General features: G+C 39.3%; 1 protein-coding gene and 1 long non-coding RNA gene across 3 annotated transcripts in view; both read left to right on the forward strand.

Annotated features, from left to right (window-relative positions):
* Positions 1 to 30,410: 30,410 nt before the first annotated feature.
* TES (testin LIM domain protein) lies at positions 30,411 to 56,151 on the forward strand. 2 transcript variants are annotated; one of them, XM_052668462.1, is made up of 7 exons: positions 30,411 to 30,607; positions 42,210 to 42,295; positions 49,980 to 50,232; positions 51,395 to 51,730; positions 53,096 to 53,311; positions 53,869 to 54,027; positions 54,625 to 56,151. In XM_052668462.1, the coding sequence occupies exons 1-7, from the start codon at positions 30,581 to 30,583 to the stop codon at positions 54,814 to 54,816; spliced, it is 1,269 nt and encodes a 422-aa protein (XP_052524422.1). In that variant the 5' UTR covers positions 30,411 to 30,580; the 3' UTR covers positions 54,817 to 56,151. The 2 variants fall into 2 exon arrangements, with proteins under 2 accessions (XP_052524422.1, XP_052524423.1); XM_052668463.1 differs by lacking the exon at positions 30,411 to 30,607 and adding an exon at positions 41,590 to 41,628.
* Positions 56,152 to 69,347: 13,196 nt separating this feature from the next.
* Positions 69,348 to 72,089, forward strand: part of LOC128073487 (uncharacterized) — a 17,434-nt gene continuing 14,692 nt past the window's right edge. The window contains exons 1-2 of the long non-coding RNA XR_008202733.1: positions 69,348 to 69,513; positions 71,467 to 71,613. This is a non-coding gene — a long non-coding RNA (uncharacterized LOC128073487). The remainder of the gene's footprint in view (positions 69,514 to 71,466; positions 71,614 to 72,089) is intronic.

Genomic DNA, 72,089 nt, shown 5'->3' on the forward strand with positions numbered 1-72,089 from the left:
AGTGTACAGGAATACAAAACAGCAGAACTGAATCTGGTAGAACTCACAGAGCACCAAATTGAGCAACGCTCCCAGCAAGGTTTAGAATTCACATGAAGTACATCCTTTCTTTAGCAGCTACCATTACTCTGCTGATTTTTTTCCAACCATATATTAAGGAGCCCAAGCTCCAAAATCTGGTGATTGCTACCAGATTTTCTCTAGTAGATTCTAAGCAGGATGACATTTTATTAGGAATTAAAAAAAAAGAAAAAAAGAAAAAAAGAAAAAAAAATCATAGTTTAAAAATCTACTTGAAGATTTAAAGAAGCCTTTAAATTCTTTTTTACTTTGCACTTTCTTTGGACTTTTACTTTTTTTCTTGCATGCACTGAGTCCTTTTTTATCTCTTTCCTAAAGATATCTTCAGATCAATTCATTTTCCAACACTTCAGCATACATCAAAAACAACACTGAAGCCTCCTCCTAGAAAAGCACTGAAAAATACATCTGGAAGGGCCACCAGAAAAGCCTTTCATCTATTCCCCAGATCTACTTTGTGATAAATGATACCCATATCATTCCTTATGGGTGTTCATACAGTAAGATTTTAAAAGCTTCACTGGTGGAAGTTCCTTCACTGACAACTTGACACTTCTCAGAAGCAGTGTGTACAGGTCCTGACATAAACTCAGCTGTTAATGTTATCCATGTATTATTATCTGTCACACTACATCACTTCTATTTATGCCTATATTTATTTCGTATTTATATTTATTTTCTATATAGAAATACATATAGATATACATAAGTATTTAACTGTAAATCTTCTATAAAATATATTTTAAAACTCCATGTTTATGTTTATAACATGAAATGCTCCTGGATATTTAATTTCATTAGACAAGTATATTTAATTATTAGAAATAGTATGTGCTTTTTAAATGCTGCCTACCAAGTTTTTAATATTACTATTTTATTTTTCTTTCAATCATTCTAAGTATCAAAGTCTGCAGACTTCCAAACAATGCTATTCAGCTTCAAACTACATTTGCTGTCTGACAAGAATTTAAAATATCACATGCTAACAACATTAAATTAATAATTTAGGTTTACCAAAAAGGGGCTGGCACCTGTTACTGGTAAATGCAATGGTATTTCATTCAATTGAGGAAATTCAAGACAGATCTGAGTAATTCTCACTCACATGATGTTCAAGTGCCTACACACAAAAAAATAACACACAATTTTTTACTCCTGAGACTTAATCTCTCAAATGTCTTAGATTAGTGATCTCACTTTGGTTTCAGTTTTTGTTAACATAATACTCTGAAAATGAAATTTTGCAAACATGGGATCATATCCTTTTGAGAGACATTAAGTTGGGTCAGCCATCCCAGCAAGGGATTTTTCCTCCATCAGGGGATTCCTCACAGCTTTTGAGCTAAGATACCCATTTTCCCAAAACATCACACAGTGGGAATGTGAAAAGTAAAAATCAAAGGAATACTACAGGTAAATATCTGCAATTCCAAAAAATGGCTTCCAATGAATGGGTCAACATCAAGGCAGGGAGAAGCAACAAAAAGCCATCTTTGTCACCTTTCTCTAATTCTGCGTCAGAAACATGTAAGACAATTGAAGAGGCAGAAAAGAATCATAGCAGTAAACCAGATTTATTTAAGAGGGGAGAAAAATGAGTCATTTCTGAAGGCCAGTAGCTGAATTTTCTCTTATTTTCAGCAGAAAAAATAAGAATTTTTTTTTTTGCCTTTCAGAGAAAAAATCTACAAAACAATATATGTAAAGGTGGCAGCAATAACTGTGGTTAGAAGGAAAAAAAAGTCAGATAGTCAAGCTGGAGATAACAGTGTGTCAATTTCAAACTTAAAATGTGAGCTATGGATATATTAAATAAACAAATAAATTAATATAAATAAGTACATAAGAAAATAATGGGAGTACTTAAGCAAGAACAAGATAGTTTTTTATAAAATGCTAGAATGATGTGAAAGTGACAAACTGAGAAAAAAAAACTACCTCATAGGTGTTGACCTTAAGTTCTCATGATAGAACAAAACTGGCATGGATTATTTAAATTGCTTTCAAGAGCTCAGATGAGGATATCCAATCGGCAAATAGTCATTTTATTTGGGTTAAGTATCCACTGTGCTGAAAAAGCAGCGTTGATTTCTACATTTCCACATCAGCCAAAGATGGAAGGGAACTCAGAAGATCATCAGGCCCAATGTTTCATCGAAAAGGGAGCATAGGTGGGATTATCTAGCACACTGTCCAATCACCTCTGGCGATAAGGAGGCACATGCAGTGTGTGTGTTCAGAACCTGGTGAGTAGATTGAGAATTTTGAGAGCTATTCAAAAGAATAAAAGTGTATAAAAGTATAAAGAATAAAAAGACCCCATGTATTGTTAAAAATGACATGCAAGTGACAGGCTTAAGCTTTCATCCACATTTATATCTAGGCAAACAGTGGAAACTGAAACCAAAATAAAATGGTAACATTAAAATCTACTATATGTAAGATAAACCTGTCTTGTGTAATGTTCATAGTTTATTGCATAACTATTTTTATCTGTCCATGGGGCAGCAGCTTTGCATTTAACAAACACTTTTTTTTCTAGATATCAATGCCAGATATTGCCAATGTTTTATCCTCTGCTTTTATTTCCTTATCATCAAGCAGCCTTAGTCACTAAGAACTTGACATCCTATCTTTTAGCGTGTGCTCAGAGAAGTAGAGCGAACTGAGAAACTTTCTGTGTTAGACAGCAGAAGTTAGATGGAAAGGGTAACAAAGATCCTGTGAGTCATTCGGACATGACACAGAGACAATCTTATGGAAAAATCTACTGAGAAAAATTGTGGTCAAGATACAAGAAATTAGTCTAGAGTAAGGAGAAAAAAGCAAACAAAAAAGAAAAAAAAACAAAAAAACCCACATCATTTTAGAATTTAAATCCGTGAAATTAAGAACTTCCTATAGATCCGGCAAATTTATATATTTTTTTTTAAATTGGCTTTTTAGTATCCATTTTTACTATAACATCTTCTTGTACCAAGTGGGCAGGTAAGTCCCCCTTTACTCTTAGGCCATGAAGAGGAATCTCCTAATCACTGAGAGTAAGTTGAAAGAGAAAAAAAGGATTTGTGATACTTTTCACTCAAATCTACTTTCAATACGAAGCTAAGCATCAACATTGCTTACACATGAGATATGTATGCATATGTTGTACACAACGACACATATGTTGTCTATATGTGGTTATGCTCCAGGCACTGAAGTCTACATCACAGACGGGGCGACACTGGACACAGAGCACACACAGTGTACACACATGCAGAACGAGCACATACAGTACAATCTCAGTGCACATTGCCAAAGCCATGGCTGTCTCCTCTATGGGAAGGCCAATAAGCCCTTGGATGCAACATAGACTTATCCTTTACAAGCCAAGCCTTGTTCCTAAACTCCTAGACTCATTTGCAAAGAAGGAGCTGGAAGAGAAGCATAGCAATATGTTGAAAGAATATAGATCCCCCTTTTTTTATATCTAAAAATACGTAGTGACATTTGAAAGGAGGAAGTGTGTTCCAAATATAGATGTGGGAGATTTCAGTATTGTCATCCTGTGCTGCTAAAAACTTTGATAGAACAACGGAACAATGATTGTTCCATATATACAGAGCCATTACTTACAGGGCGCTGCGTATTTTTCACCCACTCATGGCATGATTTCAATGCCTTTATTCACACTTAATAGAGCTTTACTTCTTGAGAAGCTCCCCCTTATGTCAGTGGGAGCACTCACGCAGTATGTATAAACATATTCTAATATTAGGCATTTCATTTTTATAGCTTTATTGCTCTTTTGTAATGTAAGTAAATATAAATACACCCTCAAATTATTTTAGTTTATTTTAGAATAAATTTTCTTTCAAGGGTAAGTGGACCAAAATAAGTGCTCATATATATATAAGCAGAGTAAAATAATGAAATTGTTATTTTAAATCTCACGTCTCTCATGGAAAGATAATGATCTGGGAATGGGGAAGCCAAGACCTTGCTATTAATTTTAATTGTTCTGATTATTAACCAAAGAAAATGTGTTAACTGCCTTGGAAAATATAATGAAAGTGATTGCTGAAGAAAAAATAAGTTTATGAGAGTAACTCTAGTATTCTGCTATAAATTACTAAAAAATCTACTTTTATATGACATTCAGTTCTATAAACACTGTAACACACACACAGGCTTCTTGCCTCCATCAGATTCATAGAATTTGAATGCCAGTAAAACATCCAGGTGTTTTTTTTCTTCTTTAAAGCCAAAGAACAGATGGAGAAACCAGAACACGATTACCTCCTCCGTGTCAGAAATTTTGAAGAGCATACTAACATATCTTTCTTTCTCTCTCTTTCACCTAACTCCATTTTCCTTAGCTTGAGAATACTCTGACCACCTGTCAAAGAGCTTTTGTGTTGCCTTATACCCAGGACAGCTATTCTAATTAGAAACTAAACTTCCAGACTTGTCACTGTGCCATTCCACAATTTCTGACCAAATTAAGCAATGAAGTTGCAATTTTATGTCCTTAGCCATTATATCTACATCTTGCAATTGAGAGGCAAAAAGTAAGTGTGAAAGAGTCCACAGCCTGTGAAATTGTTTAGTTTACAACAGTTCCTACATTGTTTTTTAAACTCTACACCAGAATTAAAAAGCGAAAACAAAACAGCAAAAGTAACAAGCTTGCAATTAAGGCCAATAAACTGCTTTCACCTCCACACATTGAGATTTACATGGCTGGAAATCTTTCCATTAGAAAAGCTCAGCTGCCACAACCTGGCTGTGGGATGGAACCACCTTCTCCTGGTGCTCTTCCCTTTGTCCTCTCCCAGCACCTCCGGACAGCTGGAGCGCAGATGAGAAGCTGGCTCACAGCAGAGCATCAGCCAGCACCAACAACTGATGGGTGCTGCACTTGCACACACTGCTCCAACAGCGATTTTTGGCAGCGTACATCAAAGAATATGACTCAGCCAGAAAGACAGACTTCTCTCTAAGCATCACAACACTCATCTTGTGAATCACACAATACTTCAATAAAGGCGGGTTTTAACACATAACAATGAATTTCAAGGCATTTTCATAAAACAGATAACACCCTGGTTACCAATGTCACTCTCCCCATTAACACTCATGTTCTGTCACCTCATTAATCATCTGAACTATGATACAAGGCATTTTATGGCAATGAAAGGTATTTTCCTGTTTGTCCAACAAAATGACCCCCAGCCAGCTCAGACTATCTTGGGGCATCACTATAGTGTAAATGCATAAATATCTTAGTTCTCACAGCTAGCTGCAGTGAAGTTAGGTTTCTCTGTTTTTTTTTCCCCTAATGAGTAACATATTTTAATCAGGAGCATCTGCTTTCTATTTGCTGAATAAATATTCTGAAAAACGTTACCTTCAGTAATGCTGCAGGCACATGATTTGCTGTGAATTTTCTGTACTGGCTTTTCAGACACAGAGCATGTTCTCCTTCAGTGTTATGTAGGATTGTGTCCCACTTCAGACAAGGTCATGCTATATAAACCAATGTCACTTCCTCTTTTTCACAGAAAACCCATTTCCCATTTATTAAACAGACATCTTAACCTGTGACCAATGAAAAAGCATAAATATTTTGGCTACTGTCACTCACTAAGAGAAATTTCAGGATATTGTTTAAAAATAAATCAATAGGTGTTTCTACAGTGCTCATCTTCTATCACAATTTTAGTGAGGAGGCCCTGAAAAGTAGCAGTGTTCAACATTGGACATGATGAAAAATAAAATACACATTCAGACTAATAAATACCAATACTATTCGATACCAAACATTAAATGGAAAAGGGTAAAACTGACCAACATTTTCCTTGTAAAGTCAGCTACGTTTAGGAAAAAAAATCAGTGTGTACAAATATTTTAACATTATGTTAAAATATGTGCATAATTTATCTCCTTGTTCATTCAAAGAATTCCAGTAAATCTGTGCACTGTTTGTGTTATATTTTACAGACCAAAATACTTTATGGAATTTTCAGTGCAATTATGAGTATACTTAACCATAGTTGTGATGCCTGGTAACATGTGGCATTTCATTGTTAATAATCCCAATACAACACATATTCCCTGCTCTGAAAACAGTTTGGAGTTTTACTTTAATTACAGCTGTTGTTTAAATGCATGTAAATTATTTTTTTGTGTAACTGAGTTAACACATCTGAATAACATCTGTTTTTTGGCAGATTCAGCTTTAAGGAAAGAAACTTTGTATGTCAAATCTCATTTCTTCATTAATATTATATTCATAGTACATGAAAATTGCATTTCTGACTGGTAAAATTACTGTTCACAGAGATTTCTAAACCATTTTTCTGAGTTCAAGCCAGTCCTTTCCAAAGTTATTATGCATGCATTTGTTTTTTGGGGCATGTTCAATTTTTGCATACAAAATGTTTTTCCAGACAAAATTTTCAGGACTCTTTTGCCTTTGTTTAGAATTTTAAGATGTCCTTCAACTAATTGAAAATGCAATCAACTGAATATTTTGGAAGTTCATGCAAGTATCAGGTGTAGTTTGATCAGTGCTAATTTGTACCTATGAGATACAGCTGGCACATGAGAAAATTTCTGGATACACTATGCAAGAGCCTGCTATGATCAGGGAATTCAGGGCTCTGTAGGACTTCAGAGTCACTACTGCATGCTCACGAGAAGTATCTGCCTAGGAAACCCTCTGCTCAAGTGCTAAAGTTCCCTTAAACAAGGATCAGCATTTATGTTTTGACACTACACACACTTACTGACATCTTGCAAATCCTAAGGCCATAAGTATGTAACCACAGACATTAGCAGGTTTGGTTTCTGAATGCTTTACAATAGCTAGTTTACCCACTAGTTTGCCTGCTGTTTCTGAGTTTTGCCAATAATGTGCAACAGGCCTGTATGCACACTGATGGTTTGCAAAATTTGGCATTCCGGACCAAAGAGCAGTCCTCCTGCTGGCCCTCCAGGCCCAGTCTGGGTACCCCAAATGTATCTGTGACCACTTGGATTCCCTTCACCTCTGCAGAGGCCATGTTCCCATCTTAGCATTAGACATAACAAAATCTGACTGAAGGTGTGTTACCAACTCTCATGATGCCGTTTTAGTTGTTTTCCACCCACACGACCCTTCTCTGCACTCCCACAGTTTCATTATATTGCTTCACCTGAAATTCCCAGGTTCGATACCCTGCTCCCCACCCACACACAAATGCTGCTCAGTCTGCCCTTCTGCTTACAGAGTCTTGTGAAGAACCTTTAAAGGAAAACATTCAGAAAAAAATCTCCCTTTCCCGTACTTCATGCTTTTACTCCAAAGTCCTCATATCATGTGAGCTACCAAGGGAAGCTGAAGAATGGTAATAGCAAACAGCAGAAATGCAGGCCACTGTTAATAATGGTTAATAATTTTCCTTTTTAGTAATTTCTGTAATTTATTTGTTCTTTCTGTCAATCCCTCATTCAACATCAAATGAAAAATCTCCTGAGCCTTTAGAGATGAACCCTTCAGCCTGTAACATTCTGTAGTCTGGTGTTACAGGTGCTTGCAGAGCATCCTCTAAGATCCAAAGCCTCTGACCACTCTTCTTATAGTCTAGAACAATTTGATTGAATCAACAGTCAAGATGAAGTAGAAAGAAGAAACATTACTGGCATTTTAGTTATTATCTATTTCATTATAGGAAGTATTTCTATGCTTCCCTACTCTACTTAACTGGTTACTTCCTCTTTATTCAACATGACTAATTTATAAACTGATAAGAACCTAGTTCTTGTTAGAAACTCCCAAGAGGTGCTGCTTCAACAAATGCTGGAGTTTAACTGCTGAGTCACTGTGTCATCTGATGGTACCGAAAACAACTTCTAAATTTACAGGTTTATGTCAAAATTAAATCAAGATCACAAGGTGATAGTAAAATTCCTTGTTTTGGGTTCCCATTAGCAGATAAGAACTGTATAATCTTAGGATAAAGGAAAGCTGCTGCAGTTTTTTACAATGGAGCAGCATGTTCAGCCCAACTGAGTGCTTGAGATTTCTACTCAACTCTCAGCAGGAGCGCATGTTTCTTATACTAGTCCTATACTAGTCCTAAGCTGACAAAGAAAAAGCCCGCCATTCTTCATATTCCTCAACTGACAAATCCTCTATGTAAAGAATTATCATAGATGGTGTAATATTTTATAACACTGCTTTTATTAGAGCTCTATGGAGAGAAATATTAATTTATTTCAAAATCTAAAGCAAACGCATGACAATGACAGAAAATAGGAGGATGAAGTAAAATATAATAAATAGAATGTATTTGCCAAAGCAAGGAGATAACCAAGGTACTTTTGGCCTCTATCTCTCAAAATAACTGCAAGAGCATAGAAACTCAGTACTGATGCTGTAGGTTGGGTACTGCCACTGCTTCATCCTCAGAAAGATGTATAGAATGGAACCTAGCATAGGCACTCACCCAGCTCATCCTGCTGATTCTCTAAGCAGGGAATAAAGAGATGCAGAAGTACCACCTGCAACACTTAGCATGCCCGTAGCATGTACCACTCTCCAATGGCTATATGCTTGCCTTATGCATTCATTGTCATATTTTCTCCTTTATAGATGAGAACATAATCTCAGCAAAGAAACTTATTCAGTGCCCAGTATAAGTAGCTCAGTCCCATAAATGCTTCTTATTAAAAAGGATGGCCATGTATACTTCCCCCTGTACAAGACCTCCCTTGGATGCATGCTATCTGAACACGCAAGTTATACAGGCCTAGAAAAAGAAGGAACCAAGCTCTATGGGAAGAATTACTCATTGTTTATTCGGGCAATTCTATCTTTGGTCATGTATTAATAAGGAAATTTTTTATGGCAAAGGATAAATTATGCCACAATCAAAAAGCTATTTTTTTCTTTGTGGTAAGTAGCTACAACTCACTTCAGAACAGGAAGCATAACTACCCCTTTAAGGTCAAAAGGAAAGACTGTTGGAATGAGAGTTACACTGAGACATGTTGTCTTGTTCTGGCTTGTAATTGTATTCATCAGGTTTATCATATGACAAGCATACTACAAAATTCCCCAAGAATACTGATTCATGAAATTCACACAATTGAATAATTGAATACAAACTATCCACCCACTGCTCTTGAATGTCCAGGTAAAGACATGCAGAAAAAACACTGAAGGAGTGTCAGACAAAATAATATATTTCTGAACCTAGAGTGGCGTTCACAATCCTTTCATCTCTCTGGATGCTTTAAAGGTACACCTAACACAGGCAGAATTTGGCAGCTTTGCCCTAGAGATAGCAACTAGAGCTGCTTCTCAATACCATTGTCCTCAAAAGGCACAGCCTGCTGTCATGATGAAAAAAGTTAAAATGCTCCTCACTGAAAATAGCAGGATCCAGCCTGGAATTCTGGGTTCAAAGAATAATGTTTTAGGCACTGGAAGAGATTTCAGAACAAACCACTGCTTCGGTTCACATTGGTCCAAGCGAGCACCACCAGCTTCCATTTCTAAATCCCAGTCAGCCACTAGAGGGAACATTCACATGCCAGAATTATTAACGTGGGAAAATCAAATGTTTGCATGTTCTTATTTGCTTATATCCCTTTTAGAATTATTTTGTCAAAATTCTCACCCGCACAATGTTTATGAGATGAGTACTATTGAGCCATTGCAGGAGAGAAAGTAGAATACCAAAGTTTAAGTGAAAGTTACACATAGGAAATTACTGGTTGTCTGAAGTTCAATATTTGAAACCCAATTTCTTTATTTTCTTTCAGATTTGCAGAAATGTCTGTGTCACAGGCTGTTTGAAAGTAAATCTGAGAACTTTTCAACAAAAATAATCTAACATAACTGCTGACTCACTGAAGAATCCATTTTTGCAGAAATGAAAAAGGTATTTAATTTCAGTCAGTTCCCAATTTCAACTTCCGTGGAATCTTCAGACAGAGGAAAAGTGTGAACTACAATAAAGGAGAAGCAGTTCTGCATTCCTTTCCAGCTTTCTTATGCTATAAGTGAGAGATAAATCCGAGAAGCTACTGGACAATACAGCTAGTCTATTCTTCAGAAGTTCAGTTTGCGTGAGCAATTGTGCATGCTGATAGAAGCAGGGTTTCTTTCCCTTATGAGGTGAATATGCTGCCTAGTGGCATATGTACCATTCTTGAACTTCTTTTTCTGAAAATTGTCCAAAGTATCTGGTTTTATTCTAAGGCAACACGGGACTTTTTAATGCAAGAAATTACCATATAACATAAAATCTTTCCCCGTTCACATCCACTATTCCTCATAACTGTTCCAAACAACACCATGTAATTATTTTTAATTGTCTGAGAATTATGCTTATAGAAATACAAGAATTAGGCAACCAGAGGCATTCTGCCTGTAGTTGATCTTTCCTTCCATTTACTTAAGAAGCACAGTATTTTAAGTCTCAGATTGTCTGGCTTACAGTTCCAGCTGGACAGGTCACTGACTGAGATGCTAAAAGGTGAAGACTCTACTGTTACTTGAGTATTTGCTTCTAAGATGCAAAAAGTTTTACACAGCATGCAGCAAGATTGGTATATTCAGTATATTCAGTAGACACTGAACAAAATCCCTTCAGATATTAATAGCATGCAGTGTGTTAAACGTCTGTTATCCAGTTTGTCAACTACTAATTTAAGGTCTTAAAAGAATTTTCATGAAATAATTAATAAAGAATACTGTAATCAAAACTACAGATAAGATACAATTAATAAAATATAGCTATGTGTTCTGAGGAATTAATGTTTAACAAGAGTATTGACATTTAAAGAACCAAATGAGACAGTTAAATAATGAAAAAAATAAGACAAGGTCTTTTTGAAAATGCAATAAAAATTAAAATAAAAATTCAGTCTAAGGATGGGTGAGGGTCCAAAGGATCATCTACACATTAAGGAAAAGATTATTTTTAGGATTAGTTTTAAGAATCATTCATATTAAGTTTGTAGGAGAAAAATACTTCACAAAACCATGAGGTGGCAGCAAATTCCTTCTTAGCAGGAGCGTAGAATTGGTGCTAACTCAGTTCTCTTTTGCTCAAAGTTGGTGTTTTCTAAGAAGCTCCAGTAGGTTCCCTCCATTGTCCAACTGACTCAAAAAGTTTTTATGTACCAACAGCATATTAATTTGTCTAATTAAAAAAAAAAAACAAAAAACCCACACATTATTCCTTCTTAGGAATATCAGATGCTTTTATAAAGGCCAAATGTCAACTTACACAGATCCTCGGGAAGAAAAAAATATGTCTAATATAATGAAAGGACAAAATGTGTCACACTGTGAGCTGACTGGTAATTTCTTTTCATTACCAATCAGCTGATCTGGCTTTTGAATGAGCAAAACCAACAACATGGCTTATTCAAACGCTCAGTGTGATAAAATCCCCTTCTCCTAGTAATGTTGCTGAGCTCCAAGCTCAGTAACATTAATACTCAGTTTCAACAAAATGAACATACAGAAAGCATGAAAAATATGTTATTTTTCATAGTCACACTTATTGCTAAGAAATTGTTCCATCTGTGCACTAGAGAGATTCACAATCAAAAAAGAAGCAGCTATAATGTACATAATACATAATCATTATTTCTGTAATGTTAGTGCTGCAATATATTATCTGTGGTGATGACAAGTCGGTAATAGTCCAATCTACAAGTCCTATCCTTTGTGCCTGATGCTGGAAACAAGTTACTGCAGACTTGGGTTTCTCCAGATATGTGTAATCTCTCTGCACCAAAAACATGTCCAGGCAAAGTAGGTGGTACTACACTTCCATCAAAGACGTCAAGGCACACTGATCAGGCAGAAATCCCAGACAAGGCTACTCTGCATGTGCATCTCTGGCACATGTACATTTAATGCAGTATTTTGCAAAAGAGATTTCATAGAGTTCTATAAATGCAGAACGCACCATGCCTATTGAATCTATAGAAAAGCTAGCTTATGGGACCCATGGTACAAAAAGCCACACTAAAACAAACAAACAAACAAATTAAAAAGTCACAGTTAAGCATAGATAGTGGTCATTTTAATTGTGTTCATAGCATACACATGTCTAAATACATTACTGGGGTCCGTATATAGAAGCTCTTGCTTATTCTCTCACCTAATTTCATACAATCATAGAATTATAGAAATCTTAGGTTGAAAGTGATCTTAAAGATCATCTATTTACAATCTCATGCTACAGACAGGGCTACACCGACTACACAAGGCTGCCCAGGGCATCCTCCTAACCTGGTCATGAATGTCTCCAGGGATGGGGCATTCTCAACCTCTCTGGACCACCTGTTCTAGCACCTCACTACTCTCTGAGTATTAAATTACTTCCTAACATCTAACCTAAATCTCTTTTAGTTTAAAGCCATTCCCCCTTGTCCTATCACTGTAAGACTGTGAAAGAAGTTGGTCCCCCTCTTCTTTCAAGTACTGGAAAGCTCCTTTCAAGTACTGGAAGACTGCAGTGAAGTTTCCCAGAGCCTTCTCCAAGATAAACAAGCCCAACTCCCTCAGTCTTTCTTCATAGGAGAGGTGCTCTCTGATAATCTTCTTGTCCCTCCTCTGGACTCTAACAGTTCCACATCTCTCTTGTACTGCCGGCCCCCTGCTTGGGCACAGTATTACAGATGCAGCCTCAAGAGGGCAGAGTAAAAGGGAGACAATCACCACCCTCACCCTACAAGCCAGTCCACTTTTGATGCAGCACAGCACATTGCCTTCTGGGCTGCAAACACACACTGCTGGCTCATGTCCAGCTTTTCATCCATCAAGATCCTCAAATCCTTCTCTGCAGGGCTGTCTTCATGAGTTTTTCTGCTAGCCTGTACTCATACCTGGGATTGCTTCAACTCAAATAAAACACCATGCACTTGGCCTTGTTAAACCTTATTTGATTTTCATGCGCCCACTTTTTGAGTTTGTCCAGGTCGGTCTGGATGGCATCCCTCTCCTCTGCTGTGCCAATTGCATCACTCAGCTTGGTGATATCAGCAAACTTGCAGAGAATACGCCCAATCCCACTGTCTGTGTCATTGATAAAAATGTTGAAGAACACCAGTTCCAAGGCAGACCCCTGAGTGACACCTCTTGTGAGTGGCCTCCACCTGGACACAGAGGTGTTGACAACAACCCTTGGTTTTCAAACACAGATGATTTTTATTGTCTTTATCTCAGCCCAAAATTTTGCAAATCAAGCTATGCCAAAACTTTGCAGTTAGTGAAGGAAGCAAGAAGGAAGATGCACATTTTGGTGTTATTAGCCCATCATCAAGCTGAGGGAATGAGCAACTTCAGAAAATCTGCAATGGGAAGGCAGCTGCCTTTGGATTCTGAGCTGGATCTGAACTATACCACACTGTCTTACGCTCTGTGGAAGTAACAGCTACAAACATAACAAATGGCACATTTTCCGTGCCTGTGAAAGAAGGAGGAGGGTTGAATGTGTTGCTTCCTACTTTCCTTACAGGTGTTTCCTTTAGGCCTGTCCTACTTCAGTTATTACACAGTTCAGAATACATCTTTTTCCCTATTCCTGCTTCCACAGACAATTAGCAAGTGTTGCATTTTGTAAGCTTAGACTAAAAGTGTCAGTGGGCACTATGCTGATATAGAGGTATGCCATCAAGACATTCCCCTGACCTTCAAATATTACATTCATTTTATCTGCATTTCATGTATTACTGTAAGCCATCTGTTTTTATTCTCTCCTGGTTCCATAAAATCATATATTATGTTGCCATGATGAATTCACCAGTATTAACGACTGCACATTACTTTAAATCAAGAGAAGGAAAAAAAAAAAAGAAAAAAAACACCAAGTCTAACATCTGCTCATTAAATGAATATGATATCTCATGTGAGCTAAACTTGTCTGAAAATTGAGCTGTTTTAGTCGAGAAGATTTATCAGCAGAGCTTTCACTTGGAAGAACTGTGACCTTTAGTTTGCAGTGTACTTTCTTTTTTGGACTTAATTCAAGAGCTAAACTAACTCTACCTCTTGGGGCAAAGCAAAATGAGTAGTAAAATGTCTTCTCTGTGTAACAAAGAGTCATTCTTCAGGCAGTTGGAATACATGCCTGCTCTAACACAAGCATATTTTCGGAATGTTTAATGAAACCATAAATAATACAGTGGTCTAATTCTGAAATGTTTTATATATCCAGTACATAATATTTATGCACTGAATAAAATCTAGGCATGGGAAGACATCTTCATTCAGTATTTACTTAAGATATCTGAATCAATGGCAGAAATAAATTGTCTGATGTCATGCAATTACTAGGATAAACAGGCCTTGAAGGAAGCCAAATGAGCCCACTGGGGTTCTGTGGGCTTAGGCCTGAAGGTACATGGCGCCAACTCTTGAGGTCAGTGCCACAGAGGACAGATCGTGTCCAGAGTCATGGTAATTCCATCTGGTTCATAGCCTTGTGTGCGCGTACCTTTATGAGAGGCCAAGCATCCAGTACCCTACAAGCTTGGCACAACCCTGAAGATTGCCATCTTGGGCAATGGAAAACACAGGCCATTCATATTGCTATTTCTTACAGCAGCAATTTCCTCATACCTCTCTCTTTTCTCCCTCTGAGTTGTAATCATTTCAAGTTTGTTAACACAAGCTAAGCCCCTAGGAAAATCAAGCTTCTTGGGGATTTTGTTACTACATGATTTTAACTGAAATGGTTGGTGTCCTTTTACAGCAGAGGTGGCAAAAAGCTGCAAGTGGGAGTAGGTGTGGGGTTAGGTGCAAACACCAAGCTCAAACTGAAGAGGGAGGGGAAGCTCAAAGTGGCAGTGCTTGACTGAAAATGAGTCTGTGGCTTTCAAAAGGAAGGAAAAGTGAGAGATGAGGGAAGCTGAAAATTGCTTAAATTGAGAAGCTGGGAAGAGTTGGAGACCAAGGACCTCCAAATGTCTAACTGATGCTCATTTTTTTTATTTGGTTCTCTGCTTCAAATGATAGTAATAAAACTTTGTAAAAGTCAAATGCTAGTTCAATCCCTTACTACTATAAAACATGGCAAGGGGAAGGGTTAAGCAGGACAAAGTAGAGAAAGAGGCAAAGAAGCCAAAATCATCAGTGTGACATGGAACCTCCTCCGCGTTATGCCCACATCTAAAAAAAGGATACTACTGAGCTGGTACTCAGAATGTTTTTGGATCCTATGAGCAATGTGGTTGAACTATTTGGTTGGATTTCTATTTTCAAACAAGCTTTTAATGTTCCTTTCTTCTGAGTTTCTGCAAATAATTTTGCATTTCATGAAAAGTTATTAAGATAAAGTTGAATGCCTAAAAATATCTGACACTAAACTAAGCAGCATTTCTTGGAACATGATTTCATGCTTACTCCCAGTTAAAATGTTCATCTATGCAGTTCTCCTGCCACCATTGTTTGGCTCTCATGTATGATCAGAAGTTCTTCCATGGTCAGCTATTCTGTGATTCTATGAAAAAGAGCTGAACTAAACTGGCCTCAAGGATGCAAACGCTCACCAGAGCTAGAAGTGATTGCCAAGGGTGTGATTAACTAGATATGAAAGATAAAAGAAAATCCAAAGAACGTCTCCAAAGGATGAATCATGTCATCCCAAGACTGACATCTAAGTAAGCCAAATGAATCACCCACTAGTACTACCCATTTCTTTCCATAGACTATAAAGTGAGCATAGAGTGATTAGCTCTGACTCATGCATTTAACTCCTACATATCTAAATATCAATGAAGAAAAGCTATTCCTTGATAGTGAGGGACAACAGTATCTGTCTTCAGAGGGAGTACAAGAAGTTGTAAGCTCCCCTACCATCTGCTTTTATACTTTTGTGATAATTATGATTGCACAGATCACTGGAGGGTGAAATGTGCATTTGCACCAAGAGAAAATGGTGGATGGTAATGGTCGCAGATGCCCATGGAGTTGCTGTCATGACAGTTTTGCATCATACTGTGGACCTGATCCAGCACCTTTTGGAGAGTCTGATGGGGAGCGTGATGCCCTCAGACTATTATTTCTCAGCAACCATCCATTCAAATCCCAAGGGAGATGTGGAGCAAAGAAAAAGCGATTGCAGATGTCAAGAGACAAAGGTGAAGGACAAGGGAACACAGGGGGCATTTTCCTCAGTCCTACAGGTCAATAGGAAAGGGTTGGTAGGAGTGAACATCCTCCAAGTTACCAGCTGGCTGTGGGGCTGGTGTCACAAATAGTACTTTTATTTTAATGACCATGTTGTAAATTCCCTTTTGCCTGGTAGGGGATCTAGTCAACGGAAGAAACAGGTCACAGCCAAAATTTATTAGAGTGCCTTTCATTAATTAAACTGTTTGGTGATTATTCATACAGTGCATTTCCCTCACACAGTTCACTCAGATACTCCTACACAATTACCATTTAGAGTAACAGTAAAAGGCCGACCTCAGCTGCTTACTCAGAAGCAGAGGATTAATGCATCAGTGGTTTCTGTGTGGGTGTTGAGAATAGTCTCTCCAACAGTCTTTTGTTTCATCAACTCTAAACGTAATCCTGCAGTATTTATCTGTCTGGAGCTGCCACCACTTCTTGGGTGTGGTCTGAGTTACATGATCCACTGATACGTATATATCCTGATAAGTATAGGTTCAGGAAACTGTAAATGCTCAGAGTTTGTAAGTTTTTGTGAATTCAAAAAGATCAACGGTCTGTGGAGTTCTTAGAAGACCTTCACACACTACTTCTCAGCATCCACTTCTTGTCTCTTCAGACTATTGTCTTCTGGTTATTTCCAAAGATGTCTATAGAGCTCATCTTTACAATCTGCGTCTCTGTCTTAGGAATAAGGATTGCTAACAAGAGTTGGAATCCATTTGGAAAAGGTGGCCAGTTTGGCAGTGCACCTCAGAAAGGTGATGATAAGAGCGTGCAGTTAAGTGAGGAAACAGAAGTTAGTGGTTTTTAATACATGGGACAGGGTACTAGGAACAAGAAAGCCCACAGGAAGTATCAGAGACATCAAAAGAATTCCCACTTGTACACAGTGTCACAGAGCTTGGAAGCTGTTACAATGATGTTTGATTCTGTGTCTCCACATGCAGATGCAGAACTCAACACCACTGGAACAATTGATAAATGGGGGATAACTTGAAAGGTGGGACCACACTGACATATGGATACACGCTCTGACAAAAGACTGTCAGAGGAGAAGGAGATGAGAAAACGAGGGGTGAGTTGCTCTTTACATGAAGGAACAGTTTGAATGTGTGGAGTTTCTCTATGGAACAAGAGGCAGACTGTGTGAAGGCTCATGGGTCAGGGTCTGAAGGCAGACCATGGAGCAGGGCACTATAGTGAGAGTTTGTTACATATCATCTAACTGAAGTGAGAAGCAAATGACTTTATAAGCAACTTGAGGAAGTCTCTAGATCACAAAATCTGCCTCTTAATGAGGAAATTTTATTCCCTGACATTCACTGAAGGAGCAAAACTTAAAGAGATATCTGGAGGATGTCAGGAACAACCTCTTACTATAACAATACTCAAGGACAAGCCTCCGAGAGCAGGAAAAGTCTATTGTGATACTCAGAAAAATGAGAAGATGTATCAAGAGATCAGTTTGACTAAACAGATACACAACTAAGCTTGTCTTCTTTGCCTCAGTCTTCACCACAACGTCTCTCCAGTCTTTCTGCTCAGAGACAGAAAAGAATTATCAGCAGAGAAGGTAACTGAGACAAAAAATATTGAACCATACAAATTTGTGAGATGACATGGTATGCACTTGATTGCTTGCCAAAGCTCTGTGAGGTTTCTCCACACCGTATCTGAAAGGCTATAGAAATCAGAGGAGGTTTTGATGAGTAGATTAAGATAAATGTTACATTCCTTATAAAACCTTGTTGATCTGCAGAACAACAATCTGGTCAGCCACAATTAACTCCCTGGGAAAATAATGGAACATATCTTTTTAGAAGCAATTTCTGGGCAAAGGAAGGCAAAGAATGCCATTGGGATAGCCAACAGGGTTATACCAAAAGTACACAGTGGTAAACAAATCCAGTGCCAAATGCCTTCTGTGATGAAATTATTACATCTGTGGATGTGTTGGGGACAGTGGATTACTTTTCATCTTTAGCTACATATTAATTTCAAAGTAGAATGTAGATTCATGCTATACTATACTATACTAAAACAGGCTTTACAGTTTAAATCATAATTACACCTGAAGGCAAAATCAAAATCACTGGCATTTTATAGTGATAAACCAAATATATAAAAATCTATAAAGCAAGTACAGTGGACTTCACAATAAGAATACTTTTAGCATAATTATAGTAATTAAGGCCCTGCTATTAATAACTTACATTTCAGATTAACAAGCTACTTATGTAGTACAATATAAAAAGGCTTCTAATTACAGTGACAACACTGTGATTTTTTAGAACTGCTAAATAATGCGTGATAAGTGACTGCCAACTTGCATTAAGATGTTTTAGTTATCCCGCTTAAACTTGATGTTTGATAATCCTGTTTTGAAGACAGGATTTGAATTGCAAATTGAATTCAAAGGCAAATGCAGCAATCTTCTGCCAGGAAGAGCAGAATTTTTATTTGTAGGGCTGAGCAAACCTTTAAAAGCACAGCAGTACTTGTCAAACGAAGTCTGCAATTTGTCATTTGATGTAGCTGGCCACATGATTCAAAGAATGCTGGCAACAATAATACTTGCTAATAATCCTGGAGGATCAAAATCTCAAGTGCTAGGCACCCACTCAACAGGAAAGATAAACCAGTTCAGAAGAAATAAACAGATATTTGTTATTTGATTTACCTAACACAATGAACTTGTGAAATACTGGAACTGAGTTTCTATTAGAACCATGCATGGGTACTCACAAAGTTACCACTTTATTAGATATAAAGATCGTGTATTCTTGAATGATTTTTTTTCAAATGTTTTGTGGGCTTAAGTAAGAGTCATTTTGCTCATTTTACACGAGTGGTGAAATAAAGAAACAGCAGACTTTTGAAAAGGAAATCTGGTAAGATTTAAGGAACAATAGCTGAAGGTTTTACTGAAAATTTTATCTCCAATATATTGTTTGGAGTCGTACAACCACTTTAATTTCTTTAATCCAAGATGAGTGATTGCTGAGGTACGTGGTATTGACAAGATTCAAACTGAGCTACCAAATTGTGACAAAATATTTCAAAATATGTCCAAATTCATCTTTACTAAGCACAAAAAAGACAATTCAGACTTATCTTCTGCAAAAAAAATATATATATATTCATTGAAAACATTAGAAACATCAACCTTACAGTCCGATGCACTGCAAAAATGTAATTTTACTTCAACTGATTACAATAGTGAAGTTGGGCTGAACTTGAAAAACAGGTTTAGTTAAGTAAAAAAAAAAAAAATCTACTAAAAAGAAAAAGGGAGGGGGACAGATAAAGCAACTATTTTAGAGGGGACAGTCACAAAACCAGTGAAGAAGGGTATACATTCTTCCAAAAAGATTACAATTTGTGCATAATAAAAATGCCAAAAATTACAAAATTTTTTGGGCCTAGTTTGTATGTTCTGAACGTGGCCACACAAGCATCTATCCTACGCTGACTAGAATGAATAATCATCCAGAAGCACAGGTTGGTCCTTTACAGAATGGATTTTGCACAAAAAAGGAGGTATCTAAAAATAAATAAATTATCAGAGCTGTTCTGCTCAGTACAGAGTATTTTAAGCACATCCTTTGTGAGACAGAATTATTCTTTCTAGGTTAAAGGATTTTTGAGTGAGTCAGTATAAAAAGACAAAATACTTGACAAGCATCTCTCATACTTCTACATTTAAATGTAGTACTCGCCACTACAGTATCCAAGAGATCACTTTATCCATTTTACTTGCTTGCTCCTTATAGCCATTAACTTCTATACAAAATGCCTCTAAAGTGAGTCTCTACCTACTGATAAAATTCCCAGTTAAACAGGGAGAATTTTTTAATGCTAACAAATGATGGCAAAATATTCTCCACAACTCATGTTTTAGGAAATTATCTGGTATTTACAATAAAACAACTTTTCATCCCCTATTGTTCCACCTTCACAAGACAATCAAACAAAAAAGAAACAATAAACAAATAAAAAAAATATAACCTGGGAAGGATGTGGGGAGGGGAACCATGGCAAAGTTAATGTTTGACAAAGTTACAAGAAATTGAAAATAGACTCTGTACCAGGAACTTGGTATTATATTTTGTTGTTGATGGAAAAGTGAGTAAAGAAAGGAAAGAGAAGAAAAAGCATTTAGAAATAGATGTGTGCATGGGCACACTGACTGCTGACTTCTTTCCCTGTGTTACTTTTTGTATATACTCACTTAGTAACAGATAAATACAAGATGATATCAAGTCATATTAAAATACCTTTTTGAGAAAGGAAGGCAAAACACGGAAGGAAAAGGTAAACTAAGACTTCATTCACTCCATATAAGGGAGTGGGAGGAAGATGTAAACCATATAACCGAGCTGCAAGGGGTAAAAGAAAACAGGACAAAAAATGAAAATATATTAGAAGTTCTAATCTGATGTACAATATTGTTTGCACTGTTTCTTTTTAGTAATGTCTTGTGGATCCTTTGTTTTTTTACCAGTAAAGGAATACAGCTGATGCACATGTAAAACAGATGTCAGAAATTCTGCTGCAATTTTTCATTCCTGATGCATACAGAAAAGAAGAAATACAGCATATGGGCAATGAAGAATTGAAAACAGATTTATTTCTTGCTCGATGGTATGTACAACAGCCAGTTCCCCAGTGATACAATATGGCTGAAGCAAATTCTATAGTGTCTCCAGAACAACCACCAGCCACTCATACTTTCATCTGTCTGTCCTATCGTCAGTATTTAAAAGATTTTAAACAGGAGGGGAATCAACTTTTTACTCGAGTAGATAGTGAAAAGACAAGGAGGAATGGTTTTAAGCTCATGGAGGGAAGGTTTAGTGTAGATATTGGGGGAAATTCTTTACAGAGAGAGTGATAGAGGTGTTCAAAACCAGGTTGAATGGGGCCCTGGGCAGCCTGGTCTAGTACCAGATCTGGAGGTTGGTCGTCCTGCCTTTGGCCGGGGGTTGGAGCTTGATGATCCTTGGGGTCCCTTCCAACCTAAGCCATTCCATGATTCTATGCCAAACTCCTCATCTCATTTCGAGCTTTGTTTTATCATAAAGCTGCCTCATGCTGTATTTAAGAGTGCTACCACTTCTGTTTCTGCAATGACTTCTCACTGAGTTACACCATGAGAACTCTGCTCACAGCCACAGCATCCTGCCCCTCTCCTTGCATCCTCCTGGCATTTGATTTTCACACCCAATTCAGCTCACTAAGCTGATGGTAAACTTATTAATCAAAAAGTGAATATATTTTTCCTGCATTACTGAGTTGAAGTGGCTACCTGAGACATCAATGAAGCACCAAGGTCATGAGACTTCACAAAGGGCAATGTGATGGGAAGAGAGAGGAAACCAAACTGCTGCTTTAATGAGAATTGGTTGTCAGATAGGATCATTTCTCCTCTAACTGCTCCTCAGTTACTGAATTATCTTTGTAAGCATAGGAGAAAAAAATTCTCCCCAAAACATTTGTTATTTGTATGTAAACTGATACACCACCTGAATTATCTAAGGCAATAAAGCCAAACACATGGCCAAACTACTTCTAGAACTAGACCTAAGAAGGGCTAGACATAGTAAGTACATTTAAGCAGCAGAAGGTTGTGACTGTACTCATGTCTTTCTACTCTCTGTCTCACAGGAAAACAATCCAAGTCTCCTGTAAACTTTTAAAATTACTTCTCATTTGCTGAAAATGCAGTTTGCTTTGATTCTTGATTTGTTCTTGAGACAAACTTTTTTGAGTACCATTTCTGCAGACCAGATCTCCTCAGTAATGCTTTCCATCTGAGAACTAGAACACTTCTGCACCAAAGTCTTCCAGATCAAACTTCAGAATACAAAGGCCAAGTGAATTGCATGTGATAGACTCCACAGCTGCTGCAGATGAAAATGACGTATTTTCAATTTAAATGAAAGCACAAACATAAGAAAGTGTTCTCTACTGACTAATTACAAATCTTAACTGGCATTCTTATCAACAAGATTACAGCCTAAACTTATACTTAAACAGAGGTAGCAAGTGCTAGACATATAGCAAACATATTATCATACTACAGAAGGATTAGAGTCCTTGAGAGAACATTCTAGGACAGGCAAAAACAGAGAAGCAGAAAGCCAAAGGAGAGAGTTTACTTGCTGTAAGTATAGATCATTGTACTAATTTTTAATTTTCTAACTGTATGATATACATATCATTAGAAGCTATACATATATCTTAGTGAGACAAATTTGTCAACAAGCTGCAAGTTACAGTGTAAGGTCACAAATGGGTAAGATCTCAAACAAGCACCTCTTTTCTTATTCTAAAAGTAGTTTTGATCAGTGACTACAAAAGCAAGAGTATCTGATCTATCAAAGTGACAGCTTGGAGGTATATGACCCTAATGGCTGCCTCTATCCACTTGAGAGAAAAATTTCTGCTGAGACAAGCCTGAAGGTTTTTGTATAGCTATAAAAGGAGTCGGGTGTGCAGGAAAGCTGATGTGCAGCGTCTGCTCTCCAAGACGAGCTTGCTTTTCTGAGATGTGGTTGGCAAGTGTCATAAGCATCTGTAATTATGAACAGATACATAAAGAATTCTATTACCTATTAATGTTCCTTGGCATTTTTAGCCATAAAAGCATGATGTCATATACCATAACTACTTGCTTTCAATAGCATTAGAAATCATCTCTGCAAGCTTATGTTGAAGCTATTAAATATACATTACAGCAAGAGTCGCTATGTTTCTTCTATCCATCTGGTAGTTATGTTATCCCTTTTTAGACATGATATACAATCTTTATGTAAATTATTACTAATGGAAACTCTGAGAACGTGCAGAATGCTTACTGGAGCTCTACAACACGGGAAGGGAGCCAAACAAGTACTCGTAATATCATTTTGTTATTAGAGGAGTGCAGAGAAGCTGTACAGGAAATTATTTCCCCTCTTTTTTTTTTTTCTTTTTTTTCTTTTTTTTTTTTTTCTTTTTTTTTTTTCTTTTTTTTTTTTTTAGAGGGAGAGAGAGAGAAAGAGAGAGAAGGAAAAAAAAGAGAAAGATCAACATTTTTTCTTGCACTGCACTGAAATGAAACTAAGAATGTTCAAAGTGAGAAATGTGACAGAAACATCCTTTGCCCTTTACAGAACTAACTATCCCCGTAGTCAAAGCATTCACCATGGTTACATTCTTTTAGTGTGAGCCAAGAAGATCAGGATCAGATATTGGTCTTCTGTAATTCATTTAAATACCTTACTTGTAAGTAAGATAGAAATCTTTTTCCTGTGTGCTCTAATTGTGATCAGAAATTCCATTCCTGCAGCGAGATTTGATTTCAGATAACTTGCCTTCTCTTGCAGGGAATTTTTTTTTAGCAGAAAATTTCTGCCTAATTCTAATTTCCAAGTTTTTCTGTTGTATATTAAGAGATCTTTGACAATTTTTAACAACTAAAAAGGCTTAATGTAATTGACTTACTTAGAGTCAATGTAACTGTTAGACAAACATCAAAAAATCTAGCTCTCTCTTTAGATGGAAAACACAGGTATCTAGATAGCTGATCTAAATCAAAGTAAAATTCTGAAGATGCTGAACAGGATTAGACTCAGTACTGATCCCTGGGGCACTCTTCTAGTTACTGGTCTCCAAATAAACTTAATTCCTCTTATCCCCACTCTTTGGGCCTATTTTGCAACTGGAGATACTGGTCCATTATGATCTCAGTCAGAAAGGCACTCTGATTTTGTAAAGTATGATTTAAAAATTTGATTTATAAATAATAAAATAATATTTATTATGGCCAACGCTATAAGAGGAGAATAACATAGACAATCTTCCATTCTTTTAGATGCTGTGGGCCCCAAGTAGTGTAGCATTGAAGGCCACACTTCTGTATGTGCAGAACAGCACAGAGTGGATCTGGGCATACTTAGGTTAACTGTTAAGTGGATCACTAACTCCTCCATGTATGATGAAAGATCTGCCAAAGAACATTACAGCGTTCAAAGAGCACTGGAGTGTTCAGCCAGTTTTCAGTGACATTTGGTTTCCTCCAGTTTTCAGGCACCTCTCTCAATTGCCATGACTGATCAAAGATTATCGAGAGCAGCCCTGTAATGACATCTGCCATTTCCCTCAGCGTTTGTGGGTCTCTAAATAAGTGGGCTTATTTATATTCAGTTTCCTTTAGTATTTCTTGAACAGATCCCTGCCACTAATAGTATATCTACTCTGGTTTCCAGGCCCTGGAATTTCCAATTTCCATTTCTCAATAAAGACTGAGGCAAAGGTGAGATCTAGAATCTTAGCCTTTTGCATGTACTGTGTAACCAGGACCCCTGCCCCATTAGTTGTGGGTCCATATTTCCCTAGTCTTCCTTTTGCTACTTTTGTACGAAGTTCTTCTTGTTGCTTTTGACATCTCTTGTCATGTTCAACTCCAGGCAGAATTTAGCTTTTGTAAGTACATCTTTGAATACTTGGAGAGTGTCTCCATATTCCTCCCAAAATATCTGTTTCCAACTTTTGTATACTCCCTTCTAATGTTTGAGTTTTGCCAGTACCTCCTTTTTCCATGAATTAAATATTTATGGAAACTTTATGTACAATAATCTTTTCAAAGAACAAGAAGCATATCTCTGGCCTTACTTAGTATTTTTCTGACACCATATTTGTACTGTATTTGTAATATAATTTGCAATCGATTTTGAGCAAGTTGCTGCGTTTTTTTTGTTTGTTTAAGTCAATTTACTTAGAGATTTATTAATGCAAGTTCTTCAGGTTGGCATGTTTGTAACTACTGATTTTTTGACTAAGATTAAAGAGCAGAAGTAGATTAAAGACCTAGCTCCATTCTCTACTAATTAATTCTAATTTTTATGCAGTAGAGGACTGAGAAGTCTAAAAGGTATGCTCTATAACGCTTAGTTTCCATGCTAGGGTACCTACAATACATAGAATTCATGGAGCCATTCCATAACCTGAAACAGATTCAAAGCCATAAAGCACAATGAGCAAGAAAGGAACCACAGTCAGCAAGTAGCTGCCTATGAACTTACCTGAATTACCCATACCTTCTAGAAAATATCTGCCTGTAGCAAAATAGAGTCTGTAACCTCCTCATTTAAACTCAGTTATTTCAAAGAATAAACTACAGCTTATTCTTTCCTTTTAGAAGTTTTATTTTCCTTTCTCCCTTTCTCTTACTATCTTTAATACCTGTCCACGAGGTGGAAGACGCAGGATCAAATTCCTCTTGTCATTAAAGAAAGCTTTGATTTTTCCAGTAAGTGCCACAATCATGAAGCTATAGCACACTGACAACACTTTGCATTGCCACTGTTTCAAGAATCACAGGGACAGACCGGGAAAACAAGAAAGAGCATGACTGTAGCCTGTCTTGAGGGTTCTGTGGATATTAAGTTCTCCTCTCCTGTAGAACTAGTTCTATAGGTTTTCTCAATGTTTGGTTACCTTAGGTCTTACAACTGCATACCCACTAAGAGAAACACAGTACTTTTCACTAATTCAGTGAATATCTTCTGTGTGATGGAACCACTTCCTCATCTACATCTATGTCACATTTTGCCCAACCATGTAGCCAAAGACTGTGTTAGGCCACAATCCTAACAAATGAAATCTGCAGTTTGAAACAGGTTGAGAAGTTACAACTTTGTGTTACAACTTGAAGACAAGTTGACCATCCGTTAGGGCATTAAAGAGAAAGCAGGACAGAGACTTTCCTTACTATTTTCTTACAAAACAGGAAAATAGCTGTTACTGTATTTTTGAGAGTCTTTCTTTCATGCACTTTCTAAAAGATTAACCCTCTTTAACATGTTAAATATAGCAAACTTTAGTCTCCAGTCCTCAAACAGACTAAGTGTGACAGGTATCAAGTAATACAATCAATATTAATATTCAGAGAATCTCAAATCCAGGTAGGCAGATGTAAAACAATTAACGTGAAATGGAGAACTAAGAATATGCTTAGCTGGGAAGCAGATAGTAGGAGAACAGTAAGAAATGAAATTTTTGACTTTGACCCTTAGACACTTTGACACTTAGACACTTTGACTTAGACAAAAATAGAAGTTCCATTCTATTTTTTTTGTTTGTTTGTTTTCTTTTATTGGACCTACACCAAGACATTCTACATAACAATCCCTTGTTTTGTTCAGATGGATACAAAAAGGCAAATGTTATTCCTTTCTCAAGCTGAAATGTTTTTTGAAAACTAAATTAGTGTATTAAACCAACCTGAAGCAAGACAGACTCCAATATTTATATTACACTTGAGATTATACTTACAAAAAATCTTAAAAATACAGTGTCATTAATAATAAAGCACGACACACTGAGTAAATACTGCAGCCAGAATTTAGCTGGAAGCTACTCTGATATATTTGCTTCATGATTTAAACAAAAGAACTGTTTATTAAATAACAGCTTTCCTAGAAACATGCAGTCAGCATTGCTAAGATTTTATGATATCATTCTTCCTCTCATTCAAAGACAGACTCATACATCATCTATGTAGTTCACGTATCTAATGTTTGGAGATATACAGTTATTCAAAATGCATTCATCCTTATGGTATCTGCAACCAAAATCACAAAACCAGGAAGACAATCATTCAGATTGTCCACTCCTCTTACACTGTGTTCCCCAATGTGGGGGTATGGTAGAATGGTAGAATTATTGTAGATATAATAATGGTAGAATTATGGTATATGGTAGAATTATTATGAACCTTGTCTCACCACAATGCTCTGTGTCCCGCAACCTCAGAATCCTTTGGGGAAAAAAGCCATACAGGATCACGTTCACAGAATAGGAAGTTAGCTCTGCCAGATCAATTAAAGTGGTAGAAAATACAGGAAAGAGTTTGAATGTCATAATGTATTTGTTATTGATCCAGGTCTCAGAGGAAGTGTGTGCCGACTATACTCTGCTGGTCTGCGAAAGAGAAGGCTTACATTACCATCTGCATTTTCCATTACATGTAAGAATTTATAGGCTTCATACATAAATTCTTAGAAAGAAGGGTTGTTGCAAGTTTACTAGATTGTGGCACTAAATCACACAATTGAATTATGCACAAATCTTAACCATGGCAACTGAAAGAAGTTATTATAAACTCCGAGGAGTCATAGCTTAGTAGAAAAAAGAAAATGAAGATGAAAAATGTCATAATTAAGCTTTAATTATGCTATCATTCCCAGGGAGATAAGAATTAAAAAAAATACAATTAAATTATACAAAATTTTATTTTATTTTTTTAGCTTTTCTCAGTGAAAATATGGCTCAACATTTATTCCCTTATGAAAAGTATATAATGAAGACTGTGTGATTTTCATTTGTCTGCTTAGCACAAAGGTCCCGAGACTGTCTTTGTAATTATTGGCATTTTTCACTGTTACATGAGATCATTGGTGACTGCATTCATTGCACAGACATGACCTCCTGTTCAGCCCTTTGATCTTTGTCTGAAGAAGTTGAGTATGGATGCCATTCAAAAAATATTGGTTGCAGGCATCCCAGTATTTCAGGCATTTTAACTTGCTTTTCACCCACCAAAATAGCAGGAAGGAACCATAAATACACACACGCATGCACATACAGCATGAGAGCAAGAAATGAAAAACAAAATTTCAAAGAAAATTTACACAACAGCTCCTTTCCACCTCTTCTGAGCAGAAACACACTGACCACAACAGTATCACCTGATGGTCCTCTATTTTTTTTCAGTGTTACAGCTTAGAATCATTGAATCAGTAAGGTTGGAAAAAACCACTAAGATCATCTAGTTCAATCATCAGCCCATCACCATCATGTCCAACAAGCCATGTTCCCCAGTGCCACCTCTCCGTGTTTGTTGAACACATCCAGGGACTGTGACTCCATCACCTTTCTGGGCAGCCTGTTCCAATACAGCACCACTCTTTCAGAGATTTTCCTTCTATCCAACCTGAACATGAGCCAGCAGTGCCCAGGTGGCCAAGAAGGCCAATGGCATCCTGTGTTGCATCAGGAACGGCGCTGCCAGCAGGAACAGGGCAGTGATTGTCCCCCTGTACTCAGCTCTGGTGAGGCCACACCTCAAGTACTGTGTCCAGTTTTGGGCTCCTCACTGCAAGAAACACAGTGAGGCCCTGGATTGGGTTCAAAGAAGGGCAACAAAGCTGGTGAGGGGTCTGGAGACCTTATGAGGAGTGGCTGAAGGAGCTGGGAATGTTCAGTCTGGAGAAGAGGAGGCTCAGGGGAGACCTTATTGCTCTCTGTAACTACCTGAAGGGAGGTTGTAGTGAGCTGGGGCTTGGCCTCTTCTCTCATGTAAGTGGTGACAGAACTAGAGGGAATGGCTTCAAGCTGCACCAGGGGAGATTTAGGCTGGACATTAGCAAACACTACTTCTCTGAAAGAGTGGTCAAGTACTGGAATGGGCTGCTCAGGGTAGGTAGAGTCACCAACCCTGGAGGTGTTCAAGGAACGTTTGGATGTTGCATTGAGGAATATGGTTTAGTGAGAACTATTGGTGATAGGTGAATGGTTGGACTGAATGATCTTGTAGGTCTTTTCCAACCTTGGTGTTTTTGTGATTCTGTGATTCTGGTGCAATCTGAGGCCATTATCTCTCATTCTATCACTATCACTGGGGAAGAAAAAACCAACCCTCACTTTACTAAAACCTCTATTAGTTGTAGAGAGTGAAGAGGTCAACCCTAAGCTTCCTCCTCTCCAGCCTGAACAATCTCAGCTCCCTCAGCCACTTCTCATAATCCCAATATTTCAGACCCTTCACAACTTCATTGTCCTTCTTTGGACATGCCCCAGGACCTCAATGTCTTCCCTGTAATGAATATGGCCCAATACTGAACACAGTATTCAAGGCGAGGCCTCACCGGAGCTGAGCATAGAGGGACATTCACCTTCTTGGTCCTGCTGGCTGCAGTATTTCTGATACAACACTGAGACATCCTCTCATTTTTTTTAGTGAATTTCCTGGTCAAAATTTGTTTCATGTATTCTATGGTAGAAATACATGCATCATGACACTTGCTCCAGCAGAAAAGTCAAACAGAATCTTCCTTTTACCTGTTAACAGACAGCAAAGAGACACAGACTCATTTTCCCTTTGTTGCAGTCATCTCTCAACAAGTAATGAAACAACAACAAAAATATGAAATAACCGAAATAGTAAAACCCTAAGGCATAAAAACAATTGGTATGTGTGGAGAGAGATTAATCTCTTCAGATGAGTGACCAAGTGTTCTACTAAATTATTCACTAAGACCATGAATGTTTGCTATTTTTTCCAAAGATCAAAAGGTCTTTATTTATGTAAGTAACCAATCTTGCAGATGTTAAATCACTCTGACACTCCATATTAAATATACATTATATATAAAATACATTTTACACTATCGGTCACCTTCCATGACTGATCACACATATGGGAACGTGAAGGCTGGGATAGAAGTCCAAGTTTTATATCACAATATTCATCCACAGCCAACAGAAGAAAAGTAATGTTGCTCAGCTTCGTGACTAAACAACAGACACTCCTATAAAGCAGCATGATAACACATCATGAGATCAGTCCAAGCTCTCTCCAGTCGCTCCAGGTAGAATACAATCCACGTAGGAGAATATCGCCATTTCCTGGCAGCGGTGAGAGAGCACCCGAGCAGCTCTACACAGCGCTGCGGGCCCGCCTGGGCTGCCTGCCAGCACATGGCCCCAGCCCAGGCTCCCGAGGCAGTTCAGACGGCTCAGCCCGGCGGTGCGTTACGAAGGCCGGGCTGCAGCAGCGAGGTGGGACGCGGGACCCTGCAGGCACGGCGGCGTCTGGGAGGCACGGCGCGTGTGGGGGCAGGCGAGGCCCGCTTTCGCCTCCTCCCATCAGCGATTCCTTCAATTCCCGGGTTTATTCAGTTCTACCCCTCTCCGGGAAGCACGGCCGCGCCAGCACACGCCTCCCCGCGACCGCGCCTCCCGCGAGCGGTGACCGCGCGGCGCTGCCCGCGGGCGGGGCCCCGCCGGGCCGAGCCGGGCCAGGAGCGCGGGGCGGCGATTGGCTGACAGCGCGGGACCGGGGGGGGCGGGCGGGGATTGGCTGCCACGCTGCCTTTGTTCGGCTGCGGCCACAGCCGCAGGAGACAGCGGAAGTTTGAGCGCCGCGGCGGAGCGCGAAGGGCGGCGTCGGAGCTTTCGCCTCGGCGCAGCGCCCGCGCCTCAGTCGCCTCGCATCAGTGCCGAGTCACCGGTCAGGAGCTGTTTGCCGCTTCGAGCTGCGTCCCGAGCTTTGTGTCCGGCATGGACTTGGAAAGTAAAGTGAAAAAGGTGAGGTCTGGCTCTGCCTGCTCGGTTACCTGCCGCTCGAAGCGGCTCCCAGCGCCTGGGGCGGCACTGCCCCGCTCCGTCTGTGGGGAGAGGGGAAGGGGAAGGGAAAGAGGTGAGGCTGGGGCAGCGCGCGGCCCCTGTCCTGTGGGCGTTACCACCTACAGTGTGAAATCGCGTGCGTCCTCCTGGTGGCCGAGACCAGGTGTGAGGCTCCTGCGTGTGCGAAGCCTACGTACGCTATTTGGAGTGTTTATCCGAGCACTGCGAGCTAACTGAGCGCTGCTGTGACTGGCGCTTTAGAGTCGTGCTGCCTATCAGCTCTTGAACGGGATTCCCTCCTGGTGGAGGAAGGTAGGTGGGCAGGCAGCGGATGGTAAGTTACAGAAACTGGTAAGCAACCTGGCTGTTTGGATCCCCTTCTGAAACTTGCTGTTTGAAACTACGTGTGTAGGACTGAGCTCCTGCCGGATGCACCCCTCATCCTCACTTCTTGTGCTGTTGTGAATTACATGCCACGCTTACATGGCAGCTCTGTTTGTAAGAACTTCATCAAGTAGCCTCAGAACAGGTACTGCGGAAGTAGAAAACTTGTATGAGAACACTTTAGAGATCTGTGGTTTACAGATGTGGGTGATTTGTGTTTCTGAGTTGTTACATTGAAGTGTAGTAACTTGTTTTAAAGTGCATGTGCACATGCATATGTATGTATGTATACACACTCAAACTTTTTCAAGTTACAAGCTAGGAACTGGCTCAGATGCCAAAGTAGCTGTACAGCATTCAAGGCTATCAGTCCCCTCAGGACTGAATTCCACTGAAGCAGGTTACCCTTGAGTTACAGCTTTCTCTGTGTGGTGACACGACCGAGTTTGTTCACTGGAAATTGTTGTAACTCCAGTAACGCTAATGTGGGAAATACGGTGTTCCTTCTCAGAACTTCTCTGTCTGAAGGGAGAATAAGTATGTGCTATTAAGTATTGATGAGATTCTACTGTTGGAGTTTCGGATTGGAGAAGCTTGTAGCAGCTGAACGTATGCTTTGAATTGTAATGTAATTGTTGGACATCTATACATACTGTAAGTTTGTCTCTTCTTAATTTTGTTTAGTCATGTTTCACCCTTCTTTTTCATCCACTTCAAAAATTCCTGAAGGTTTTTCAGAATCCAGCCAAACAGATGTGATAGCTGGTGCAACAGCAGAAAGCTGTTTGTAGGAATTAATTTGTATTTTCTGTTCTGTTAAGCTCTACATCATACAGTATCTTTTAGCAGTATTAATAAAGAGCTTCACACTTCGTGAATTTCTTCTACATATATGCTCAGAAAACCTCTTCTATTTCCCTCCTCTCCTTATCGTGCTCTTTCCCTCTTATGGTTTAGTTGAGATCCCTTTTCCAGGAGAACGGTTATAAGTTAGAGCCAGGATGAATGGGGAAGCTTTGTTATCATAATGGTATGTCCTGTAATAAATTCTTTCTTTTTTGACCTCCTGTTATTTACTTTATCAGTGCTTCTTCAGATTTTGTGCACTGGAAGGAATGTATGAATAATAGTTCACTTCAACTATGCAGTGTCTTTAACCTAGGTCTTCTAATTCCTATTTGAGACCTGTTTCCCTAAATTTTCTTCCTTTCTTGGAAGATGAGAGAGTATTCGTGGAAACTTTCAGTCAAGTTTATGAAGGCTCTTGAAGTGCTTTAAGAGAAATATGTCTTTGTGGAGATGGTCCCATCAGACTTCTTTGTTACCTGCAGTAGGTTGCTGTCCTCGCCTTCTGTTTTCTCTATCCTGCACCTTGGACAGAAATGTCTTTAACAAAATCTGTGTGCAGAATTCTTATTGTGTATTAATTTATACCATTCATTGAGCCCTAAATAAGCACAAACTACTGAGCAACTGGACCTGCCTGGTGGATTGGAAATATCAAGACTGAAGCAAGGAGACGGGAGTTGCCACGCTGTTACCAGTTAGGTTGCTGCTCTGCTACTCTTCTAAACTCAAAAATCTGAGTTTAAAAACTGGCTATTCTGTAACCCCAAGGTTAGAGTAGAGGAGTAGAAAAGAGGGAAGTGAGTTCAGTATGGAGTTTCAGACCACCAACCGATTGTATAGAACGACTTCTTTGCCCTCCTGCAGTCGTTAACTTAAAACAGGATAATAAAATGAGACTCATTTTCTGCTGCTTAAAAAAAAAAAAAAAAAAAAAAGTTTCCAATGTGGCATTCCTAAGATTTCTCAAAGTGTCAGGAGTTTCAGAGTCCATTCTTCACTTGTGAACATAGATGCTGGCTCTTTGGACAACTGCAAGTGGCTTTCAAGGGGCTGTTAATGTACTGGAGAAGAACACAGGTAGATATATGAATAGTGCTTTTTATATCTGGGAGTTAGGTTTTGTACCAAAAAAACAGGCTTGCAAATGGCTCAGGAAAGTCTGTTTTCAGTGTTCACATCAGATATGTATTTTTTTATTCTTCAAAACTTAATAATCCTAGCATAGTTCATCTCCCAGGAGTTGCTTTCTCTCTAGTAGAAGGCTGTTATGACTGAAGCAATCAACCTGTCCTTCTGCAGGAAGAGCTGCTGCCTCATCCACTGCATTTTCAGACCCATTCTTTCAATTAATAGGTCATATTTCTGCTGTTTAGTAAGAGCAAAACAGTAGCCCTGTATACCATACATTTCTTATGTGTTTTGCTGTGGTGAATCAAAGGACACAATTGCTTGAGCTCAAGTTTTCTCACTGTTTTTTAACAGTGCAAGCAGTAAGTCCAATTCCTTACTGTTATACTCTCACTTCCTTACCTCTATAAAGGCTAACTGTACTTTTTTCCCCGTCTTTCTTAGAAGGAGGTAGATTTACTGTTGCATTTGAGGACTATGAAGACAGCTCGTTTTATATACAATGCTTGTACAGAGTTGAATCCTGAGAAATGTAACTCTAGCTTGAAAAGTACTTGTGGAACAGACAGATCACTAAATTCTTCCAAATACAATATGCCTTGTGTTCTTGAATTTTACTTTGGGGAGAATAGAAAAAATGGATATTTAATGCTTTATTAGAGACTGTTAGAACAAACAGTCCTGATTTCATCCCTGTATTTTCACCCCAGCGATCTTCTTAAAATGAATCAGTGGGCAGCAGGCATGTTTTGTACAGTCCTGCTGGCAGCATGGTCTCGTGTTCTGTTAGGGAGAATAAGTGGCTAGTATTGAGGCTGTTCTGTGTAAGCTTGCACAGAATAATACTTGCTTTGTAAAAGGAACTTCTTGCTGGGAAGAGGTCTCAAGTGTGGAGTGTCTGCATGATTTTCAATGTGCATGAGGCTTGGTTTGTTCTGTTATAGTGGGAAGAAAACACAAATCAGACATCATGAATTTAACAACTGTACTGCTCTCTGATAAGAATACTTTATTCACTATTCACTTAGGAGCAAAGTCAACTTTCTCATCCTTTAGCATGATTTAGTCATGTTTGTTGGGCTATGCTTCCTGCTTACATCACTCGTTGCTGTTTGTTTTGGTGTTACTGCTGTGGAAACCCATGATAGGAGAGGTGGGGTTATTTTTTTCTTATGTATGTTGAAATCAAGAAAATTCAAGATTCACACAAATAAGATTAATTTGGCTGCAAGAAATACAAAAACAAGTATGAAGATGTGAGAAGAACTGGTTAAGTTTCTTTAACAAATAAATGAAGTGCATTCTGTTGTTTTTGGTGGTTTTTTGTGCACTTGTTTTGGGTTGGTTTTTTTTTTTTTTTTTTTTTTTTTAAGGTTTTTCTTTACCTTCAAACTTCGTGGGGAGAGGAGTGAGAATATTGTACAGACATGATTTGTTGCCTGGAATGCCTTTCACATCTATTCCTTTTCTTGTCATTTGTGGATATCAGGTTTGCAAAGAAAGCAACACTAAATTAAACTTTTTTTTTTCTTCTGTGGTGAAAGTATTCCCTGGGTATTTGACCATAAAATATAATGACGTGCCTGGGTAGTAAGCCAAGGAAGTAGTGTAGAGGTGCATAACTTCTGAGATTAGGTAAAACTTTCTTCAGCTGGCATAACTGTAAACAGAGTATTAATCAATGACTTGTTTTTTTGTTATGACCTTCTGCCATTAAAGTCATAAAGGGCTTTTTCTGCGTGTGTTCCTGGGGAAAAAAAAGGAACATTTTCTTTCTTCTAGGTAAAATGATAACAATGGCAATTAGTGAGTCACCATCAGGAGTGAAACTTTCTTGGTAGAAATAGCTGAAAATGCATTGCATTCCTTTCACATGAGTGAATAAGTTCTGCAAATCGGTGATTTCATCCTAGCAAATGCAAAGCTTCCAAGTGGTGTGAGGTTGCTGTAAAATATACATCATGAATTATAACAGATACAGCAAGATATATTTGGAATAGATGCACAAATCACATCCATAACTGTGTATATATTATATTATGTGCATACGTCTGCTGCTGCCACGAAGAGTTAGTGAGGCTCTTCTAGGTTCTGGAGAGCAGGGCTATGAACACAGAAAGCTTACGTGCTTGTTATTTTGGGTTTTAGATGTGGTTAAAAGAATACGATGGTATCTGTTGCACCCATTCAATGTCATTAGTTAGATGTAACTGTGCTTCAGGCACTGCTCTGTGTGCATCTGGTCTGTTATTGTCTTCCTCCCTCTTTGTGCCTTGCTTTTAGTCTGAGGCTATCTAGCTGCTGCTTGTGAATGCATTAGCTTGGGCCCAGGGAGGGAGAAGAGAGGAGGAAAAACAATAAAACCCAAGACTAAAGATTTTTCTGCAAGACTAAAGATTCTAGTAAGTATGTGAACTTGCAGGTCTAAGAAACATGTTAGAAGATGCAGAGTAAAAGCACAATTTTAAAGGTAAAAGGCACATGTATCATGAAAATGAATACCTTACTTGTATGATTATTGATAATAATATTATTGATAATCTTTGATTGTCCTAAGCAAAATGGCAGATCTACCTTTAGAATGTCTCTTTTAAAACGGGTTGTTGGGTGGAGGTGGACTTGATAGACTTGAAATAACTTTAATTAATCTTTAGGAAAGTTGTGTGTGTTATCAAATGAAAGGCCCTTGCTTGGTCACAAGGGCTCTTGTGGAAGAGAAGGTGTGTCTGGGATTCCTTTGGGCTTTAGCACACTTAGTGCTGCCCATGGTGCAAACCATAGAATGCCTGTAAAGTAATCCTGGTACTCCATTGCACTTGTCCATATGCGTGATAACAACAAAACTGTCTACCTACCATAAGTTCTTTGTGGGCAGCTTGAAAAGGCTCAACATTTCTTGTTATATATGTTGTCATAAGCCACTCAACTATAAAACTGGAAGTAAGAGGCAGTGCTTACTTGAGTTCTTGTGTTGGATTAGCTTTTCCTAGTGACCTATACATGTAAGCCCAAGCCTTCCAGGAAGAGCAACAGAGAAAGGGCAGCAGCTCTTAGTTTGCCTTGGCAGCATTGGATGATGGTTGATACTATAATCCCTGTGGATGGTGCTCCACTATAAACCCTACTGTAGTGTAGGGTTTTTAGAGGCAGTGTTACAGTGTGTGTCAATAGCACTGAAACGTTGTTAGCATCGTACAGGACTTTGTGGGGGGCAAAAACTCCACTTGTGCTGAGGTCTTTAATACCCGTTAGTCTTTTGACAGCAGACTGTAGTAGTGCCTTAAATATTTATATTCATAGCTGTTTGATATTTAGTGAAGACATCACAATAAAATAAATTCCTAGTACTTGTGTGCTGTCATAATCTGCTGTAGTTCCTTGATTTATCCTTATGTTTGTCCTGTGCAGATTTCTTTCAAATATCTTTCTTGGATGCAGGCACTTTTTGGCATCCCTCTTCCTGTGCAAATATTCTTCCTTACAAGAGTTTCTGCTTCTTAATCCTTGTCAACTTTTCCCTAGGTCTAAATGCATGCTTAAAGAAAAGCCACAACAGATTTAGACAGAATTAAAATTAGGTACATTGAATAACAAGTATAGGATGATCTATGCAGTATTTCTTTGGAGATCTTTCTCTGTTCTCGTACAGTGTTCATAGAAGCCTTATGAGGGAGCCTGGATATAAATGTTTGTGTTTTTTTCCTGCTCCACTCTGGAATTACAAGAAATAAACTTTTTTTTTTTTTTTTAAGAATTCATTAATAGCTTTAATCTATTTCAAATTCCAGTTTGTTTCCCAACCAGAGAAGTCACCTGTATGTATAGAATTCAGTAACACAAGATCAGGTCTCAGCAATAAAGCATGCACAGCACATACAATTTCTTCTTAAAGCAGTTTTGTTCTCTTTCCTTCCCACCCCCATGCTTGGCTTTGACCTTGACTTTTTCTGGAAGTTTCTATACTACATTAGAATCTGTTAAAGACATCATCTGTTATGCTGTACTTTTTTTTTCTGTTGTGTGTTTTGTTTTGTTCCCCACTAATATCCGAATGAGTTAATAGCCCAGTAATCTTCAGACCAGAGGAGCCCTGGTATGTTACAGTGAACTCAGGAATGGCTTTAGCAGAAGTTGTTTCTGTTCTTGGAATGTTGAGGAACACAGGAGAAAGATCTACAAAAGAACAGTGAAAATTCCTTAACCCTGTGCAGGGTTCCATTCAAGTACTGCGGCATCACTGACAGCTTTCTCACCCAACCTTTCAAATTCAGGTAGGTCTCCAGCAGTGGAATTATTTCTATTCAGCAGAGGCTAGGTATGGGTATTGTGTCACACTACACTTGGCAAGCTGAAATATGTATTGGATCACCTGCCAGGTGATGCAGGAGTCCCTTCATGCGGAGAGGAAGGGCCCTTAGCTTGCTGTTTCGGTGACACTCACAGGACGTACAAGAAACCTTGTGGGAGAAATACCAAGCTGAGCTTCTCCTTTTTTTTTTTTTTTTTTTTTTTTTTAAATGGCTTCCTCTCTTAACTTCTTATCATTGCATCTCAGTGGTTCCTCTTTTAGAAGGCAAGAATTTCTGTGCAGCTAGTGTTTTTTGAGGGCTGTATTTGTCATGGGTATGTTGACTGTTAAATAGTAATTACAAAAATGAAGGCTTCCAGTTTCTTGGTACTTTTTGTAGCTAACTAATTAGTGGGAGGAAATAAAGAAGAAAAAATTGGACTCTAGTCATCATGCGTTTATAATATGAGGCAGTAGACAGAAGATGCACAGTGTGAAATTCTGATCAGACAGATTAATTCCTGTCTGTGGTCCAGCACTGTAGTAGGTTGTTGAATGTGCAAAATGGACAAGGTCTCTGCCAAATCTGATTTAGCTGCACCTGTTCTTTCTGGGTAGCTGGACAACATCCAGAGGGTCCTTTCAACTTTAAATCATCTATCATCATTAAAAGCAAGCTTTGAAAATTACTGCTGTGAGATTTCATTTTAATTTATTCAAGATTTCTTAGGGCTCTTTTTTTCCCCTGTGATTATCAACAGTAATCTTGAGGCTTTGTAGCATTACATTCTTCTAACTACCAGGAGACAATTCTCCATCACTTTTTTTTTTTTTTTTTTTTTTTTGCCAGCACTGTGGCACAGTTCATTCAAAATAGAAACAAATTTATTATACAAACGTATCAGTATTTTACCACGTAGGAGAAACCATAGCTGGTGAAATGTATTTTGATTTGTATCAGTCCACAGGCTTAAACTGGCCAACTACCATTTCGTTGTGATGTGCTTGTGTCTATGATTATTCTGTAGCATCCCATATCAGGATGTATTATTGGCCTAAGCTCTTTGAAATTTATTACATACACATAAATACAAATTATGAAATTACCATTTTAAAAAGAAGCCAGACGCAAACTCTCTGGGAAATGCTTAACTTAATAGGATTGGGAAAGAGGATCTCTTGGACTTTAATTCTTGGTCATTTTCAATGAAGTTTATCATAAGCACTTGTTCTAATCCAGGCTTAGACTAATTTATAGTAACTGCAATGTTTCTTTTATCATCCAGGCAAGTTATCAGACATTCAGACTGGACCATTCAGATTTTTAAGACAACAATATGCTTCTACAAGTGGCTCTGCTAAAGTTAGCCATCTTTTCAATACTGGATTCCAGCATGAACGGAGGGAGGGCAAACTCCAGTAATTCTCACTTTGCTGCAGCCATTTAAAATTCTTTACCCTTGAACTATTTAATCATGATCTGAGTCGTATTTATATCATTTTCCATACTCAGGCTATTTAAATCCATATTGGCTGCGTTAGTCATACCAGATGGGTTTAGATAGCTTTTGCTGTAAAATGAAAATTAATGGCAGTAGGCACACAGAAATCTCTTTCTGGCAGAATTTCAGTTGACCTATCTGGGCCACTTCTCCCATGACTCCATTTATGGGGAAAATTGATTCTATCCTGTACTCAGATGCACATTCCCCTTCTAGTGTGTGCTCAGCTCACTGCATTGCTGGGTGCTCTATCTCAGCACCAGTTGCATCTGTAAAAAGGCCTGGGGAATAAACATAGGCAAGCAGCAGAAATGAAGCACACTGCTTTTTAGGTGCTTTCCTGAGTTACAGCAGAATCAGCAACTGGAAAGCAATGCTCACTTCTGGGACTGATGCTTCCTTACCACTGAAACAGATCCTGTTATGGCACTGTATTTGACATATGCTGTTAGGTGCAGCCAGACTCAAAACGCTGTGTCTGCAAATGCTACTTTTTATCCTTAGTATTTGGGGCATGTGGTTACCTAGTTTCTCACTCAGAACAAAGGCAGAGGCTGAGAGTGAATGTGGAATAGGATCTGATTCAGTTCTGAGTGTGCCTGTTATTTTCAAGCTAAACATCTATAAGATGACCAGGCCACATGAACAAGACCATCCTTCTCTCTCACAGCCAACTGAAGAATGTGTATCAGAACAAGCCTGTCTTATTTACTAATTCAGTTTATTTGCCTCAAGTTGCATAAATGTATCCTTGATGTGCTGTATTTTACTGGGGAGGGAATGTAAAATCCTACGTCACTGAAGAAATCAGTGTTGAGAGTAATGATGGTGCAAGTAGGCTGTCTGGTTGCTGTCAACTCAGTTGGGATAGGGAGTGTGTTTTGAGTGGAGCACATAAGGAGAAGAATAATCTTGTGCTGCTCAACAAATTATCTCGGCTTGTTTTTAGCCTGAAAGACCCTTGAGTGTTAGGAGGTTTGGGAATAGCGTATTTGCTTGTGAGAACCATTCTTTCTCTTGCTTGTATTTGGTTGTGTTTTGGGAATTCTTGAAATGCTCTTCATATACTAGTGATCCTAGGTTTCTGTGCCTTATAACACTGCAATAAAGTGGTCATTATTCTTATTCTGCCCTCTCCCTTTAAAAAATAAAATTAAAAAAAAAAAATTGAGGAGGTAAGAGCTCAAGCATAAGAAAGTATTGCTGGTTTGGAGTAGCAACTGAAGAGAATGAGTTATTTTCTTTGCGTTCCTGAGAGGCAATTGCAAGCACTCTTCAAATTAAGCACTCCTCAAGGATGTTTCTTTAAAAAAGGAAGAAAAAAAAAAAAATCATGAAAATAAAACAGCAACAATTATGTTGTTTTAGTTTCTTTATTAGAGAATGTCAAAGCCAACATTTTTGTTCTATACGTATCCAATATAGACCAAAAAATACATATATAGTTGATGAAAAAATAACTATTTCATCTTTAAAGTTACTGTAAACCCATAGAATTGCTTGGATTAGAAAGGACTTTAAAGATCACCTGGTTCCAACTTCTCTGCCATGGGCAGAGTTGTCAGCCTCTGAATCAAGGCTGCCCAGGGCCCTGTCCAACCTGGACTTGAGTGCCTGCAGGGATGGTGCGTCCACAACATCTCTGAGCAGCTGTGCCAAGGCCTCACTACTCCCTGAGTAAATAATTTCTGCCTAACACTTAACCTAAATCTTTTCTATCTTAGTTTGAAACTGTTCCCCCTTGTCTTATGCCTGTCAGACTGCATGAACAGTTGGTCTCCCTACTGTTGATAAGCCCCTTCTCAAGCACTGGAAGGCTGCAATGAGGTTTCCCCATAGCCTTCTCTTCTTTTTTCTTGTCTCCAACCCAAGTACAGCACCTTGCACTTGGACCTCCTGAACCTCACTATGTTCCTGTGGGCACTTTTCTCAAGCTATGTTTGTTTCAGGGGTCTACTGATCTGGCTTCACACTGTAGATGAGCTAACCTGAACTTCTTGAGCCATTAGGTGTATATATGATGTAAATATGATCATCACTGGCTTGTATTCTTTTCCTTTTACATGAAAGAAATAAATAATTTCACATCTCTCTCTTTGTCCTTGCACTTGCAAGCAGTAGCTGGATAGCTGCTAAAGTGCAACTTCTTCCCAAATAATAATTTGCTGGAAGGCTTGTAGTTTTCTCATGGTTATCTTACTGCTATGAAGACAGTGCTCCTTCAAATATAAAAGGATTGAAATAGTAGCTGTGGCATTTTTTCATGTGCTTTCTTGAGTAAATGGCTTGCAAGTAATATGTTCCTTCGCTTTAGACAGAAGTGTGACTACTTTCCCTCTCAAAGAGTATGCTCACAGCCTGCTGGAGGTGTTCCTCATGTTTCTGGGAGCGGTGGGTGGGAGTACGGGCATGAGTTACCCTCTGCATGGGCAGCAGCCTGTGCACTCAGCTTGACCACAGTTTACTTAACAGTGGTGATTCCCAAAGGTTTAGAGAGCTGGAATAAGGCATCTGAAATCTAGTATATTATTTAGATGCATAAGTTATGTTGCTTGATGTCTGTTTCTCACCTCAAACTTTCAGGTGCTGCTCACTATCCACTTTAATGTGCCAATACATCGATATACTGTGTGAATATTTGGCCTCTGTTAATGCTCTGGTTTTTGTATTCTCTCAAATTACTTCTGTGTTATAAGTTGATTGTGTCTTTTTATTTATTTCATAGTGAAACACTGTGTATCATTTATGGTCGTTGTTCTCACTAACTGCTGTTTGTCTTTCTCCTTGGAAAGTAAGCTGGTATTAATTCAGCTGAAACACAATTATAAAAGGTATGTTCTGGTCTCCATCACTGTCAGAGTAGTTTCAAAAATATTATGCTAATCACTTAAATGTTTTCTTTACTTCTATCTGATGCTCACGCTATTGATATCAAAGTAGAGTCTGTTTATTTCTTGATCTTCTGTATTTTGTCAAGTCATACACTGCAGATCACTTTGTCCTAACAGCTGGATTAAATACCTTTTAGCTTGGTCTTGAGGTTTTACAGGTTCACGCTGTGGTTTCACAGCTACAGACAGCTGTAAGGTCTGCTTGCCCCTTTGAAATCTGCAGTATGATCTGTTTGGGGAGGCATGTTACATATACAAAAAAACAAACTGAAAAAAAAAAACGACTTGGTTTTGGTTAAGGCTTTCTGCTGCTAGAACAGTCCTACAAACAGGTTTGTCACAGACAGCGTCACTTCTCTAAAAGACAGGGTAACTGGAAGCTAAAACGCTGTCCTGATGTTGGTTTAGTCAAATGCTGAATGTTCTGTTTTAGTTGTGGTTGTATGTAATAAAGGAAGCAGTGAGATCATTCATGCAGCGTAATTCTGCTGACAATGGTTTTCTTCTTGATCTTTAAACAGATGGGCTTGGGCCACGAACAAGGATTTGGTGCCCCTTGCTTAAAATGCAAAGATAAGTGTGAAGGATTCGAGCTTCATTTCTGGAGGTAAGTGACTCAACACACCTTGACACTTACGTGTAAATGTGCAAGTACTGGGCTTTTTCTTCTCTTTTTCCATTAAATTCTTCAGATGCTTTAAAGATCCTGTGTTCATGTTCAGGACTAGAGTTTCTCAGCAGCACTGCAACAACTAAGTAGGTAGTTGTGTATGAGTATACGTTTTATTTGCACTAAAGTCCATGGTACTACTTCTATTGAAGAATTCACTTCAAAACATTCACAGTTTAATAAATGGTTGAAGTAGATTTGAAAACATCTTTATTTGTACTCTAAGAGTGCTTCTTCTCAGTAATAAAATGCTTTCTCAACTTCTGATCAAATACCTTAGCTTTGATCTGAGATTTTAGGTAAAATTATCTCTGTTGAAAAGAAGCTGAAACTTTGTGTACATCTGTAAAGAGGGAGCTGTGTAACGTTTCAACAAAAAAGTTAAATGTTTCTTTGCCTTGAACCATTCGCCACTCCTGAACTAGTGAGGACTGATGACAGTTGCAGCAAATAGACCACTGAGAGGTCAGTTACTTTGTTTGCTGTTACTTTGACAGAAACATCCTATTCCCTTCTTCGGGTTACTGAAACCTTAACAAATAGCTCTGAGTTGCTCAGTTCATAGCTCATACTGGCTGAACTTTAAGTAGTAGCTTAGAGATTCTGATATTAAAAATAAATAATAAAAAACCTCTTGAAGGGAAAAGCCTGCAAAGGATAAATGTAAATGACTGATAGTAGCACTAGCACAGGTAACCTAACTAAAGCCTTTCCCCAGTGCTATTTAGCTACAATCATAACTGTGCCTATGATAGGATTTCATGATGGGTTTTAATTCTGGTCTTTATACAACTCAGCTAGAGTGGTATCAGATTCAGATAAGGCCTAAGAGATATTGTGTCTATCTCAGAGTACTTGAGTGCAGCTGTGACATGGTTTAGAAAATTACCAGGCAGCCCACAGCACAAACTTAGTATAAATTGATGAGGTTATAACTCAGTTATATATCTGCAATATGTAACTGTGGAAGCAACTTATAAATAACAACCTGAAGCAAGGAATGGTAATACGCTGCTAGATAAATTTGGTACCTAAAGACATGAGAAACAATTTATGAGAAGACTCTGGGAAGGCTCCTGTACAGGTGACAGAACAGTTAATGTGTATAGGTGATTCATTGAAACTGAACACAAGTCTTGCACGAGTAAATATATTGTTTCTGTGCTTACAGGAAAATTATGTTTCTTACTACTCAAGAGAAAGACTTTTTAGGGCCAGCTTGGTAGTGAAATTATACGTTGGGAGGAAAAAAGAAGATGAAATTAAATAATTTCTTCTTTTTGTCCTCTCTCATTCTTAGTTCCCACTGCTGAGATCGATTTCCTAACCTATTAAAAAAAAATTAAGGATAAAAAGAAGTGTCTGAAGCAATGCATAAATAAGCATATTTGCCAAGTTGGAATGTAGCTGCTTGTGGGTGTTTATATAAAGCTTTTTTGTGTGTGCTTTTCTTTAATACTTCTTTTACTGTGCTGTTCCTGTAGTTATGGCTCATCGTGGTGGGTTCTAAATAAACAGCTCGTCAGGATGCTGTCTCCTAAAGAGAGCCTGTAGATGGCAGTGCTTTAAAGAGCAAGTAAGACGATGTGAACACAGTGTCTGTTTAGTTTGGATTGAAGTTATAATTTGAGAGTTGAGAAGATACAGGATAGTCCAAGCAGCAAGGTGGCCAAGAAAAATACATCCTCTGGGTGTCAGACAAATGTGACATATTAAGAGATGAAATGTTGGCAATTAAGGCAATTCTAGAACAGGTTGGAATATAGCTTTTTCTCTACAAGATCTGCTTCTGGACACAGGGGGGGATGTGAATATGAAGTCTGAAATTAGTTGTATAATAAGTTCTTAAAGGGAAAATTTAATAGTACATTTTGCATGGTATAGGCATCTCAGGAGTTTATCACTGGAACAGAAAGAGGAATGGATGGATGGATTCTGAGTGTTTGTTCACCTGTCTGAATACTTACTGTTTTACTTTTGTTCTGCTGGCTACATCCTGACTCCCCTGTCCGTCTGTCCCCAGTTTTATACTTCTGCTTGATGCTATGTGGTGTGGAATGTCCCTTTGATCTCTTCAGGTCAGCTGTCCTGGATCTATTCCTTCCTAGCTCCTTGTGCACCCTCAGCCCCATTGCTGGCAGGGCAGCATGAGAAACTGAAAAGTCCTTGGCTCTGTGCAAAGACAGTTCAGCAACAGATAAAGCATCAATGTGTTATTTGCATTCTTCTTATCCTGAATCCAGAAAAAATCATAACAGCTTCTATGAAGAAAATTGACTTTATCCTAGTCAAACCAGAAAAACTTAGCCATATTATTCTTAATCTGAAATTCTATTTTAAATCAATACAAGCTAGCAGAAATGAATAGAATATTATCTTTATTACATCAGTTATCAAAGTTGGTTCAAATTTTGTCTCTAATTTTATCTTTTATGCATCTTCAAAAGATGGGTGTTCAGTTTGGAAAGAATTTCTGTGGTGGGTTGACCCCAGTCCAGCTGCTCCTGTGCAGTTTCCTTCACATTGGAGTTGGGGAAAGAAGACAAAAAACTGAAGTGAAAATGCTTGTGGGCCAAGATGAAGTCAGTTCAATAGGTGCAGGAAAGGTGCAGGGGGGAAGCAACTGATGCAAGGCAGTCACACACCATTGCCCATGATCCCTAAACAATGTGTGAGCAATGGCTACTCTGGGAATCAGAAGACTGCCTTCATTTGCTACACCCATTGTTTTTGCTAAGTATGATTTTGTATGGTATGGAATATCCCTCTGGCCAACTGGAGTCAACTGTCCTCTCCTACCTTACTTGCAAGGGAGAGACAGTGTGTGAAATAAAGTGCACGCACTGCTCAGCAAAAGTAAGTGCTATCAACAATATTTTTAAGGAATCCAAAACACAGCGCCTAAGCATAGACTTAGAGGGGCACTCAACTCCATGCCATCCAGACATAACGCAGCAGCTGAGACAGCAGCAGTGCTGCACGTGGGCTGTACATTGCTTTGGTGTCAGGGTGACTCTGCCCTCTGGTGGATGGAGCTAAAGAGCTTCAGTAGACTGTGTAGTCTCTCATCTGTATGTGAAAACTGTGCACCCATAAGAACTAGGTGCAATTTCTCTGCTTCTGCACAGGAGAGCATCAGTGCTGCCTTTGGCAGATCAAACTGGATAGCGCACCAAAAAACATCCAAATATACCAATCTAGTAGCAATGTTTTACGCAGAGCTTCTTACACCATCTTTCTCTGTGCTGTTAGTGTTTGGCAAATGTATCTTCTGAGGTGGCAACTTGAAGTCTTTAAGCACTTTGTGTAAGAGTTCTTAGCACAACAGGTGGGCTCACTCTGCAGATGTAAAACTGTTAATTTGGGGTGGTAATTAAGCAGGTATAAACAAAGCTCTTTGTAAAACTGCTTCCCAAATGTAGAAATTCTTAAAGCCTCAGTGTTATGGCCTGCCTACGAGTCAATACAATGAAGTTGCAGTCTGCAATGGTTTAAAAAAAAAAAAATTACCTGCTTTATCTGTGTGCTAATAACTTTACTTTTAAAATTGTCTTCAGAATTACATTTCCATCCAGATTCAGCAAAAACAAAAGCAGGGTTCAGATGTAGTAATTCTTTCAGACTGCAAAACTTCCTCTACAAAACTATGATGGCAAACTAGCTGTTAATAAATAAATAAATAAATAAACATCCTGATACTGGTTATGTATATACCTACATGTATTTTTTCTTTGGGAATGTATTTCCCACTAGAGGGAGATGTGGAACAGAAATCTGATCTTACAAGTGGGAAGGAAGGCTCTGATGTATTAGTTATACACTGGGAAGTGATAATTGCCAAAATGTTAAAGCTTCTGGAGACAAGAATCTTAAGCTTGAGACTGACAATTATGAGCAACTGGCTTCTTGGCACAGATACAACCCCTGGAAGACAGAGGGAACTTGTTTTAACATCCTCTGGTACCAAGGATTCAGGTGAGAACTGAGGCACAGTACTAACTGCGTTTACAATTACTGCAGCTGTATTAATAGCAGGAAGACATAACAGAAGAAAGAACCAAAAGAGTTGAGTTTGTTTTTGTGTGGAGAACAAAGCCTCAAGACTTGCCAGGTGCTTGTTGATAGTTTATCTGGGCTTGTAAATGCTTCTTTCTGATGCTTCAAAGCCAGCATAGAAAGGGTCATGATCTGAATTATTGTTCTTCTCTGTACACTAAAATAGCAGGAGGATGAGTGATGCTTCCTTCTGTAAAAGGAGCCTTGTAGGTTGTAGAAAGCTATGACATGGGAATTCATGGGCCTAGGAGACAAGGAGAGAATATGGAATCTATTTTCCTTTCTACACACCCAAGACCTGGAAGCAAGACGTAGTCCACTAAATCTGTATTGTACAATGATATCACTTCTAATTCCACAACTCTTAAGCTTCCTCCTTACATGCCATGTTTTGGAGAAGGAGGAGCTTCCCAAGTTGCTAGAATTGGACTGGGGAACACTTCTGTCCTTCACTTAAGTCCTGTTTGTGTCCACAGCTCTCAGGAACCTCTAACATATCATTTAATAGAGATTCTGCTGAGTGCCCTCAAGTTAAAGAAAAAAATATATTTTCTTTTCCTATGCTTATTCTGTTCTCATCCATTGACAGAATAATTGAAGAGAATGGTCTTGCTGCCTGTCTTCTAAGTAGGGTCATGAGAGATAAATGCAAGTCTGTATAAAGAAGCAACCAGCAGTTCCAGCACGTGAGATTCTTGCTTTAACATTGAAACTAAAAAAAAAATTCACAGGTATCAGACAGACCTGTGAAGTGTAATGAAGGGTTCAAGGTAATGTGACATAGTCTCTTAAGAAAGATAGCTCTATCGTAGGCAAAGAGAACACGAGAGACAGATGATCAAGACTCTGATATGGCATCTTAGAGGGAGAAAGTATGACTGAATTGTAAGCAGTACTTTGTGCTAAGACTTGTATATGTAAAAGATATCCAGTTGACATTTAGGGCTAAGAATTAACCAAGAAAAGAGATTATTAATCTGAACAGGAAACCTTTTTTTGCTTTTAGCAGTGTACAAATGTCTCTGCGTGGCAGAGATTCAGAGGAGCCTTGGGGAGCAGGGGAGATGGCAGCAGCCTCGGGGATTTTTCTGTAACTTACTGTAATAGGCTGACAGCAGTTATGAGTCAGGATGCTCTTCCTGGATTATTTGTTCCTGCATTTGGAGATTTATCCACAAGTTCTAATCCAGAACAATCACATTTATAAACAGCTTCTTGCAAACTGCCCATAGGACAAGGAGTCATTCATTGGTTCCTTCAAAGAGTGAGGAGATAACATTAGGATGAAACGTTCACAGTCAATTTCTTGTTATGAGTAAGCACGAAGAGGAGCAAGTTCAGCAAGCATAAAGATAATGCTTTTTCTTCTCAATTCAAGTTTAAGCTATGGTAGTTTGATGTGAGTTTTCACAGTGGGAGCCAGGAAGAACCTGAAGGTAAATTACGTATTTTCATTTTTTTGTATGGGTTTGTTCATCTGTTTATCAAGATTATACAAAATCTCTCAAGAATACTGAAACTAGTGAGTCATGCTAGTTCTTCAATGAAGATAAAAGCAGTTAAGTCATGGTATTCTCCTAACTGGGAACAGAAACAGGATCTCAGAACTCCAATAGAAAGTAAATATGCCATATGAGCAAAACCCTTGTGGTTCTTCCAGCACCTGTAAAAATCCAGGGGGAAAAATTCCTCCAGAGCTTGTTGGAGATAGCTCTGATCTTTGCAGGCTGCCAGTGCTATGCCACTGTGGATGAAGGTGGTGTGGAATAGGGAAAACTAGAGAAACTGCCGTGCTACCATTGTGATCACACAGCCAAGACAACCATGTGAATTGTTCTCAACGAGTTCTGTTTTGCAATCAGAATAGTTCTGGACAGCAAGACTACATTACACTTGCTGAGTGTGCAGTTTACCTGGAGGTGTCTGTTCAGCCACCTGTGCTGTCAGAGCACATACCATCAAGAAACAAGACTGCAACACACTGCTTATTGCTAAAGGCGTAAGTGGAAAAAATGAAGAAAATGTCTGGTAAACTGTTGTTCAAGTTGTGTGTGCACTATGGGTAGAACTCTGTTCATCACTGATGTAATAATGAACTAAACCTTCAAAAATAGGATCTTCTGTGCTACAGGTAGCAAAATTGACTGTTTTTGTTTGGAGTGGGATTTATAACTCAGGAAACTATGGCTGCTGTTTTATCAGATGACCAGGACTGCATCCATCACACATTAAAATGATCATAGAGTATACTTATAATATAGTCTATAATTTTGAGGATGACTGTGCATCAGTTCACCTGACCTTATAGGCATGCCTTCCTCTTCCTCCCTTTTCCAATACCTACTGGGTTTTCTGTAGTCATGGCTCATTACAAATATGCACTCATTACATGCTTTCATGATAAGGTACTTAACTTGTCTTCAAGGCTTCAGACAGCAAGTTGCCGAACACTGTGAGAATTGCATGGTTTCTGGTAAGCAGGGTTGAGAAGTGGTTTATAGATAGCAGTCTTATGTTATTCACTATGTGAAGAGTAAATAATTGGGTAAAATGTTGTTTGTTTTTGTCCATTTTCAAGAGACATCCAGGAAGTTGATCTGTTCTTTTCATATATAAGGTGACCCATTAGTTAACATCCAACTTCACAAATTTCCTTATACTGTGCTCAAAGGAAGCTCTGGGAACGCCATTACTAAATAGTGAATCAGAGCAGCTAGTCCAAGGTTCTGCTTATTAAAAGTGAACTGTTTAGTTATGCTTAATGTAATAAATTGCTATCTAATGTGCCTTCATCAAAGGAATTCAAATGTATTTTATTGTAAGTGAAAGATCACTTCCATCTGTCTAAGTGAAACCTTCTACCTTTTAAGGCTGCTATCTGTGAAAATTCTCTGTACAGCATGTACCAGAGTACCTCTGACTTTGTTCAGAGATGTCAGAAATACTTTCTCCATATAAGCAAGTCACTCTTCTTTCACCTTCTGTTTCAAATGCTGAACTTGCACCATGTTCCATTCTCTGTGTATTTATTTTCCTTACTAAGAAATACTTGTTTCCAGATGATAGTAACCCTGTGGTAGCCATATATCATGCAAAGGGAGAAATAGTAGCGTGTGTAACTTTATGTATGCAAAGAGGACCTGAAAAAAAATAAGGTGCAAATAAACAATTGCTGGGGATCATATTGATGTGCCTGAGGCGTAGGTTGTATGTGACTACTCACAATAAACCTGATAGGTAGGTAATTGTGGATATATATATGTGTGTGTGTGTGTGTGTGTGTGTGTGTGTGTGTGTAGTGATGTAACTGAAGGAATGACACAGCAGCCAACCACATTAATGCATTAATACATTCATAGTATGGTATTATACATCGATCCTAATCTCAGTGAGTAAATGATAGAATAAAGAATATCCTCCAAATATATTTGACAAATTTCAGGAAAACTTATATCTGACCTTATCAAAGGTTTTGAGTTCCTGCTGATGTTAATACGCGTGCTGCTGAGGGGAGGTGTAGGTTGCAGCTGAGACTATAATTCTTTGGTGTTCCCATGAATTTCAGAAAAATATGCCGCAACTGCAAATGTGGCCAGGAAGAGCACGATGTCCTCACAAGCAATGAAGAAGACAGGAAAGTGGGGAAACTCTTTGAAGATACAAAATATACAACTCTTATTGCGAAGCTGAAAAATGATGGCATTCCCATGTATAAACGTAACGTAATGATACTGACTAATCCAGTGCCAGCCAAGAAGAACATATCCATCAACACTGTGACCTATGAGTGGGCTCCTCCTGTTCAGAATCAGACACTTGTAAGTCAGACCCTCTTTTTCCTTCATATTCAAGGCAAGAGTTGATGAGATACAAAGCGTGGTTTAGTAGAACAACAAATCTGCCTCTTGTTAGTCTTCTGAATGTACACAAACTTTTCTTCCTTCCTTTCTTCTAAAACTAAAATTATGGTGGATGTTTTTAGTGAGTCTTGCCTGTGCAGTCTTGCAGAAATTTATGTGTTTCTGTGGAACTTCTTGAGAATTGAGGAAATGAGATTGACTTTTTGTTTTAATAGCAGATAACTCTTAACTCTTGCATCCCTAAAGTGCAATTTCTCTAATCTACCTTCTTCAATAAGCTTTGAAAACTGTGTAGAGTGTGTGCTTAGAATTGCATAACCACAAATGCACACAATACAATTTATTGTCACAGTTTAAAGCTAAGGGGAACACCCAGACTTGCGTATGTCTTTTACTCTATTTGGTAAGAGCAAGTTCAGTGTTGACATCTCAGAAGAGCTCTCGTTCAGTATGTTTGCAGCTCAAGTAGATGGGATGGTAGATAGCCTTCTGAGGATTTCTGCTTTGCTTTTCAACCTTTTGTTGTTAATTTACTGTACTGTAGTGCTGTGTAATCCTTGCTGGAATTGTGTTATTTCTGACTTGCCTCTCTAAATAACCTTTCTCAGTGAATGAATCAAACCTCATGCAGCTAAACTGACCATTACTTAATATTCAGTTAGCATTTTCATTTTTACACTTGTCCTTTCTTTATTAAAGCAAGAGCTTTTTTTCCCCCTAGAACTAGGTCTGCAATGGGCAGCGTGGCTCGGGGAAGCTATTCCAGCTTGTACTTCTTAAAGCTCTACTGGTGATCCATAGTTCTAGATAGTTTTGAAGAGGCAAGGTGTTGTGTAAAACAATCGTTATTTACTCTGAAAAGTAATAAGTCTGTGTATTCTATATGTCATAAATAGCTCAAAAGGGAGCCTGTCTCTTACTCTGGGAAGAAGCTAATTAATGTTTCTGCTGTATTTTTTTTCTACTGTGCTTCAGGACATTAATGTTTATGAGAAGAACCTTGTTTTTGACAAGTTTGCCTGTCGCTAGCAACAGTAGAGATGATTTTAATCACTTGTTTGCTTAAAAGGATAGGTCTGTAATAGAAACGGCATCTGATATCTAATTCTGCCTGATTTAGGCTAGACAGTATATGCAGATGCTACCAAAGGAGAAACAGCCTGTTGCTGGCTCGGAAGGCGCTCAGTACAGGAAGAAGCAGTTGGCTAAGCAGCTGCCTGCTCACGACCAGGATCCTTCAAAATGCCATGAGCTATCCCCCAATGAAGTTAAACAGATGGAACAATTTGTGAAGAAGTACAAAAATGAAGCACTTGGTGTAGGAGATGTGAAGCTCCCTGGTGAGCTGGAAGCTAAAGCTACCGACAAGAATAACGTGAACAGTGGGGACAGAAGCACCTCAGCTGCTGTAGGAGCAATGGAGGACAAGTCAGCAGATCAGAAGGCATCTCAGTATGTAAGTATAAGAAAGAAAAGATAAAACAAGAAGGTAGTCTTCCATGTGAGTGTTCTCTTTGGTCATTTTAACTCAATGAACATGTTTGTTCATTTGAAATAGTGAACATCTGGGGAGGGAATGAAAGAGGAGAAATTGGAAAACATTGTTAATGTCTACTCAGAACTGCTAGTTCCTGACAGTATTTAGCACGCTGGTGCAAATAGCTTCCAAGATACTTATGTTCATAACAAAAAACGTTAGCTTGGATATATTCTATGTCAGGATGGCTTCTATTGAATAATGAAGAGGTTGTATAATCTTACAGACTGACTGCTACACTTTTCCCTTCTTGAAGACTTTAGTTTAATTTTAGTTTAACTGTGGTCAACTATTTTCCCTAGGAAAGAATCAAAGTTGTCCAATTGTCAAATTGCACTGAAAACGAAGTAAAACTAAGAAATAATAAAGTAACACCTCTTCCTCCTATCTCCAGCAAGCTAAGCCATGTAACTGCTGTTTTGAGTAGCTTTTTTTCATAATTGGATTTTTTTCCCCTCTGACATCTAGTTTCCACCTTGTAACAGCTCAACAAAAAGGGTTGTTCCTATTTGTTCCTGCCCATCAGTTCTGAGTTTTCATTCTCTAAATTCTCTTGTATGTAGTGATTCAGACAGAGCCTGAAAGTGTGTATTTCTGTAACTGCAGGGTAGAAATTCAGTTTCTCTGAAGAAACAGGTTTTTTTAAATCTGATTTTAAAAAGTAAAGTCAGATCCCCACTACTAATGTAAGTGTACCTATAATAGTTGTTTTCTTGAGTTTTTTGTTGTTAAAAATCTGTTTTGCCACAATTAAAAGATGAGTAACAGAGAACTGGATAGTTAGCAGAACACTGAGTTTTACATTTAATAAAGAAGGACTTTGCTTTTTCTCTTAGCTGTCTAGGCTGGGGATTTTGCAAGCGACAGGTGACTTTTCCCTCACAATCTGTAAATACTCAGCCATATTTTTGTTAGTATACTGCTCTTAGTCTAGCTGGTTTGATGGAGGCTTCTTATTCTTGAGTATGTGATGCTCATCGAACATAACATGAGTTTTGTCTCTTGGATTTTTCGAAGTATTGGACAGTAGCTCAAGAAACGTGAATACTGCAAAATGCAGTAATCCATTTAAGTAGCATTAGAGCTGTCAGTATAATATATATCTTGAATTGCTTGGTGTGACAATTGCTGTTCTGTGATATGTCACTTTATCTGATACTGGATGAAAATTAATACTGTAGTTTCATTACGGGCAGGTGGGTTTAAATAAATGTTTATGTAATATGTAACTGCTATAAACATTCTTCTTCAAAGACTTATTTAATCTGTAAAACCTCTTTCCAGTCCTGCTATCGCTGCAAGCTGAACATGAAAGAAGGTGACCCAGCTGTCTATGCAGAACGTGCAGGATATGACAAATTGTGGCACCCAGCTTGTTTTGTCTGTTGTACCTGCAGCGAGCTTCTAGTAGACATGATCTATTTCTGGAAGAATGGCAACCTGTACTGCGGAAGACATTACTGTGATAGCGAAAAGCCCCGCTGTGCTGGATGTGATGAGGTAGGAAATAGCCCGAACTTTGTTTTAATGCACAAGTTTGTGATCCCAAAAAGTTAATATAATTGTAGTGAAATATTTCAATGCAGAGATATGACGTCTGTTCGTTAGTTTTAGCTGATCATAATTGCAGAGAACTGAGATGTATGTGGACGTTTCACATCCAGGATGTTCCATAGTTTGTTTTGGATTTGGTGGCGGTTTGTGCAGTTCACAGGAGAGTAGGATATGTGTTTAATAAAGTGTAAGCTGTTCTATAAAGAAGTCTTCAATTATGCAGTTGTTTCTTCAGGAAGGACGCTAGGGGGAGCACCTCGCTAAATTACGTCTTAAGCAGTGTAGAGAGAGCAGCCTGTCTGATGTCTTTGGCGTCTTATTGTTTCTTAATGGAAATGGAGACTTTGCAAAATAGTGATACAAGTAAATAGCAAAAAGTAAACATTTTTGATGAAGTAATTTGAAGGTGTGGAATACCAGCTGTTCCTAACAAATTGCAAAATATCGTCAGGAAGTACTATTCAAATAGTTTAATATTAAATGTTTGTGTGTTTTCCTCATAGCTAATATTCAGTAATGAATATACTCAAGCAGAAGGTCAAAACTGGCATCTGAAACACTTCTGCTGTTTTGACTGTGATTGTGTTTTGGCTGGAGAAATCTATGTCATGGTGAATGACAAGCCAGTCTGCAGACCATGCTATGTGAAGAAACATGCTGCGGTAAGATCCTCACTGACATGTTGGTGTTGTGAAGGAAGGGAAATTGACGAGTATGGAACTCTTACCTTTTTCCCAGGGTGGGAGTATCTGAAGAGTGTAAACTGAGTACGTGTGTAGGTCCAAGTTGATCATCTAAGCTTCTTTGAAAGAAGCTTTGAGAGCAAACAATAACTTTTGATAACCAGAGCTCAAGATGAATTCAGTTCAAGACTTTCTAGTAACTCTTAATTCCTTAGCACACCTTTATCCTACCAATGCACAGGAAAATATGCTTGTAACTGATCTTTGTAATAATGCACAGGTACATATTGATAACAAGCTCATATCAGTTTGTGCATTGGGGATCATCAAAATTGTCTCAAGTTAATCTGACTTCACAAATGCACATTTTCATTATTTCCTCAGCTGCATTTTGGTCAGAAACTCTACTTATAAAATGAAGGAAAAGTCAAAACCTGGAAATTTATTTCATAGGCTTCTTTTGACACTTGTCAGTATTGTTTGAGAACATCTAAGAATGTGAGCTTTTGTTGGAATTGTAGAGAGGATGTTCCTTCTTCATTTAAGTGACTTTGTGTTTGCCTCTTTTCCTAATAGATCTGCCAAGGCTGTCATAATGCTATAGATCCAGAGGTTCAGCGTGTAACCTACAACAACTTCAATTGGCATGCTACACAGGAGTGTTTCTTGTGTTCCTGTTGCAGCAAGTGTTTAATTGGCCAGAAATTTATGCCAGTGGAAGGGATGGTTTTTTGCTCGGTGGAATGTAAGAAGAAGATGATGTCTTAAGGAGTGACGCGCACAAAACTAAGCATTGCTCTGTTCCAAAGCCTCTTGCATTTCTACTGTAAAATACGTAGAATTGTGGCATTTAAGGTTATGGAAAGTACTAACTAGCATTTTCCCAAAGATTTTTTTTTTTTTTTTAATGACTAATTCGTGTTCTGTAATCTTGATTCCTTAGCTGTAATGTTTTATTCTTTGGGATTTTGTTTCTGAGTCTTACATCAAGTGTCTTCATATCCCAGAACTGTAGGAAAAAGTATGTTATGAACTCTATACGCTTCAAGGGAACTCTTCACTATGAAGGATCTTTTCACTGTGTTCTTTGTAGTGGAAGAAGAAAATGTGAATGTGCTCCATTTTTTTTCTTATACAATCAAGTAGCTTTTCCACTTTCATTTTGACAAGTTATTTATGTCTGTTTCCCTGCTTTCATCAAGCACTTTAGACAAGATGATCAGCTTTACTGCCACACACAGTTTTGTTCACTAGACCCTCAAGTGGGCAGGGAGAATGAAGTGTGTTTTTTTTGTTTTTTTTTTTTTTTTTTTTTTTTAAAGCTGCATGTAGGTTTTTTTGCTCCTGGTTGACACATGGGTTGTTGAGAAATCGAAACTACTCTCACATCTAGTTTGTAAAGTATCTGCACCACTGAAAAACTGGTTTATCTCATGTTACTTCTTACTACTTTTCATGTGCAGAAGCTTTCATTTTATGAGTATTGAAGTTACTTTGCAAGGGTTTCTTTTGCTTCTATCTTTTGTGAGTTTGGTTTGGCTTTGTGGTTGCTTTTGTTTGTTTGTTTTGGAGAGGAGGGATGTTGGTGGAGAAAAATCTAAGGGGACATCCTACCCAAATTAAAAAATACAAATCCACTACAATTTGTGGATCTGGCTTCTGCTTCTCATGAATGTTCTTACTGCATATTGTGCCTTCTGTCAGAGGAACACGGCTCAGGGGTACCGTATGCTTTTCCAAGTAAGTCATACTGCAAAAGGTTTGTACTTAGGCTTTTAATTGTGTGTTCTTAACCAAAGCAGAAAGAAGACTCAACTAGAAGGCTTCCAGTTTTTGAATAAAAAGTTCACCCCTAAGTATTACCTTTGCTTACTAGATAAGCGGAATAAATGGATTCCTGTGGTGTTTGTTGTCTTTTCCTTCCCTTAAGAATTATAGATCTACAGTGAAACTTGTTAGCTATTTCTATGCCTAAGATGGAATGGATCATCTTTAACCTCAAAAAAACCCCACTAAACTATGCAAGTTTTATGTTCAGCTTTAAGTTTTATGATGATGGATGTTGTAACACTTACAAATAAACATTGGTATTGCTCACTTAAATTGTCCTCTGATTCTATTCTTGCTGAATTCCCTCTTTTAGAGGGAGACAGAGGAACAGAAATATCCCTAAACATCTCTTTAGCTTTGGCATTATTTCTAGCAAAAATTGAGGCCTGTAACATTGTCAGGTGCTTATTGTCATATGCAGTATTGTTGAGGGACTCACTGGTGAAAAAGGATGGGTCTTGTTCAAACAAATACATAACTTCAAAAGTTTGTGAAGAAGTAAATTCACACCACTAAGTTTTGTTCACATTCACTTATTCACATGATGATATTACTGAAAGCTACAGTTCAGTTATATTTCAAGTGATAGAAAAAAATACTGAATTCAGACTTGAGCTTCCTGGACAACAAATAAGACAGTAGTGTGACATCTGTACTTTGTATGTTGTGTAAATGGATGTACAAACTTTAGATCCAGATTCTGGAAGTATGTATGGCCCTCCTCAGGGATCTTCTGAATGAACCAAAAAGAATTTCAGCTCCTACCAATGGGTCTGTATGCTTGCCAAACTTGCAGTTTTAAACAAAGGGAAACCTGGATGCCTCAAAAAAAGAAAGTTTCCATGTTTTCTTTTTTCTATTTTACTGTTCCTTTATCTATATCTGGACATGCCTGTGAGGTTGCCATCCCTTAGGGGAAAAAAAGGTATCATTAAATGATTAACAGTGTTTGGCTTTTACTTGTCTTGGGTGCTTCTGTCCTCACCCACTTGCTAACATCTATTCTAGAAGCCATAGCCGACCTTTATGAATAACTTCTTGTAAAAAGCTGTTGGGCAATTTCCTTTTCCCTCCCTGGCCACCTTCTGTAACAGCTCTATTTCTCTTTACTGTGATTGGTAAGACTATCATTAAAGCAAGTGCTTCTCACTTTGAGGCCTGTTCCGTGCAGTGTTGTTGATGAAACTTTTACTGCTGTGCAACCTTCACTTAAGAGGGTGAGCAGTCATTACCTCAGTATTTACTCACTCCCTCAGGACAGAGTTGTTGAGGAAACTGTTGTTGAACCAAACATTTGAACAGTAACATCTTTTGGGACTGGCTTTTTCCGTGCCTCTCCTGAAGCACGTGAGCCTTCTGCCCTTCACTAGCCTTTTCTAAAGCTTGATCCCTCACCTACTCCCTCCTAGTTCTCTTCTCTGGAACCTGATGCATCCAGGTGTTTCTGCTGTGGGGTAGCCAAAGTTTAATCTGTGTCCATGGACAATGGGAAAGAATCGTGTTATAGGTAGCTCAAGTGTAATGTACAGATGATAGAGGTGAGACTAAGATATCACTGTGTGACCACAGGATGATTAGGAGCACTGAATAGTTTTTCTAAGGAAGAGGGAAAGAACTTATGTTCCCATGGCTAACACTTCTATTAGAAGCTGAAAGCCTCTATTGAAGACAGGCATGGAAGGTTCATTCTGTCATTTATATGATAACACTGGCAGTTGTGTGTCCTCTTTACTTTCTCTCTTGTATTTTTTGGCTATTTTGTCATGGAGAAATCTATTTATCTTTGTAAGCTAAGAACAGAAACTTGAAGTTTTTGCATACTGTCAGAATAGAAGTAAATACTTGGCTTATAAAAAACTTTTTAACTCCAGATGTCAATGTTAAAGTTTCATCCTTAAAAGTAGATCCCTAGCTGGTAAGAAAGCCTTACAAATGCTCATTATAACTAATACTTCTTTCAGGAGCAGTTAATTGTACGCAAGAGACAGCCTGAAGAGGCCCTTAGGCAGCTTTATTTGCCATACCACTGCCAGAGAATTTCAGAGTGGAGCTGTGTTGTAGCAAATTGCTGTGAAGAACAAGTGGGTCTGTGTGCAATAGAACAGCTTAATAGGAATTAAACAGAGGACTGGGAGGTAAGCAACGTATGAGATACGACCAAATCAGTAACACAAAAATTATTCTTTGATAGTTTCAAACAACATCCCAACCCTTTTTTTTTCTTGCTATTTTTGTCTCATATCTGGATAACCATACACCACTATATGCAACCTTGCAGCAAGTGTCTATGCATATAAAGTGAATAATATAACATGTATCTGAAGGTACCTAAGTATATTTCTTTCAGTGCCTGTTCCATTAATACTCATGATTTCTTGTCTATTCTAGCATAGACTAATAATTCTGAGTAGCCTTACATGACATGTTGGACATGTTTTCCACAGAGGAGAATACAGCAGCTGTGTCTGTCCTACAGAGTAGTGAATGCACTTTTTAATGGTTAATAAAGGGTTTGGAGTAGGAATAGAGCTTGTTAATATTGACATAAAGCAGGATCTATGGACAGCAGTTTCAGAAGAGCCATTACTGATTGTTATAGCAAAAATACACGTTTCTGTTGAAGAATATGAATGATGCATTGGGAAGGTTCTATTCAAGGTGTCTTTTTCAAACTGCTGAGTGACCTAAGAGACATAGTTCTTTATCTCGGTTGATTGACAGCCACTTGGAATATTTTGACTGACTCAAGTCAAGCAGTAGGGGGCATCAAGGAGATCATTTTGTCACTGAACTAACCAAGTCTACCTGCACAGTCTCTTTAGGGAGGCAGTGGAGTGGCTGTCTGAGCATGTCTAGATCCTGCTGCTCTTTATGAGATGTAGATGTGGAAGAAGAGTTTAGCAAATGTAAGTTTTAACCTTTTATTGAACCTCTGGATGTAGTAAAACTTGCTTATGCCTTTCCAAATGTTAGTGCTTTAACTGGAGTCTTTACAGTCCAAATGAAGAAAGTGTTAGTATAAAAAAAAGCAGGGTTTTCCTTATTGTTTATGGCTCACAGCTACAAAAATGCTAATTATATGAAGTCCAGGTAAACCATTTTTTACTATGCAATGAGGAAAAGTCAGTGATGAGTCTGTTTTGCACAGGATGGTATCTTGGAATACAGAAGCCGTTAGCTTTCATAGAATAATGGAAGAGCTTGGGTCAGAAGGGACCTTAAATACAACTTAATTCCAACATCTCTGCCAAGGACAATAGGTCAGGCTGCCCAGGGCTCCCTCCATCCTGCTCTTTGGCACATCCAGGAACGGGGCAGCCACAGCTTCTCTGGACAGCTTGTGCCAGTGCCTTACCACCCTCACAGTAACATGTTTCTTGCTCATATCTAAGCCTTCCCTCATTCAGTTTAAAACTGTTCCCCCTTGTCCTATAACTACCTGCATATATAAAAAAATTGGTTTATCTCCTGTTTACGAGCTTCTTTTAAGTACTGAAAGGGTGCATTTAAGTCTCTCTGGAGCATTTTTTTGCAGACTGAACAAGCCCAGCTGTCTCAACCTTTCTTTATAGGAGTGATTGTTCAGCCTTTTGATCATCTCTGTGGACCAGCAGGAAATTTGCTAGATCTTAACATCTCTTCATGTGGTAAGACAGTAGAGTGCGCTATTTTATCCTTGAATTGACAGGAACTCAATCGAGTTGCTGCTGTAAGGCCTGCATGCTGTACACCCACGTTATTTTGATCATAGTTTTCTGGGTGAAACAAGGCGGGTGTGTTCACCTTCGCTGGTGGTGCTGGGCGAGTGAGGCAGTTGCTGACAGAAATGGGAAATGTGGATTCTCGATTGTCCCCAAGCTTTTAAACTCCAAATTTGGCCTCATGCTTTTTGTGGGATGTTCCCCATTATTGACCCGTGGTGCCATCTCAGTGCAGCCCTCTCCACAACAGCTGTTGGAGGTCGGGCCTTGGAATTAAGCGTGTCTTAACTTCTTCTACAGATGAAACTAAGGCTGGTTTTGCATGTTAGCTGAAATCTTTTTGCACTACTAAAATCGTACCACTGTGTCATTAGCAATCAGCAGCAAGGTCAGGCGCAGTGAGGTTCAGTGGTTTCCTTCAGAGCAATCCTGCAGATAGCTGCTTGCTGACAGTATCAGGTTGGAGACTCTACATTTACAGAGGCTGGAACCAATCAGCCAATTTCACATACTGCATCTCCTACCCTACTGCTCCGAAGGGTTAAGGCCAAAAATGCCTACAGATCAATGTCTTCTTAGCTGGTCTTTACTCAGTCAATTCAGTTTACTAATTCAGTATAAAGCTTAAAATGAAGTATACTACCACAGAGATCCTGGAAGTGGAGATTATCAGCAATCCAGGCAAAACAGAGAAAAAAAAATAGTCAAAGTTCTGAAAATAATATGTTTGTGTGTTCAATGTCTTTTCCCAGTTAACAAAATGAAGGATAAAAGAGTTCAGTCCAAAATCATGTGAGCTAGGAGGCTCAGACTGCAGTCTGCCACCCTTTCTGTTCCCTGTTTAAACCATAAGACATGAGGTGGGTGACTTACTTTGCACCCCAGGGAACACCAAAAGCAGTACCTGCTGTGCTGTGCCACCACCAGAGCACAGTGCTGGGGCTGCTTGTTGCTGTGAGCAACCACAACAAAAAGCAACAGATTGGAGTTTCCCTCACTTCCTCTTCCCAAATAAGAAGAGGTATTTGCTATAGATTAAGCCTAGCATTGTTCAGATTTGGCTTCTGGCCTAGCACTGTTGTATCCAGTTCATGAGGTGCACTCTAGTTGAGCTTCATATATTTATTAAACTTTATTTTTTAAAAAAGCACCATCTTGCTAAAATATTGGAAGCATTTGTTGGTTGCCCTAGACCAGCTGTTTATGAGCATCAAGCCCTGGTCTTTGCGTTTATGGTATGAGAAAGGCTGGTGGCAGCCTCGTGGCATTCTGCAGTCACCCAGCAGGTGCCGACTTTGCTGCGCTGAGCTCGGGGGGACGAGGCATGGCCCTGGGAGGTGCTGAGCTGGAAAAAAAAAGGAGAGATATTCTGAGATATTGCTTTAAGGAAGCAATCAGATGAGGAGAGGGAAAGGGAGGTGGGGGCCTTGACACCAGGAGTCCGGGTGGGAATGGAAAACAGCACGGCTGTAAATTTGGATAGGAGGAGGAAGTGCAAGGGATTTTAGGACAGCCATGGTTAGTGTGGGGAAAGGGAAGAAACAGTGAGAAAAGCAGCGGGAGTTAACGCTGAATCATTCTACCTTGATTTCAGCAAGGCATTTGATACTGTCCCCCACGATATCCTTATAACAAAGCTGAGGAAGTGTGGGATAGATGAGTGGACAGTGAGGTGGGTTGAGAACTGGCTGACGGGCAGAGCACAGAGGGTCGTTGTTGGTGGTGCAAAGTCCGGTTGGAGGCCTGTAAGCAGCGGTGTTCCTCAGGGGTCTGTGCTGGGTCTGGTCTTGTTCAACATCTTCATCAATGACCTTGATGAGGGGATAATGGCCACCCTCAGCAAGTTTGCTGATGATACGAAGTTGGGAGGATTGGCTGACACGCCTGAAGGCTGTGCTGCCATTCAGCAAGACCTGGACAGGCTGGAGAGCTGGGCAGAAAAAAACCGGATGAGGTTTAACAAAAGCAAGTGTAGAGTCTTGCATCTGGGGAGGAATAATTCCATGCACCAGTACAGGTTGGGGGATGACCTGCTGGAGGGGAGCTCTGCGGAGAGGGACCTGGGTGTCCTGGTGGATGACAGGTTGGCCATGAGCCAGCAGTGTGCCCCTGTGGCCAAGAGGGCCAAGAGGGTGCATTAAAAAGAGCGTGGCCAGCAGGTCGAGGGAGGTGATCCTCCCCCTCTACTCTGCCCTGGTAAGACCTCATCTGGAGCACTGTGTCCAGTTCTGGGCTCCCCAGTACAAAAAAGACCAGGATCTCTTAGAAAGAGTCCAGCGGAGGGCCACAAAGATGGTGAAGGGCCTGGAGCATCTCTCCTATGAAGAAAGGCTGAGTGAAAGGCTGGGTCTGTTCAGCCTTGAGAAAAGAAGACTGAGAGGGGACCTGATCCAGGTCTATAAATATCTAAGGTGTGGGGGGCAGAATGGCGAGGCCAGACTGTTTTCAGTGGTGAGTGGAGACAGGACAAGGGGAAACAGCTGGAAACTGCAGCATAGGAAGTTCTGCATGAATGTGCGCAAGAACTTCTTTACAGTGAGGTGACGGAGCACTGGAACAGGCTGCCCAGGGAGGTGGTGGAGTCTCCTTCTCTGGAGATGTTCAAGACCTGCCTGGATGCCTACCTGTGCGACCTGCTGTAGGGAACCTGCTTTGGCAGGGGGGTTGGACTCGATGATCTCTGGAGGTCCCTTCCAACCCCTACAATTCTGTGATTCTGTGATTCTGTGATTCTGTGATAAAGGTGCTCTGGATTAATTCTGATGCAATAGAAAGGCAGAAAACTGAAGAATGAGAAGCAAGGAACGTCAATGATGCTGTTTAAATGCTGCAGGTGGAAATCAGAGACCATGCATTTAGCAAGCAGCTTACAGTAATCGAGGTGTGAAGTGAGCAGGAGAGGGCATCAAGAGGACAGGCAGTGAGGAAAGGCCGGACCACTCCGTGCTGCTAATGCCGACAACATGGCTGACAGCATATCTAAAGTCAAATCGCTTACAACTATATACTGATCAATAGATGTGCCCTGTTCAAATTTTAAAGAAAAAGAACGGCAAAATGTCTGTAATGTGATCGTGGACTCACGTTCCATGCTGAAGTTTGGAGTCTGAGGTTAATTTTATGGCACTTCCAGAAAGCGGCTCTGAGGAACCTGCTCAGCAGCAGAGCACAGGATGGCAACAGGAGGCTTGTTGGGTGGATTTTCTGGGTGGATTTTCACACAAGTGGGCATCAATGTCTTCTTCAATTTCCCAAAAGCTAAGGGCATCCAATGGTTATACCAAATGTTCACCAAGTAATAAAAATTTACTCCAGTAAAATAACAGCAAAAGAGTTATATGCCTTTTACAGGACCAATCTCAGGCTATCACAGAATCACAGAATGGCTTGGGTTGGAAGGATCATCAAGTTCCCTGCCACAAGCAGGGTCACCAACCTCCATATCTAGTACTAGACCAGCCTATTCCAGCACCTCACTTGCCCTTGACATCCAATCTAAACCATCCTTCCTTGAGCTTAAAACTATTTCTCCTTGTCCTACCACCCTTGAAATATTGAGCTGCTTAAGGCCCTGTCCTGTTACGATCACAGACTCACCCATCCCAACAATGGCTGCAATTTAATTCTTTAATCTCATGGCCTGTTCTGGTTGTAGCTATCCCACATCACAAAAAGGTACCCACCAGGTGCTATTTCTGCCTCTGACTGAGGTCATTTCTCCTTTGTGTCATCCTAATGAATCTCAAAGCTTGCAGTACAAAGTAGCAGCTGGATCCTAGGGCTCACGAGAAGCATTTCCAGGTGCCTGAACCAAAGTAACTTAGCTTCTGAGAGTTTTGTAATTAATTAAAATCTGTACTAATTAACAAACTGTATTATATTAACAGTTTAATCCTTATAGATTTCAGAGCATCTGGCTGGAAACATCTTTATGGCTTGTACCCATCTCTGCATCTCATTAAACAGCAGAGAATCCATGTGGGAGAGAATTTCGGTCTGAGGTTTCCCTGCTGTTCAACACATCAGCTCTGACTTAAGCATTTCCCATGATAGGAGAATTCATTATGTCTTATTTGCCCATGTGGATTTTCTCTGGTCTTTCAGAGGTTGAGGCTCAGTGTTAGCAGACAAATCTTGTTTTACAAGTTACAGAAAACTTCTAGGAACTTGATAAGCATTGGAGCCCTCCCTCTGTGCCCAATTTTGCTGAGATTACAGGAGGCTCCTCTGTCTCCCTGTCGCTCTCATGGGCACTCTTTCACACATCAAAGAAGCACCCACATATACCTCTGTCTGTCTGAGGAGCCTTTCTGAAAGGCTCTTAGCAAGTTGGTTTGTTTGCACCCATTTCAATCTGATGCTGGTAGTTTCAGAATGGACTGAAAAAGCCAGTGTTCAGTGTTTCCTACCGGTGTGTTTGTGTGGAGTGAATCTCTGCTCAGCATTCTGATTTGTTGCTATCTTTATCCGTATTTCAAATGCTGGACCTGGAAGTGAGATGTTCTGGCAGCTGAGATTCAGGTACTGAAATATTTATGGAGTCCCCAGGTACAAACAAATGAATTGTGTTGCCTAGGAATTGGACTCAATAAAAGTTCCTGAGAGAGGATTGTCTCAGTTGGACAGTGGTCTTTGTCAAAGAAAACATGAAGAAAAAAAAGACATAGTTTGAAAGTTTCAGTTTAAACAAGCTGGGAGGGGAGGCATTTTTTAACAAACAGTTTTGGAAGTGTCTTCAGGACAGAAATTAGCATGAATCAGTAAGAATAAAATCAGCAAACAGTTCCTCTGTTCTTAGGAAGCATTTTAATAACCTCCCAGAATAGGAAGCCAGAACACCGTGGGCAGAACACAGGCAGCATCTCTCTCACTCCAGGAATTCAGTGCATGTTTTCAATTAGAAAATTCTGTATATGAAATGCATTCATATGCTTTTAAGCTTTTGTTGACTTGCATCACTTCATTTTTTTTATGTGCTGAATTGTTCACAAAACCTTTACAAATTTCCTATTTATGTCAAGCGAATGTGCTCCTGGTCCAATCTAACTCAGACATAACATGCTAATACAAGCTGGGATCCTTTTTGTGTAATACTTTCTTCCACTCTAAAGGCATTTAGTTTAGTAGACTGCAGGCTGTGACTAGAAAGCAGAAACATTTGACATCTCATTCCATCCTTGTTCTGAATGCAGTGGGACATTGCCTAAATTCCTTTGGCATACTGTTCCTCAGCTAGCATCCCCCGTGGGATGGGCATAATAGCAATATCACAGTGGCATTTTGAGACTGGGTTCTCTCTAGCTGGGGAGGTTTATTGGACTATAAATTGTAGTAACTGCAGCCATTACTGTGCAAAAGCTCCTAGTGGTCTTTGCTGAAAACCTTTTTATTTTCTTCATTTTGACATTCCCATACAAAACTGCCAAGCAAACTCTGAAGTTTACATTTATGAAGGCTGTAATCATTCCATGAAGTTCAAGAAATCTGGCAGTGATCTGGAAAACTGAGGAGGTAATAAAAGGTTACCAGCAGGAATGCAGAGCTGCCTTGTATGGTAGTGGAGAGAAGAACCAGCGCATATTTTGATCTTATAGTGCAGCTCTTGTCTTTGGGGTGGGCCTTGATTGTGTAGCTCTGCCTGCATTGGGAACGCGTGGCAGTGTAAACATTCCTCTAATAACACAGAGGTTCTCTTAAACATTTGTAAATAGTTCAGCAATTTTGAGAAACGGGGTGGAGCCTGGAGATGGCTAAAGAAAGAAGCATTATTCTCATACTTGATGCACTCGCTGCCTCAGACTCAGTCCTGCTCTTAATGTAAACCTTTGCGACTTTGCCTCCAGCGCAATGGCACGATGTGCGTCTGACCTGACGTGGATGGCACACGCTGTTCCACAGCTGCGCCGCATGCAAGCCTGCCCCAACCCTGACACCCTGCCCTGTGGGTTTGTTTCCACTGAGAAAGGAAAGGTGCAGTATACTGGCAGTGTTGTGTTTTGGAGGAGATGCTCTTTTGTTAATGACGTTACTTATGGCAGAAGAAACGGAGGGGAAAAAGAACAAAATTGTAAAATCAAACTCTGTGAATTTTTGCTGGCTTCACTTAAGTCAGAAAAGTAATTTTGCAGTATTAAATGTGAAGCCCACAGAAGGTGGGAAATTCTGAACATCAGGCATTTTGCATTTTTTGGCTCATTAGTTAATTAGCTTCATAAGAATAAGGAACTTTTGAGGAAGGATAGTAATACCATGCTGACTTCCACTGCTAGTTACGAAACTTTCCAGGGATGGGGCATCCACCACATCTCTGGGCAATCCGTTCCAGTGCCTCACCACTCCTACTGCATAAGACTTTTTCCTTACATCTAACCAAAATCTCCCCTCTTCAAATTTGAAGCCAATTCCCCTTGCTCTATCACCACAGACCCTGCTAAAAAGTTTGTACCCTTTTCTGTAGCTCCCTTTTAATACTGAAAGGCTGTTCTCAGGTGTCCCCATAGCCTTCTCTTCTCCAGGCTGAACAGCCCCAGCTCTCTCAGCCTGTTTTTGCAGGAGAAATGTTCCATCACTTGTATTATTTCTGTGGCCCTTCTCTGGACATGCTCCAACAGGTCCTTGTCTTACTTGTACTGATGACTCTACATCTGAATGGGGGTATTCCAGATGGGGCCTCACTAACACAGACTAAAGGGGCAAGAATACCTCCCTTGCCCTGCTGGGAGCCTAGGATATGGTTGGCTTACTGGGCTGCAAGGGCACGTTGCTGGCTCATATCCAGCTTCCCATCCACTATTACCCCAGTTCTTTTTCACCAAAGCTGCACTCAATTTCATCCCCCAGCTTGTATTGATAGTGGATGTTGCCTTGATCCAGTTGCAAGACCTTGCACATGGATTTGTTGAACCTTGTGAGGCTCACCTGGGCCCACTGCTCAAGCCTATCTAGGTCTCTCTGGATGGCATCCCGTCCCTCTGGTATATCAACCACATCCCACAGCTTGATGTCACCAGCAAACTTGCTGAGAGTGCTCTCAACCCTACTGTTGATGTCACTGATGAAGACATTAAAGAGTGTTGGTCCCAGCACTGACCCCTGTGGGACACCACTCATCACAGATCTGGACATGGAGCCATTGAGCACTGCTCTCTGGATTCTATCTTCCATCCGGTCCTTCATCCATTGAACAACGCACCCATCAAATCCATATCTTTCCAATTTGCAGAGAAGGATGTTGTGAGGTTTTGTGTCAAAGGTCTTACTGAAGTCCAGATAAGATTACATCGGTGGCTCTTCCCTTGCCCATTGGCCATTCGTACAGGACCAGAAGTCTCAAGGTGTCATTCTGGAGATGAGTTTTCTTCTTTGCACTGCTAACCACTTGTAGAACACCACTAGCTTCTCTAACTCTGCACTTTCCTTTTTTCAAATCAGAATGGAATCTTCCAGAGTCAACTAAAAAACTTCAAGTTTGTGGGTGGAAGTTCTGCTCCAGGTGTCTGTCTGCATTGACATTCCAGTTTCATCCAGTTGTGCAGGTTTTCATGACTAACATCATCTGCCCATTGCACATGGGCCTCTCATCATCCCCAGCCTCACAGTTTCTGAGCTATGGCTCTTGGCTCAAGGTACAGCTTCTTACATTTCAGAAATACTCCAGTGACAACACTGCAAGTAACTTTCACTGCTTAGTTCAGCCAACTGAGCCAGAACTTCATTTTAACTACAACTATTTATTCACTTACTAGGTGACAATATTTTAAATTAAAATAAAAACCGCAAAATCCATTGATCTAAAACTATCCAAAATGGTCTTCTTAAGATTGCTTGCTTCTAAATGTTTTTTTGCTATGGCAACACCATTGCTACTAATAATTCAGAGGCTATTTAGCAGGTGGGAGACCTCAATGGCACAGGAAAAGGTTTAACTCACAAGTTCTTCAACTTTCAGATCAGTAAGAACATGTTCCCACTGACACAACTCTGTGGGAATGAAATAGGATGTGTAATTTAAGCCTCCCATCTGAAAGGAGCCTGTAATACGTGGTGTTACACAGGCCTTGGTCCCATCAGCTGAGGTAACAGGAAGAGGGAGCTCTGAGGGAAGGGTCCCCTAGAGAGTTCTGTAACAGAACAGGAATTAGAAGCCTTTGAGGAATGTCACAGCCCTACCCCATTATCTACCACACATCCTTCACCTCACATCAGTAGGGACAGGGCTGTCAGACATAAAAGAAGCTACAGCCAATCTGAGTAAACCCATCCAGAAATTGCTGTCACGGGAATGAAGTGCACAAGAGAGATGGAGGCATACTTTTTGTTGAAATGTCATTCTTTTACACCAAACCAATGCCATAATCTCTGCTACTGTTAATACTGATCCTTAAAAAAACAACATTCAAAAGGGGCAGCACAGAAATCAGACCTGGCCATCTGCAAACATGTATTGATGCAAATTATTCATTTCAGAGCTGAGAGTGGACTAAAACCCTCATGCTGCTGCAAGGGGCCACATGGGCTTGTGTACCTCCACAGGACCAGAGCTGTTTACAGGGCTCACTAAGGAAAGTGTACCACAAACAGGTAGGTCTTCGTTGACATGTCCTTTATGATATGTTTGCTAGTAGTACCAGAACTGAAGTGGTGGAAGGATTCTGCAGATAACTGCAGTGCCTCTCCTTTGCTGTTTCAATCAGAGTGTCCGTGCAGGTCTGAGCTCAGCCCTCTGCATACTGGAGCAGGCTATAAAACTGATGGATCTGCAAAACAGCCAGGGGTTTACAGAAATACCAACATCCACATTTCATGTATCAGTAAAAGCTCTCCTAAACAAACTAATAAAGAGTGCTTCACACCAGTGAATAGATCAAGGTGCTAATTTCCCTTTCCCTTTTGGCAAGAAAGTGGTAGAAGGGTAGGAATTGATCCATCCCACAACAGATTTCTCTTTTGCTGGTGCTACTTGTCAGCTACTTGTCAGCCACCATAAGCAGATTTCACTTCCCACAATAGATAGGAGAGTAAAGTGGTAGGCCTCTGCCTTAGGTGAGATTGTTCTCAGAGTGGAGCTGTTTGCAGTGGAGCTTGTCAAACTGTGAGTCTTCCTGGACAAGCAGAATTGCCAAACGCTGTGGCAACTGCAGTCAGCAATGCAAACGTAAAGTTCTGTTCTATAAAAGCTGCATATAAGTCAGTTTGTAATGCTGGCTGAAATGTTTTCTTTCCTTTGTTTGGATTAGATTCATAATAAGTCAAATAGTTTAATGAAAGTCAGAACAGAGCTACTTAAGCCAATCTCTGCTTGGCCTAAAACAACAGTAATGTAGATGAGAAAAGTATTCTACTCTTTCAGGTCATTTTGGAAACAAAGCTGGGTGGCTAATGAGTCTAAATTTATTTTTCTGGAAATTTGTCACAAATGCAACATGTTTGTTTTGGCAGAATGATAACATGCTATGTTCCCCATGTTCAAAGCCAAGGCGTAACATTGTTAAGTTGCTTCTATTTTATCTTTCTGATGTGTGCCCAAATAAAGCTTAGCATCTCAGATGCAAAATGCAACATCATTTTTATAGGCCATTTATCTAGATTGCTGTGAAAAAGCATGTTTAGGACAGCATTAAAAAAAAAAAACACATTTTGTGCTGCTTAAATAGAAAACTTCAGTGAAAGCAGTTTTTACCGGTTTACAGGGAGAATTTAATGGACTCAAAAAGGTGCTCTGTGTTCTTGCAATATCATGTTTTTTCCATGTGTACTTTATAACTTGCCAGGAAACAACCACGCATTAATACTGCAATTAAATAGCAAAATGGGTAAAGCAGGAGATTATGGGCAGCTAGCTTGGATGTTCCCACTGGCCTTTTGAGTGTCTCTTCCCATGGACTGCAGAGGAAATTTGGACTTCTAAACTCATATGTCCTGAATTGCACCGAAGGTAAATGCCTGGCAGGGGCTTGGTAGACCATTAAGAAAATGTAATAGTTGTATACGAAATCTGTTTCCACTTCTGTGTCCGTGCTCTTAACGTTCCTGTCTTTGTGAGAAGGACCCTATTGAAAATCACTTTCAGGTGCTCAGCGTTCAGCCAAATGTGAGCTCTTCTTCTACACCTTCACTTCCTTATGCTAAGGAGAGCAGCACGGATGGGTGACAAAGAAATCTGTTCAGGTCTGGCCTTCACATTTCAGAGCTGCAACAGCACATCAGAGCAATGATATCAATAGTGATTTCAAGTGCTAAGTGCCATTAAAGATTCAGTGCTTGATCCTGCAAACAGATGAGCACTCTGGCCCTGCTCCAGCAAAACACTTAGAAATATTTATGGCACTTTTCTTCCATTTATGCTTGCTATCAGAAGCTTTGCTGTATTGGGTGAAAATAGACACTTGCAGGTTCATGTTACGTATTCTAAGCCATCTGAAAGGAAGCTGTCGGGCTGAAGCTGGTCATCGAAGCTCCACCTGGTGCTAATGAGGGGAGGTCAGCATCTATAAGGCTGATTCCATGACGCTATTTTAGCCCTTATTTCTGAATGAATGGAGCGTGTTCCTCTCCTCACCCTCTCCTGATGGCAGACCTGTACCTTAGAGTGGACACCAGATTTGCAGAGAGTCAAAGTAGTTCAGGTTAGCAGTCTGTTCATTTCTGCAGAATTTATACCGATTTCACATTTACTGTACATCCTTTGAGAATTACCTTTAAAACATTAAATCTTACAAGCTCAAAACACTGATATGATTTTAATACAAAGCTGAAACCTGCATATCTCTGTTATCACATGTAAATAGAATGACAAAATAAAAACTATCTGTCTCCTAATTTATTTATTACACAAACACAACGTACAAATGCAAGGGATCAAATCACTTGCCTACCAAAATTCAACAAAGAAGTTAATTCTTTTCTTGCTATCTATTACTGTATTTGTGGAGTTTTATCACACCCATAGTGATAAAAAAAAAAAGAAAGTAAATTTGTATCTCGTTGTCTGATGGAAAGAATTCTGTCAGGGAGAGGTGATTGCATGCTGGGAGTGGAACTCTTATCTAGATGTGGAATCTCCATCTAAAATGGATAATTTGCTCAGCACTTCACTTCTCATGTCTGAAAGTGTTTCCACAAGCTGTTGGTCATAACTGAAGCTCGAGATTCTCAGAAAAGCAACCACCCACTATTGTGGAAAACTCCATATTTCACACTTGCCAAAAGCCTCCTTGTGTGGTCTTTAGAACTTCCGAGTGGTAAAAATCAGAAAAAAAGCTGATATATCTAATTTATTTTTTCTCTGGAAGAACACTCAGTACTGAAAGGAAGATGCAGAAAGCTGTTTGCATATTAATCATAAGAAACTGATATGAGTGGATAGAATGTGGATTGAAGATGTAAAATGTCACTTGATTCATGGCTATATTTTAATTCCATGTAGTATTAATAAATTAAAGCTTTTATCACAACCTTGAAACAACACCTTTTTTAATGTGGTAAAATACCAGTTCAGACAGTTTAGCAGTAGGTGCTTTCCTGAGCAAGTGAGTACTTCTTAACTGCCCATCAGCTGAACTGCAGTGTGTAGCGACAGGACAAGGACTAATGGCCTAGAACTTAGAACACAGGAAGTTCTGTACAAACACGCAGAAGAACTTCTTTACAGTAAGGGTGATGGAGCCCTGGAACAGGTTGTCCAGAGAGTTTATGTAGTCTCCTATGGAGATATACCCATCTGGATGCCTACCTGTGCAACCTATTGAAGAGGTGTTGGACACGATTAAGCTCTTGGAATTCCATCCAGCCTCTTCAATTCTGTGATTCTGTGTCACTAAACATGCATCTCAGCCAGTCTCATGGAGGATTTTTTTTATAAACTCATTTTCCTTTGCATTTGCAACAGAATAGGAGAACACATGGAGCAGTCACTACCAATAGTGGATAGCTCATGACATCTTACCATCATGAAGGCAAAAGAAGTTGGAACTGGGAACCAGAAGAACTTCTGACTATTTCACCAATGAACTGGATTTGGAGTGGTGGAGAGAAGGTAAGACTTTCCTATTTACTACAGTTCTCTTTGTTTTTTGCTGTTTTTGTTTTCTGAAATATAATTATATTGCAGTAGTTTTATTAAATTATGTGAATCCACAAGTTCACCCGCTGAAGGAATAATTCACAGGGTATTAGTTACTTGTATAAGTAACACCTGCCTGACATTCCAGGAAAGCAACCGATTTGCATCCTCCAGCATTTTTAATCATAGATTTCTTTCTGCTGAATCAGGACTGAAAATTGAAATGCCATTCACCTTTTCTTTCTCATGTTTCCCCTAAACACAAATAAACTTTTAATCTGTGGTAAAAGTAAGACAATTTTCCTAATTTGGAATACTTTTTCACGAGTCATTGAAATGCACACATATTTCTTCTAAATACAGGATTATAATGTGTTTTGTTTTACTTCTCCATCAGCTTCAGGTCTTCCTTCAAATCACACGGCAATGTGCTTGTGACAAATCTACTG

The sequence above is a fragment of the Tympanuchus pallidicinctus genome, unplaced genomic scaffold (assembly GCF_026119805.1).
Source record: "Tympanuchus pallidicinctus isolate F22 unplaced genomic scaffold, pur_lepc_1.0 scaffold8, whole genome shotgun sequence".
Lineage (NCBI taxonomy): Eukaryota > Metazoa > Chordata > Aves > Galliformes > Phasianidae > Tympanuchus > Tympanuchus pallidicinctus.

What these genes read in the sequence shown, in the direction of transcription:
- TES (XM_052668462.1), top strand. Translation starts at nt 30,581, where the DNA reads ATGGACTTGGAAAGTAAAGTGAAAAAG. An exon ending in TGGAAAGTAAAGTGAAAAAG is followed by an intron (nt 30,608 to 42,209) that starts GTGAGGTCTGGC and finishes ATCTTTAAACAG; the next exon opens with ATGGGCTTGGGCCACGAACA. An exon ending in ATGTGAAGAAACATGCTGCG is followed by an intron (nt 54,028 to 54,624) that starts GTAAGATCCTCA and finishes TTTTCCTAATAG; the next exon opens with ATCTGCCAAGGCTGTCATAA.